At 36.9% G+C, this 72,089-nt stretch overlaps 1 non-coding gene across 1 annotated transcript; it reads right to left on the bottom strand.

Moving 5' to 3' along the window:
• Positions 1-40,884: 40,884 nt before the first annotated feature.
• Positions 40,885-40,991, bottom strand: LOC141634923 (small nucleolar RNA R71). Its single transcript, XR_012539637.1, has one exon. It is a non-coding gene; the product is annotated as a small nucleolar RNA R71 (small nucleolar RNA).
• Between the last annotated feature and the right edge of the window lie 31,098 nt (positions 40,992-72,089).

Raw genomic sequence — 72,089 nt, 5'->3', positions numbered from 1 at the left:
GCAGATGGTTAGTTATGGGACAGACATGGGGAGACATCACTTCGAGTCAAGTTTCCGCCGTTACGAGTTTAGCCATCAATGATTTCAGTTGTATTGAAGTTCTTACACTTTTAGTTGTAGTTGATTTGAGATAATGTATTCGCTAACTCTTTATACTTTAATAAATGTTGTTTGGAAATTGTAACTTTGATATACTAACCTCGGGAAACCGAGATGGTAACAGCCTTTCATGTTAAGGTAGTCCTTGGTAAGGTACCTTGGTATGAGGGGGTGTTACAAAGTGGTATCAGAGCCGACGATTCCGGCACCTAAAACAAATGAACCCAATGAACTTAGGGAGTCTAAATAAAATGAACCCGGGGAGAGTTGTTTGGAGCTACCGCAAGGACATGGGAGACGTCCCGAAGTCGCATTAAGGCCCTTACGATCTCAAGCCGGTCACATGGGGGGGAAAACTGTTGTATGCTTGAGTTCTGTGAGTGTGATATCTATAGTTTGAACCTTGTGCATGGTTGGATGAAATGATGAAAGAAGTGGAATGTGATAGTTGTTGAAACATGCATCGAGGATTTTTCATGTTAAACTTTGAGAAGGAATATGTTGGCATGTTAAGTGTTGGAACATGGTAAAATATGAAAGGTGAATTGTGAATTTGTATCTGATTGATATTGATTATGAAGAATGTGATCATGTTATCTGTTTAATACAATGTTGAGCATGAAGTATGGTAGTGGTACATGTGCGTATGAACATGATGATTTTAATGCTTGATTGTTGGTAGAAGCATGTGATTAAGGTCATGCGTCTATATATGTAAATGTCGTGTTTAATTTTAATGTGAGTATGATAAATGTTCAACTATGTACTGGTTTTTAGAGTTATTGAATTATTATTGTTGCCTTATGTATGTTCAAGTTGTTTTGGTTTAGGAAACTTGATTTGTATAAAGAACGATTAGGGAAGGGTTGTCTTAAAACTGTCATAAGTCGAGTTCTGGAAATTGTATTGCTGTGATTCCAAGTTGAGGTGATAACTTGTCCTCTTACGATTCTAACGATAGGTCACACGCCCAAAATGACCAAGTAACGAGTAAGATATGACTGTTTTACGAAAACTGGTTGGTGCTGAGAACTGCGCCGATACTCGACCGAGTAGTCCCTACTCGGCCGAGTATCTTTTATACTCGACCGAGTATTCCATATTCGGCCGAGTAATCTCTCCGTGATAATCTTTTGTTTAGCGTGGAGTCGTGAACTCGGCCGAGTAGTCTCATACTCGACTGAGTAAGGTCTACTCGGCCGAGTATTCCCAATACTCGACCGCGTAATCCTTATGCGACAATTGAGTTTGCTTCTGGAGTCGAAAACTCGACCGAGTAATATAGTTACTCGACCGAATACCTTGTACTCGACCTAGTATGTTATGTACTCGACCGAGTACCTCATTTGGCGGCCACTTTGAGTCGGTGGCTATGTTCTTACTTTTGTTTTGCGTCGGTGGCTATGTTCTTACTTTTGTTTTGAGCCGGTGGCTATGTATTTACATTGTTTTGAGTCATAGAGTATATACACATGTATGTTTTGAGTCTTAACGCATTCTTTTATATGTGAGACGGTCTTGATATGTAAGTTACCGGAAGTTATGACATGGAGAATGACGACTTATGAGGGACATGTGTTGCGTAAGGAAGACATGTGTTAATGTGGTTGTGAAGGATAGTGGAAAAAGAAAAGGGAAGAATGATGAGCTAATCGAGGTAAAGAGCATGTTTTGTGAGATATGATGAGTGATATAGTCGTGTGTTGAGTAGTATAAAAGTAAGTGTATATGGGCAAGGGTGATGTAAGTGTAAAGAAGCATGAGAATGAAAGACTGAGATAAGGGATACGAATAGTGGCATATTTGGATGTGTAAGGATTTATGGAGGAAGACTGCTAGGATAGAGTTGCTTAAGGATATATGTAATGGAAGGTTTTTGTAAGAAGATAGGAAAGAGAGGTATATAGTGAACTTAAAGGAAGTTATGTCGCGATGTGGATTTGTAGAAAGTGTCTAAGTTTGGGAAGTTGGAATATCAAGGGGTGAGCCTAGTGTGTAATTCTTTGGACAAACGGTATGAAGTGAATTTTGGTTTCTAGAGATGCGAAAGGGAGATACGACTAATTCAAGAGTAACTGTTAGTGCGTGGACTTGATGGTGACAAGGGTGAGTGTGAAGCAAGATGAGAGATGATAAAAGATAAGAAGAATGATAAGATATTGATATGAATTAATGGAATTAGAGTTGTAGAGCTATGGAAAATAAACAAATGACTAAAGGGTTAGGTAGAAAGAGAAAGGAGATGACTTATTAATTGGCATTATTGAGTAAAAGAAGGGAAAGAGGGATGGAAGTAAGTTGAGAGAACGTTGACCGGAGTTAAGGAGCATGAAGGTAGGAAATTATGAAATGTACGATATCCCCACTAGAGGGTGTGAGTTAATGGTTATATAGGAGAGCAGGACGACGTGTTAGCCGTGAGTTTCGAGGTATTAAGGGAATAAGAAGCTTGTGGAGTGTTGCAAGATCTGAGATTTTGGTGGGGAGTTAGGTAGCGATATGATAAAGGATAGAATTGGGAATATTGTTGAGGTATGTTTTGTTGATGGATTGGATGTTCGTATTTGGGATGATAACCAAAGAGAGGAAACAGATTGTTATATTAAGAAGTGATAGCAAGAGAGTAGTCACATGAAGGATGTTGGTGTCATAGTAGTGTCACTAGTGGCTGAGGGTGATGTTACTTTAGGGAAGTTAGTTGTTCTAATGAGGTTGATTTTGTGGAGGTGGTTAGTATGTTTGGTTGTGAGGAAGTATAAGATGTGGATATACGAGGTGTTATTTGGAAGTTGGGTGCGATGTTATGGCTACATTTGCCGGAGGGGTGATAATTGTGTGTAAGAGAAGATATGTTAGGAAGGGCACCTGAGTTAAGTCCGGATAAGAGATATTCATTGTCAAGTGGTAACTTACGTGATCAGGATTGACTAGTTGAATGTGATTATGGGTCTAAGAAATATATAAATGTTTGTGTGAGGTTGTGACCTCACGAGAAGCGGTATGGTGTGATAGTTATAATGTTGTTATCTGAATGTTCTGCAAGATATGTTGGATACGGTAACTTAATGGAATGATGATCAAAAGTCATAGTTTGGGTGGTCTGACAAGACTGGTTATACTTGCATGTGTATTCATGATATATGTTTATTCCATGAAAAAGTATGGATGATATGCATGAGATTCTTGTCTATTTATTCCATATGATATATGGTGTTGTGATCTGGTAAAGCAGTCTTGAGTATGTTTTTCTTGTCCGAGATGTTATATTGAGTCAGTGTTTATGGGATTGTGTATGTTGTGATGTCAATCGGTGTGGTTGTGGTGCCTCGGGTGGTGATCCGGGCACGGTACTTAGTATTGTGATGCGGGTATTTTCGCACTGCGGTGCGGCTGTTGGTGGCGGTGTTGCGATGCCGTCACCGGTTGTGGTGGAGTAGGTGAGGTGATTATGATACGAGTTTCGAAAGTGCATACCAGTTAAACATAGATTGTTGTTTTATTTGCTGCTGTTCCTTGTGAGTTTTGGTTGAACATGTAGACTGTTGTTTTGTTTGTTGATATTTCTTACCAGTTTCAGTTTGAGAATAAGAGTAGAGTAGGATATGAAAGAGAGTTGTATATGTTTTCGTTGTTGTCATGGTATAGTGATATTCTGTTGATGGGACACAGTTGTGAGAAGTTGTTACAGTAATTTTGATCTTATTTTAAGATGAGGCATCGGTAGTCATAGTCATGGCAAGTGATTCGTGGAATATGTGTTGTAATGATCTGAAAGCGGCATGTGGTTCATAATCTTTTGTTGAGATAGTAAGTGCAAGATATTGGGAATTGGTGTCATGTTAAGTTATGTATGAGTTTTGCGGTAATGAAAGAAAAGAACTTGAGGATCTAGTGTGAGTGTACGTAACAAGTGTGAAGTGTGAGTTATGCTTTTGGTGATATGAGTTTTATATAGTTTATATAGAGAGGTGTGTCATGTTGCGGTAATGTGGAAGAGTTGAAATTTTGGGTTAAGTTAAAGATTTTGAGGTATAGGTTAGGGGGTGTGACGAGTGAATTGAAGGATGAGAGTTGTTTAAGTAAGAGAGCCTAAGATATATGCATGGCGACTGTTCAGATTATAAGTGGTTATCTTTGACATGCGGTGGTGATGGGGATAATGAGAAGATATAGCTAGGATTTAGTATTAGTGAGTTACGAGGACGTAACATTTATCTTAAGAGGAGTAGGATGCGATAAAAGAGATTTTGATGGTTGTGCATATGGTACTATAATTGGAAGTAGAGTGTTGGTGTAGCATAAAGGACGGATATTTGTTTTGATTTTTATTAAAGGTCATGACCGTGCTTGTAGTAGTTCGATGTTTAGGAATGAGAGAATATTTCAATAGTGTTGACAGTTGAATGATGATGATTATGAGTCCGATAGTTTTGACAGTTGGAAGATGATATTTATGTGTTTGAGTAAACTTCGAGGACGAAGTTCGTTTTAAGGATGGTAGAATGTAACATTCCGTTTTGATGGTTGATCTTCTTTTGTGGATTGAGTGCTATTGAGTGTTATGGAAGTGAGACAAGGTTGGCAACATTATATTGTGGTTATTTGGAAAGGTTATGGAGTCAGTATTGGGAGCCTATGCTATAGTTGAGACGATATCATGAGCCATGTTGTGGAAGGAAGAGTGGTTTGTGGAGTTAGTGTTAAGTGTCCATGTTTTATAGGTTGGGTTGGAACTTCGGGGACGAAGTTCTTTTTAGGGGGGAAGACTGTAATACTACGGATTTTATAAGCTAAGTACTCGGCCGAGTAGAGCCTACTCGGCCGAGTAGTGCCAAGAGTGTAGTTTGTTTGGATTCTGCCGAGGAATACTCGGCCGGGTATGGTGAATACTCGACCGAGTAGAGGATACTCGGCCGAGTATACATTTTACTCGACCGAGTATCCGGTCTGACGGGTTATATTTTTTCCGCGATTGATTTAGAAAGGTTTAGAGTTATTTATAAACGCAAAACAATTTCCTATTACATTTCATAAAACCTAATCACTCAAACGACGCTCTAATCCTCTCTAAGGGTCCGTTTGGATTGAAAGAATTGGAGAGAAGGGGAGGAGAGGGAAAGGGAGGGATTTAATTTCCTTTGTTTGGATAAAAAATATGGGAGAAAGGAAATGGAAGGGGAGAGAAATGAGAGGACTTATTTTCCCTCCTATAGAACAAATTATAATCTTTCCAAGGGTGGCAAGATTTGGAAAGAAAACATTATTTGGACTCTAATTATACCACCAGCATCTTTCAATCCTCCATCCATTCTTCATCTCCCTCCTTCCTCCCCTTCCATTTCCCTTCATAATTTTTGTTATCCAAACACTCAAATCCCATTTGCCCTCCCCTTCTCTCCCCTCCCTTCACCTCCCCTCCCCTCCCTTTCCCTCTTAAAATTGTATCCAAACGGACCCTAAATCTCCCCTTGTGTGTGTGTGTGATCATAGCAAGTGCATTCATCCTTTATTTCTTTCGCCGGTGAGTCTTTATCCCTATGTTGTTGATGATTAATTATAGGGTTTGTCTTTATTCATGAATTGGGGGAAATGGGGTTTTGCAGTTAGTGATTGGAACTATATGATTGTTGTTGTAGGTGATGATGTGGTAATTGTTATGCATTTGTATGGTTGATTGCAGCGTAAGCGGATTGCGAAAAGGTAGGGTTTCCCTACTCAGTTCTTGTGTAATTGAATTGAGATATTTGTTGTATTGTGTATGATTGTTGTCTGCTGATCATCAGAGTGTTGGTGTTGTGTTGACGGTGGTGATGTGGTTGTGTTGTGACGGAAGTGGTGTTGTGACAGCTGTGATGTTGTGGTATGTGTGATTGTGGTGGAGTCACTTGCGTGAGTGGCTTCACACCCTAGTTCGCCCTCCGTGGAACCCGTCACGGGAGGGGATGTGTACATTAAGGGACAGGGATTGTTAGTCGCTCGTTGATGAGCTGGACTAGGTGGGAATGGGTTGCGGTCACCCACTGGCGGCGAGGATTACCTGTTGCGATGGGTAATCTGGCAGGGCTACACACTTCGGTGTGTAGTCGGTTAATGTGTGAAATTGGGAGACCGGGGATGGAGGATGATCAGCCGGTTACATTATTTGTTTGTCTTATTTGAATTATGCGGTAACTGACCCCGTGTTGTTGTTTTGTAAAACCTGCGGTGATCCATTCGGGGATGGTGAGCAAATATGACAGGTAATGCAAATGCTTAGTTATGGGACAGACATGGGGAGACATCACTTCGAGTCTAGTTTCCGCCGTTACGAGTTTAGCCGTCAATGATTTCAGTTGTATTGAAGTTCTTACACTTTTAGTTTGAGTTGATTTGAGATAATGTATTCGTTAACTCTTTATACTTTAATAAATGCTGTTTGGAAATTGTAACTTTGATATACTAACCTCGGGAAATCGAGATGGTAACAGCCTTTCATGTTAGGGTAGTCCTTGGTAAGGTACCTTGGTATGAGGGGGTGTTACACTGGTATCTTGGGTAACCCTAGTGAAATTGCTGCCCCGAAACTTATGAAGAAATTGACAAACATTTATTTCGCGACGGTTGTTGCTGCCTCAGAGTCTGTTTTCTCTTTGACACCACGCCAGCTTGCTTTGTGGTAGTCTCAGTAGGGTTCCCACTCCTCTGATTGGCTGCGTGCGGTTCCTATCTCGGGGTTGGGTAAGACTATGAACGAGAAGACTTACCGTAGTGTGCTTGGGCATCGTCTGGGTGTTCCGTTATTCACGGTATCTAGGCCCTGTCCTGCTTACTCTCGGGTTTTTGCTGATGATGTTTTTGGGGACAAGGTTGTTTCTTGTACTGGTACTGTGGGCGTTAAACATCGGCATAACCTCGTCCGTGACACTTTTTTCGACATCTGCTATAGATCTGGTATTTCTGCGGGAAAGGAGGTTGATATCGGTTTGGTTGACGGGCATGGTGGTTCTCTTCGTCCGGCGGATTTGCTACTTTATTCTTGGGACATAGGGCGTGATGTGTGCGTTGACTTGACAGGGTCTCCTCCTTTGACTTAGACTGGGATGACGGATTTTGTGCCTAGCCGGGTTGTTGCTGATGCTGCTCAGCGTAAGTGTGCTAAGTACGGGGATTTTTGCGCGGCAGCGGGTTATGGTTTTCTTCCCTTCTTTTTCTCATCACTTGGGGAGCTGGATTCAGATGTTGTTGCCTTGCTCAAGCGGATCCATAAAATGTCGGTATCTCGGGGTGCGGGGGCTCGGGCGGCCGCTTACATTTTTACTAGACTTAGCTTTGCTGTAGCTAAGGGTGTGGGAGCCCAGATTGTTTCTCGGCTCCCAACCAATTTTATGTAAACTTTTATTTTTCTGTGAATGAAAGCTGCGCGCATCCTTTTATAATAAAAAATAATAATAATAGTAATAGTAAAAGTAATAGTAATAATAATAATAATAATAATAATAATAATAATAATAATAATAATAATAATAATAATAATAATAAGAATAACATTAATAATAATAACAATAATAATAATAACAATAACAATAATAATAATAACAATAATAATAATAATAATAATAATAATAACAATAATAATAATAATAATAATAATAATAATAATAATAATAATAATAATAATAATAATAATAATAATAATAATAATAATAATACCATTGCCTTGCTCAAGCGGATTCAGAAATTTTATGTGTCCTAGTATGCCGGGGCGCGTGCTGCTGCTTTTATTTTTATCGACTTAGCTTTGCTACTACTAAGGGGGTGGCAGTCCAGAATGTGTCTCGGCTACCACCAATTTCTCGTAAAAATTTATTTGTTCTTAATAAAAGTTGCGGTGTTTAAAAAAAAAAAATAATAATAATAATAATAATAGTAATAATAATAATAATAATAATAATAATAATAATAATAATAATAATAATAATAATAATAATAATAATAATAATAATAATAATAATACGGGGATTTGCTTCTCAGCGTAAGTGTGCTAAGTACGGGGATTTGTGCGCGGCAGCGGGTTATGGTTTCATTCTCTTCTCTTTCTCATCACTTGGGGAGCTGGGTTCGGATGCTGTTGTCTTGCTCAAGCGGATCCAGAAATTCTCGGTATCTCAGGATGCGAGGGCTCGGGTGGCCGCTTACATTTTTACTAGACTTAGCTTTGTTGTTGCTAAGGGTGTGGGAGCCCAGATTATTTTTCGGCTCCCCACCAATTTAATAAACCAACAAATTTCAGACCTCGCCATCTTTATTTTATAACTTTTTTTTTTTTGAGAACAGATTCAATCTAATTTAAAGACCCCTTAAAACCCCAACCTAAGAACGTAACATTTGTTCAGTTATATAGAAATTAGATACATTCCTCTTCTCACTCTCTGCTCTTTACCAACCACTTCATTTGTCTCATTTTTCCTTCATTTTCGCACCTTTCGACTTTGTTCTCCCTATTTTCTCTCCCAATTTAATTTTATATGCCCATTATTTATATTAGAGTAGTTATTTTATAGAGCAGAACTAGTTAGGGGGCGTTTGGTTCGGAAAAGGGAAAGAGAATGGAATTAGGAAAGGGTTATATGGGGAATAGAATCGGATCCCCTTAGATGATTATTGTTGTTTGGTATGAATATAAATAATAAAAAGATGGAGTACGTATTAAACAAAATCTTCAAAACTAAAACCACTGCCATCACCATGGTTCATGAAAATCCATCCTCTGGACTATCGTCGGCGACCAGACCACCTTCTACGCCGTCATCGGCGTTCCCCTCCGCCCAGACCACCGTCGCCAAATAAAACCACCATCTCTCCTTCACGTTTATAACTCGTCGGAGAAACACACGACCATTACAGACTACTATGGGGGGATTATTTGTATTGCTATCAATGTTCTCTCTTTGTTCAATGCTTGAATATCGGTTCTTGTTAGTTTCTTTGTATTTCATCAAAATCAGATTTGATTTAATGATTGGAATTGTTGATAATTGGAATTGAATGGACTGATTGATTGAATTATATTGACTAAATTTCAACCGGATTTGTTGGTGTTGTGTGGTGGTAAATGTGGATTGTTTTATGAGAGTGTTGGTGGTGGTTTTAGGGGTGGTAAAGGAAAGTATGATGGGGCGACGCCGGCGACAGCGCAGAGAGAGTGACGCCGGCGGTGGATGGGTGGACGTTCCGTCAGGTAGCGGTGGTTGTGTTGTGGCAGCAAGGGTGATGGGTTGTAGACTGGTAGTGGTCACTGTCAGTGATGTGTTGGTTGGTAGGGGTTGGTAGGGAATGGATTGGGATACCCTTGGGGGGTGGGGTGAATGAGTGTAGAGGACTTTGGGGAGTAAGGGAGGGAATCCATTCCCTTCGTTTGTATCAAACAAACAAAAACAAAGAGAATCAGTAACTTTAATTCTCTTTCCCTTTCTTTTAAACCCCCAACCAAACGCCCCCTTATTGTATAGAGTAAGAGTAGTTATTGTATAGAGTAACACAAGTTATTGTATAGAGTAATAATAGTTAAGAGTAATAATAAACTAGTTATTGTATAGAATAATACTCCCTCTGTCTCGGTCATTTGTTGTCCTATTCCATTTTGGAATGTCTTAGTTAATTGTCTTTCTTTATATTTTAAGAATGAACTTGGTGAACAATTTGATTACTCACACACAATTTGGTCCACATGTCGTTTAGTAATTGGCCTCCTCCTCTTTCCTCAGCCTTTTTGCCAAAACCAACAATTGACTGAAACGGAGGGAGTAGTTGTTATTGTATAAAGTAAGAGTAGTTATTTAATAGAGCAACACTAGTTATTGTTGTCTAGAGTAATAAAAGTAATAATTATTGTATGGAATAAGAGTAATTATTTAATAGAGTAACAGGAATTATTGTATACAGTATTAATAGTTATTCTATGAAGTAAGAATAGTTATTTAATAGAGTAACACAAGTTATTTAATAAAATAACAGTAGTTATTTATATAATACTAGTAGCCTTTCATTACAAATATCTGGAACAATAAAATGACCATTTCTGAGAATTGAACTCCATCATCATCCATCACTCAGCCTTTTATATTCAATCGAAAGCTAACAAAAAACACAGATAAACTAGTACATGAAACAACTTTAATATATGTGTCGTCAGCAGCTCATAAAAAACACGACGCAACTCATAAAAAACAAGGGACTGCACAATATATAAATTAGCATTAAAGAAATTAAGATAGCTATTATAGCAAAGAAACAAGTAAATTAAAAGAAAAAATTAGAAAATTGGTGTTTTCAATTTGTGTGTTTTGTTTGGCAGTAGGTAGAGAAAAGATAGTATGACAAAATGAGTAACTTTGGTGTTTTCCATGTGTTTTTTGTTTTCATCTCAGCCCATGATCTCACAATATTTAACGGTCCTTAAATGCGGGGTAACTCACAAATAGTGGTAAACTCACCGGATCTTACCCCTCTAACTCTGTATATATATATATATATATATATATATTGTAACACCCCCATACTCCAAGTGCCTTACTAGGACCACCTAAGGCATGAAAGTGCTACCATCTCGGTTACCCGAGACAATGATAATCATAAGACAATAAAGAAACATACTTTAAAAGTAAACATAGTTTAAGTGATTACATGATCAAAACAAAAACTGATAAACTGAAATACAAGGTTCTCAGACGGTTTACTGCTAAAACTATCAAAGCTACAAAATACCGCCTGACACAGCGGAAGACTTCTAACTGCCACGTGATGACTCATCCCAGCTATCCCATACGCGTCATATCATACCTGCTCAATAACTGCTCACCACCCCGAATGGATCACCACAGTTTTAAAACATTAAACGGGTCAAGATTAATCACACAATTTATATAACCAACAAGACAATAAACAACACGGCTCAAACAATCACATACAATCACCCACACCAATCAATCTCCGTCACCGATCGTCCACCGGACCAGACCCTGGCGATGGGGGACCGCACCGCACCCACCAAATCCCCGCTCATCATACCGAGCGATAACCATGTCCCATTACTGTGCACATCCCCTCCTGTGGCGGGTTCCACGGAGGGCGAAACTAGGGCGTGAAGCCACTCCCGCAAGTGACTCCACTCAGCCGAGAACGCATCTCGAGAACCAGAGACAAACAATCACAACCATCAACAACAATCAATCAACAACCGTCAAAAAACCAATACGATAATAATCAGCAATTACACAACACCAACAATGCATTATGGGACTAATACTGAGTAGGGAAACCCTACCTGGAATGCAACACAAACATCAGACGATCTAGCAGCTGTCTCAAAACCTTTCCTCTACGAACCCTTCTCCTATACACATAATCATACAATCACTACCACATCACCATAAACATAGAAAACCCCCAATCCCAAAATTAGGGTTTAACGAAACTTAACGAAATACTATAAAATTGGTATGTAGATCTTACCCTTGACGTAAGGAACACTATGATGCAAAGAACGAGATGATCCGACACTCATAGCCTTGGGGATTTGCCAACAACGCAACGAGAGAGAACTACGTAACTCCTTTTTTTTTTTTGAAAGGTTTAGAAAGGATAAAAGTGATTAAAGAAACTGACGGAAACCTTTTATATTAAACTCGCGTTATTAGCAAAACCCGACAAAACAACCCCGTAAAACACACTTACTCGATCGAGTAACTGACGTACTCGATCGAGTGCCGCCTACTCGATCGAGTACCAAGGCTACTCGATCGAGTACCCTACAGGTCAGAAACTATTTGAAACTGCAACTCACCCTTACTCGACATAGTAAGGCCTACTCGATAGAGTACCCAGAGACTCATAAAACCGTAGTATTACAGTCTTCACTCCTTAAAAAGAATTTCATCCCCGAAATTCAACCCATACCTAAAAACAACCATACTAACTCGACCAAGACACAACAACATACTAAGAACTCAAGAACTCGACCAAACATAAAACATGAACTCTTAACGCCCACCCCACCAACTATGTTTACTTTCACAACATGACTCATGATATCGTATCTACCACATCATAAACTCTCCTCACACTAACTCCATACACTACCAACTACCATCCTCTAACGCTGCTAGCTCCATAATATATCATCCACTACCAAATCCAAAATCAAGACACTCATAGACATCAAACGGAATGTTACATTCTACCACCTTTAAAAGGAACTTCGTCCTTGAAGTTTACTCACACTCATAACCTCATCATCCAACTGTCAACACTAGTGAAATATTCTCACACTCCTAAACATCACACTACTACAAGCACGGCCATGGCCTTTTAACAACATCAACAACAAAATATACAACTTCATTCTTTATGCTACACCAACACTCTACTGTGAATATACTACCATATGCACAAATATCAAAATCTCTTTTATCGCATCCTACTCCTCTTAAGATAAATGTTACATCCTCGTAACTCACTAATACTATATCCTTAGTTATATCTTCTCATTATTCTCATCACCCTCACATGTCATAGATAACCACCTATACTCTAAGCACTCGCCATGCATATATCCAAGGCTCTCTTACTTAAACAATTCTCATACTTCAATTCACTCGTCACACCCCTAACCTGTACCTCAAAATCTTTAGCTTAACCCAAAACTTCAACTTTTCCACATTACCGCAATACGACATACCTCTCTATATAAACTATATAAAACTCCCATCGTCAAAAGCATAACTCACGATCTACACTTGTTACGTACACTGACACTAGCTCCTCAAGTTCTTTTCTTTCATTACCACAAAACTCATACATAACTTAACATGACACCAAATCCCAATACCATGCACTCACTATCTCAACAAAAGATTATGAACTACCTGCCGCTTTCAGATCATTACAACACTTGTTCCACGAATCACTTGCCATGTCTATGACTACCAATGCCTCATCTTAAAACAAGATCAAAATTACTGTAACAACTTCTCACAACTATGTCCCATCAACAGAATGTCACTATACCATGACAACAACGAAAACATATACAACTCTCTTTCTTATCATACTCTACCCTCATTCCAAAACCTAACTGGTAAGAAACATCAATAAAAAAAACAACTGTCTATCTGTACAAACTGAAACTCACAGGAAGCCACATTAGACAAAACAACAATTTATGTGTAACTGGTATGTACTTTCGAAACTCGAATCATAAACATCCCGCCTACTCCACCACAACCGGTGACGGCATTGCAACACCGCCACCAACAGCCACACCGTAGTGCGAAAATACCCGCATCACAACACTAAATACCGTGCCCAGATCACCACCTGAGGCACCACAACCACATCGATAGTCATCACAACTTACACTATCCCATAAGCACTGACTCAACATAACTTCTCAGACAAGAAAAACTTACTCAAATCCACTTTACTAAATCACAAAGCAACATATTATATGAATTAAACAGATAATAACCTCATGAACATCATCCCCATACCACATCACGGAATAACATATATCATGAATACATACAAGTATAACCAGACATGCCAAATCAATCAAATGATTACTTTTTGAATATCATTCATTTAAATTACCGTGTCCAACATATATCACAGAACATTCAGATAACAGCTTTATAACTATCACACCATACCACTTCCCGTGAGGTCAGAACCTCGCACAAACATTTATACACATCATAGACCCGTAATCACATCCACCTAGTCAGTCCTGATCACGTAAGTTACCACTCGATAAAGTTTACCTGTCGCCCGAGCTTAACTCATATGCCCCTCATAACATATTCCCCCATTTGCATAACCATCACCTCATGCCAAGTACAACCATACCATTACTATTCAACTATTAGCACCCGCCTCATCTGACCACATCTTATACTTCCTTACAATCATACATATCAATCCGGCCTCTACAAAATCAACCTCATTAGAATTGCTACCTTTCTAGTATGCCATCACCCTTAACCACTAGTCACAAACCATAACACTACCACTGTCCGGGCATCAAACCTCTTACACTCATCTCTAAACATCACGATTTCTTTCCTATCTGTGGTTAACATCTCAAATAATGAACATCAAATCCATCAACAACATTACCTCAACATTCTTCCCAATACTATCCTTAATTGTATAGTCACCCGACTCACCACCAAAATCTCATATCATGCAGATATTCTACCAACTTCTTACTCCCTTAATTCCTCGAAACTCATGATTACTCATGTTGTCCTGAAACTTCTGTATAACCATTAATTTACTTACTCTTGATAGTATCATACATCTCGACGATTCCTTACTTTTATGTCACATAAATCCGGTCAACATTTTCCTAATTTTACTCCCCTCATTCTTTTCTTTTACACTTGACAAAATCAATTAACTATTCAACTCCTTATCACTTTTACCTAACTCTTTAGTGTTCCGGTTACTTTCCCATTGCTCCAAGACTCACATCTCATTATTTTATATCGATATCATCTCACTCTTTCTTACCATGGATCTTCTCTTATAATGCTATCACTCACACTAGCCACTAATCTATCCATAAAATCAACGTTTAATGTTCAACAATTGCATCTCCCTTTTTACATCTATAGAAATCAAAATTCCTTTCATACCGCTAATTGTCCAAGGAAATCCCACAATAGTTTCACCTCTTAATATACCAAATCTCCCAAACTCACTCACTGTCTACAAATCCACCTCGCGACATGTCTCCACAAAGTTCACTATATACCACTCTTCTCAATCCCTTTAAAACAAACTTTCACTATGTATATTCTTAACCCACACGACTCCTAACCATCTCCCTCCATAATTCTTTACACATCTCAAGTTGCCACTATCCACATCCTTACTCTCAATCCTTTCATTCTCACGTTTCTTAGACTCACATCATCCCTTGCCCATATTCACTTACTTTTACGTTACTCAATACACAATCATATCACTCATCTCATCTCATCTCAGAAAACATGCTCTATGTCTCAATTAAGCCATAACGATCTTCCTTTTCTTTTTTCACTATCTATCGCAAGCACATATAACTCATGTCCTCCCACCGAATTCATACTCACCACAGGTACCACTCACTACACCACAAGATTGGGTAACTTACTCGTCAAGACCAACATATATGTAAAACAATGCATAAAGAAGAAAAATAACACCTTTGAATTAAACATTATATGCAACAAAGTCTAAAGATAAGCATATGACCCAAAATAGGGGTCACTAGATCGAGTACGGGCTACTCGATCGAGTAAGGGACTTACTCGATCGAGTAGGTGAAGATCAGAAGCACGTAAAACAAATCACTAGGGCTACTCGATCGAGTAACTAACGTACTCGATCGAGTGCCGCCTACTCGATCGAATACCAAGGCTACTTGATCGAGTACCTACGTATTTCTCAGCACTATCTAGTTTTCGTAAAACAGCCATAACTCACTCATTTCTTGGTCGTTTTGGGCGTGTGACCTATCGTTAGAATCGTAAAAGAACAAGCTATCACCTCCAATTGGAATCACATTAAAATCATTTATAAATATCAAGTTATAATAGTTTAAAGACAACCTCTTTATAATCAAAAAACATAACTACTTAATTTTACCTCCAAACAACTTAAACGACAACACGGTAAACAAAAACAACCCAATACTCATAAAACCAGTAGTCCCAATCACATGTTACCATTTTCGAAAGCAAAGCAACAACATTCATCATGCAAATAATTTATTTAACTTGCCAATCATGACTTACGCACATGCTTTTATTCTATCACTTTTCGTAAACAAAACATACTCATACATTACAAATCCTATTTCCATGTTACTAATACAACAATATTACAAATACACTTCGTCACTTAAACATATTCATAATCACAAAATTCATATCCTCGTGCAATTGCCACTCCCTCTTTTCCAATCAATTCATCCATTTCCACCACATTCTTCATACAACATATACATATGAACAATAGTAGACATGTATAAGAAATCATTATATAAAATTACACAAACAAAATTATATATAATCATATCACATATGAATTACTTCCTTTTTCCACCACATTACTCATCATTCTCATACACTTTTCTAACAATTCCAACCAACATTGGAAACCAACTATCATGCAACATGCTTTCAATTAACAACATACGAAATCACATCATCACCATCTTTTCTACACACTCCCCATTAACCACATACGTACACCCACTGATTCATGTCACACATCACTATATAGATACACAATTCACAAGATAAACACATAGCGATCCCGACTCATATCCCATGGTGACCGGTTCAAAATTGTAGGGCGAGTTCGCGACTTTAGGACGTCTCCCAAGTCTTTGCATTAGCTTTTACAACTTCTTCCCCGGGTTCATTTTAATTGACTTCCTATGTTCATTGGATTCATTGGTTACAGGTTTCAGGATCGTCGCTCTGATACCATTTTGTAACACCCCCATACTCCAAGTGCCTTACTAGGACCACTTAAGGCATGGAAGTGCTACCATCTCGGTTACCCGAGGCAATGATAATCATAAGACAATAAAGAAACGTATTTTAAAAGGAAACATAGTTTAAGTGATTACATGATCAAAACCAAAACTGATAAACTAAGATATAAGGTTCTCAGACGGTCTACTGCTAAAACCATCAAAGCTACAAAACACCGTCTGACACAGCGGAAGACTTCTAACTGCCACGTGATGACTCATCCCAGCTATCCCAAACGCGTCATATCATACCTGCTCAATAACTGCTCACCACCCCCGAATGGATCACCACAATTTTTAAAACATTAAACGGGGTCATTACTAATCACACAATTTATATAACCAACAGTACAGTAAACAACACAGCTCAAACAGTCACACACAATCACCCACACCAATCAATCTCCATCATCGACTGTCCACTGGACCAGCCCTACCAGTGGGGGACCGCAGCCGTACCCACCAAATCCCCGCTCATCATACCGAGCGATAACCCTGTCCCATTAATGTGCACATCCCCTCCTGTGGCGGGTTCCACGGAGGGCGAAACTAGGGCGTGAAGCCACTCCCGCAAGTGACTCCACTCAGCCGAGAACGCATCCCGAGAACCAGAGACAAACAATCACAACCATCAACAACAATCAATCAACAACCGTCATAAAACCAATACGATAATAATCAGCAATTACACAACACCAACAATGCATTATGGGACTAATACTGAGTAGGGAAACCCTACCTGGAATGCAACACAAACATCAGACGATCTAGCAGCTGTCTCAAAACCTTTCTTCTACGAACCCTTCTCCTATACACATAATCATACAATCACTACCACATCAACATAAACATAGAAAACTCCCAATCCCAAAATTAGGGTTTAACAAAACTTAACGAAATACTATAAAATTGGTATGTAGATCTTACCCTTGACGCAAGGAACACTATGATGCAAAGAACGAGATGATGGGACACTCCTAGCCTTGGGGATTTGCCAACAACGCAACGAGAGAGAACTACGTAACTCCTTTTTCTTTTGAAAGGTTCAGAAAGGATAAAAGTGATTAAAGAAACTGACGGAAACCTTTTATATTAAACTCGCGTTATTAGCAAAACCCGACAAAACAACCCCGTAAAACACACTTACTCGATCGAGTAACTGACGTACTCGATCGAGTGCCGCCTACTCAATCGAGTACCAAGGCTACTCGATCGAGTACCCTACAGGTCAGAAACTATTTTAAACAGCAACTCACCCTTACTCAACAGAGTAAGGCCTACTCGATAGAGTACCCAGAGACTCATAAAACCGTAGTATTACAGTCTTCCCTCCTTAAAAAGAAATTCATCCCCGAAGTTCAACCACTACTACATTTAGATTCTATAGCAACACTTTGCTATTGTTGCATAATGTCATATAAATGTTGCAATAGAGTTTATGCAACAGTTAATCAAGTGCTACATCAGGTCTTGTTGCATTAGGTCATTGCAACGCTTAATGCAACACGTTTTAATCTGAAGCAACACTTTTGAAAAGTGTTGCATTGGTCATGTTTATGCAACGCTTTTTCAATTGCAAAGGCAACATTTTTTATCTTCTAATGCAACATTTCTTAAGTAAAAAAAGCAACACTTCCTGAACTAATGCAATACTTTTCATGTTGATAAGCAACACTTATATGAAATTAATGCAACATTTTTATTTTGGAAACGCAACACTGGTTACGTCCCAAAACAACACTTATAATAAACAAATGCAACACTAATTTATTCAAAAACAACACTTAATAAAGTGCAACGACATAAGGACTTGTAAGGCACGCAACAATTGTAATTCTCTCTAACTGTTCATTCAATTGATTCAGTCTCAAAAATATATGTCAATTACATTTCAAAAAAGGATCAAAAGTAGAACTTCGATCGCAAATGTTCAATTATTTAACTAAAACAAATATAACAAATGTTTAAATAGAACAAATAATAATTCTTAACGACTATTTGAAAGCTACTAATTATAAGTCTTCATTCTTGTATTGTGAGCATATATATGTTGCCAACCGGACAAAAAATCAACCCGTCATCATTGTTAATACCTCAAATGCAACCTGTAACATAAAAAATAGAACATTATTAGATTTGAGGATTCAAAGGCTCAATAGGCATAGATGATACGTCACACTTAATTATCACGAAATAATAAATAATGCATTAAAGAACAACTAATTAACAAGGACGTGCAGAAAATAGAGTACGTGATTGTACACAAGGTGTAGCCTATGTGAAACGTTTGAGTTTGATCTGCAAAGGTAGGCCTGTCCAGCCATAATAATCACACCAAAGACTCAGAGACCTGTCTCGAGATGACTTAGAGCAGCCTGGTCTTGTTGTTCCCTTGTAACACCAAATCTGCTTGCAATTTCCTGAACTACATATAATCTAAAACAATAAAGTAAATAATGAATTACACAACTACTTTCATTGATATTGTTACTCTTCCGAGAGGAGTATCCATATCTGTAACACCCCCATACTCCAAGTGCCTTACCAGGACCACTCAGGTATAAGGATGCTACCATCTCGGTTACCCGAGGCATGATAATCATAAGACAATGAAGAAACATACTTTATTAAACAAGTTAAGTGATTACATAACAAAACCAACTGTAAGCAAAATACAACTGCTCTAAAACTATAAACCAACTGAAAGGAACTGTCCTAACAAACACAACGGAAGACTAAAGACTCTGATACGTGATGACTCCATCCCCAGCTAGATCCCACGCGTATCCAAGATATACCGCTAAGCATCGCTCACCACCCCGAATGGATCACCACAGTTTTTAAAACATTTAAACGGGGTCAATACTAATCACACAATTCACTATATATATATATACAATAAGATAAAAATGTACATGACTTAACCGTCACACATACACAACCAACCAACTCCAATCATCTCAATGATCGACCGTCCACTGGACCAGCCCCGCCGATGGGGGACCGCACCGTACCCACCAAATCCCGCTCCACACAAAGTGAGCGATAACCCCGTCCATTAATGTGCACATCCCCTTCCGTGGCGGGTTCCACGAAGGGCGAAACTAGGGCGTGAAGCCACTCCCGCAAGTGACTCCACTCAGCCGAGAACGCATCTCGAGAACCATAGGCAACCAATCACAATCACAATATCAACAACCGTCTGAATCTATCAACAGTGTACAATCACAATCACAAAGTCACAATAAAATTACTATATCAAATGATCAATCTCAACACATCAACAATCATCCCATTATGGGACTAATACCGAGTAGGAAATCCCCCGGAAAGCAACACAATCATCGACGATCTAGCAAACTGTCTCAAAACCTCTCCTTTACAAATCCTTCTCCTATCACATAATCACATAATCACAATCTAACCTTAACAAATCATAAAAACCCCCAATCCCAAAATTAGGGTTTAACGAAACTTGACGAAATACTATAAAATTGGTATGCAGATCTTACCCTCGACGCAAGGATCACAAAGGTATAAAGAACGATGGAATCCGACCTCTCAAGCTCCGGGATTTGTCAACAATGCAATTAGGATTAAGAACATACTTGCCTTCTCTCTTAAACAGTAAATTAGGTTTTGCAAAAGTGATTTAGAAACAATGACGGAAGGTTATATATCTTAATCGCATAATTAACAAAACCCGAGAAAAACTTCCCGTACCCAAGGCTACTCGATCGAGTACCCAAGGCTACTCGATCGAGTACCCCCTTACTCGATCGAGTACCCTAGTTACTCGATCGAGTACCCAACAGGTCAGAAACTATTTTATTTCGCAAAACTCCCTTACTCGACAGAGTAAGGCCTACTCGATAGTGTACCCCAAGACTCATAAATACGGAGTATTACAGTCTTCCCTCCTTAAAAAGAACTTCGTCCCCGAAGTTCAACCCATACATAAAAACAAACATACTAACTCGATCAAGACACAACAACGTGACTAAGAACTCAAAACAAAACTCCAACCCAAACATGAACTCGTAACACCAACTCCACTAACTATTCCTACCTCCACAACATGGCTCACGATATCGTATCAACTCCATTATATCTCTCTCAACACTAACTCCATACCTTACCAAAATACTCATAACATCAAACGGAATGTTACATTCTACCACCCTTAAAAGGAACTTCGTCCTCGAAGTTTACTCACACTCATAAACATTCTCATCCAACTGCCAAGACTATCGAACTCATAACCATCATCATCCAACTGTCAACACTATCCAAATATTCTCACACTCCTAAACATCGAACTACTACCAGTACGGTCATGACCTTTAACAAAATTAACCACAACACGAATCAACCTTTTATTTGACATCAAGACTCAAACTTCCAAATATATTACCATATGCACACCCATCAAAATCTCTTTTATCACATCCTACTCCTCTTAAGATAAATGTTACGTCCTCGTAACTCACTAATACTAAATCCTAGATACATCTCATTACCCTCTTTACCACCACATGTGCAAGATAACCGTTTATAAACCAAACACTCACCATTCTTATATTCAAGGCTCCCATACATAAACATTTCTCATTCCTCAACTCATTCGGCATAGCACCTAACCTATACCATAAACTCGTAGCAAAATCACCATACTAACTCTCCATTATTACTGCAAAACAACATACCTCTCTATGTAAAGCACCTACCTCCCTAACGCATAACTCACGATCCCCACTCGTTACGTACACTCACACTAGATCCTCAAGTTCTTTCATTCATTACTGCAAGACTCATACATAAATTAACACGACACTTATTATTCAACACCCTACACTCACTGTGTCAACAAAGGATTATGAACCACCTGCATATATCAGATCATTACCACACATGTTCTACGAATCACTTGCCATTATCATGTCCACTAAAGCCTTATTTAGAACAAGATCAAAATTACTGTAACAACCTCTCACAACCGTGTTCCATTAACATAATATCACTATACCATGACAACAACGAAGACATATACAACTCTATTCCATATCATACTCTACCCTCATTCTCAAACTTAACCTGATAAAGAAAACACCAATGATCAAGACGACTGTCTATCTGTCCAAACTGAAACTCACAGGAAACAACAACAAACGAAACAACAATCTATGTATAATTGGTATGTACTTTCGAAACTCGAATCATAATCATCCCGCCTACTCCATCACAACCGGTGACGGCATCACAACACCGCCACCAACAGCCACACAGCAAAGGCGAAAATACCCGCATCACAACACTAAATATCTTGCCCGGATCACCACCCGAGGCACCACAACCGCATCGATAGACATCACAACATACACAATCCCATAAGTACTGACTCAACATAACTTCTTGAACAAGAAAAACTTACTCAAATCCACTTTGCTAAATCACAAAGCAACATATTATATGAATTAAATAGATAATAAGCTCATGAATATCATCCCCTTACCGCATCACGGAATCAACATATATCATGAATACATACAAGTATAACCAGTCATGCCAGATCAATCAAATTATTACCCTTTTAAATATCATTCAATTAAATTACCGTGTTCAACATATATTGCAGAACATTCAGATAACAACATTATAACTATCACACCATACCACTTCTTGTGAGGTCAGAACCTCACACAAACATTTATATATAACATAGACCCATAATCACATCCAACCAATCAATCCTGATCACGTAAGTTACCACTCAACAAAGGTTACCTGTCACCCGAGCTTAACTCGCATGCCCCTCATCACATTCTTCCATTCGCATACCCAACACCTTCTGCCATACATAACCATACAGCTAACACTCATTATGAGAAACAGCCTCCCAAGACTATGTCTTATACTTCCTCACAACCATACTTATCAATGCAATCTCTACCAAAATCAGCCTCTTTAGAATTACCATCTCTCTAACATACCGTCACCCTTAACCACTAGTCATAAACCATAACACTACCACTGTCCGGACATCAAACCTCTTCACTCATCTCTAAACATCACGATTTCTTTCCTATCTTTGGTTAACATCCCAAACAACGAACATCAAACCCATCAACAAAACTACCTCAACATTATTCCCAATACTATCTTATTTGTATGGTCATCCAACTCTCCACCAAATATCTCGTATCGTTCCAATACTCCACCAACTTCTTACTCCCTTAGTTCCTCGAAACTCATTATCAATCATGTCGTCCTGAAACTCCTATATAACCATTAGCTAACATCCTCGTGATACTATCACCCATTTCGATGATTCCTTACTTTTATATCACATAACTCCGGTGAACATTTTCCTCAGCTTACTTTTATCCTTCCTTTCTCTTTACACTCAATAATACCAATTAATAGTTCAACTCCTTATTCCTTCTACCTAACTCTTTAGTAAACCAGTTACCTTTTTTTTTTTTTTTTTTTTTTTTTTTTTTTTGTTGCTCCAAAACTCAATTTCCCTCATTTCATATTAGTACCATCTCACTCTTTCTTCCCATCAATCTTTTCTTATCCTGCTCTTACTCACACTTAACATAAATCAGTCCAGACCGCCTCATGCTATTACTCACCCTGATCTCTCATGACTTACTTGCTCAAGGAAGTCACACATTAGTTTCGTTTCTTAATGAACCAAATCTCCCAAACTCACTCACTATCTGCAAATCTACGTCGCGACATGCCTCCATTAAGTTCGCTATATACCACTCTTCTCAATTCCTCTAAAACGACCTTTCATTACGTATATTCTTACTCAACTTTATTTCTAACCATCTCCCTCCATAATTCGTTATACATCTCCGGTTGCTACTATCCACATCCTTTCTTTCAATCTTTTCATTCTCACGTTCCTTAAACTTGCATCACTCTTTGCCCACATTCACTTATTCTTACATTACTCAACACACAATCATATCACTCATCCCGTCTCACGAAACATGCTCTATGCCTCAATTAAGCCATACCAATCTCCCTTTTCTTTTTCCACTATCTATCACAACACATAGAACTCATGTCCTCCCACCGAACTCCTACTCATCACAGGTGCCACTCACTAGACCATAAGATTGGGTAATTTACGCATCAGTATCAATATACATATAAAACGGTGCATAAAGAAGCAAAATATTACCTTTGAATTAAACATAATATGCAACAAATGTCAAAAGATAAGCATATGACCCAAAACAGGGGTCACTAGATCGAGTACAGGCCACTCGATCGAGTAAGGGACTTACTCGATCGAGTAGGTGAAGATCAGAAGCTCGTAAAACAAATTACCAGGGACACTCGATCGAGTAACTGACGTACTCGATCGAGTACCCCCCTACTCGATCGAGTACCAAGGCTACTCGATCGAGTACCTACGCATTTCTCAGCACTGTCCAGTTTTCGTAAAACAGTCATAAGTCACTCATTACTTGGTCTCTTTGGGCGTGTGACCTATCGTTAGAATCGTAAAAGGACAAGGGATTACCTCCAATTGGAAACACATCAAAATCATTTATGCATCTCAAGTTATAACAGTTTAAAGACAACTTTGCTGTAATCAGACGACATAACTATTTGATTTTTACTTCCAAATAGCTTAAGCAACAACCAAGCAAACAAAACCAGTCCAAACTCATAAAACCAGTATTCATAATCATATGTTACTATTTTCAAAAGCCAAGCAACAACATTCATCATGCACATAATTTATCTAACTTGCCAATTATGACTTACCCACATGTTTTTATTCTATCACTTTTCCGTAAACAAAATCACAAATACATGACATCAAGTCCCCTATTCACATGTTACTAGTATAACAACATTGTAAAATAACTTTCATTATATAACATGCTTAATCGGAACCACGTTACCATACCACGATGATTCATCTTTTTCCACTAATTCATCCATCATACCACATATTTATCCACCATATTCGTTCAACATATTCACCCAGCACATGTTCAATTCACACTCCCAACCTTCTGTACTTTTACTCAACACGACAACAACAACATGTATACTTACACATCTCTTTATATATATATATATAGACAAAACACTTTTTCCTTACATAATTATAACATGTCAAATTACATGTATCAATAATTATACTTTCATGCTTTACAATCAACCAACATACAATTTACGTCATTATCATCTTTCATCCATCAATTCATACAACATACTACTACATAGATACACACAGCACACAATAAGCACATAACGATCCCGACACATATCCCATGGTGACCGGTTCAAAATTGTAGGGCGAGTTCGCGACTTTAGGACGTCTCCCAAGTCTTTGCATTAGCTCCTACAACCTTTACCCCGGGTTCATTTTAATTGACTCCCTAGATTCATTAGATTCATTGGTTACAGGTTTCAGGAACCTGGCTCTGATACCATTTGTAACACCCCCATACTCCAAGTGCCTTACCAGGACCACTCAGGTATAAGAATGCTACCATCTCGGTTACCCGAGGCATGATAATCATAAGACAATGAAGAAACATACTTTATTAAACAAGTTAACTGATTACATAACAAAACCAACTGTAAGCAAAATACAACTGCTCTCAAACTATAAACCAACTGAAAGGAACTGTCCTAACAAACACAGCGGAAGACTAAAGACTCTGATACGTGATGACTCCATCCCCAGCTAGATCCCACGCGTATCCAAGATATACCTGCCAAGCACTGCTCACCACCCCGGAATGGATCACCACAGTTTTTAAAACATTTAAACGGGGTCAGTACTAATCACACAATTCACCATATATATATATATACAATAAGATAAACAGACAGCTTAACCGTCACACATACACAACCAACCAACTCCAATCATCTTAATGACTGACTGTGCACTGGACCAGCCTTGCCAGTGGGGGACCGCAGCCGTACCCACCAAATCCCCGCTCCACACAGTGAGCGATAACCCTGTCCATTAATGTGCACATCCCCTTCCGTGGCGGGTTCCACGAAGGGCGAAACTAGGGCGTGAAGCCACTCCCGCAAGTGACTCCACTCAGCCGAGAACGCATCTCGAGAACCATAGGCAACCAATCACAATCACAATATCAACAACCGTCTGAATCTATCAACAGTGTACAATCACAATCACAGCCGTCACAATAAAATTACTATATCAAATAATCAATCTCAACACATCAACAATCATCCCATTATGGGACTAATACTGAGTAGGAAATCCTACCTGGAAAGCAACACAATCATCAGACGATCTAGCAGCTGTCTCAAAACCTCTCCTTTACAAATCCTTCTCCTATCACATAATCACATAATCACAATCTAACCTTAACAAATCATAAAAACCCCCAATCCCAAAATTAGGGTTTAACGAAACTTGACGAAATACTATAAAATTGGTATGCAGATCTTACCCTCGACGCAAGGATCACAAAGGTATAAAGAACGATGGAATCCGACCTCTCAAGCTCCGGGATTTGTCAACAATGCGATTAGGATTAAGAACATACTTGCCTTCTCTCTTAAACAGTAAATTAGGTTTTGCAAAAGTGATTTAGAAACAATGACGGAAGGTTATATATCTTAATCGCATAATTAACAAAACCCGAGAAAAACTCCCCGTAAACCGGCTACTCTATCGAGTACCCAAGGCTACTCGATCGAGTACCCCCTTACTCGATCGAGTACCCTAGTTACTCGATCGAGTACCCAACAGGTCAGAAACTATTTTATTTTGCAAAACTCCCTTACTCGACAGAGTAAGGCCTACTCGATAGAGTACCTCAAGACTCATAAATACGGAGTATTACAATATCTACACCATTGCTTTTGACATAATTTTATTTTATTTTACTGATTGAATGACAATGAAGCATCAAGAGTGTTATACTGAGTAAATACTTAGCAGCAGTTTGAAACATTTCAGCAGTGTTCATCATTAAATTTAGGGTTTACCACTAATAGTAAAGCTGTTCAGAAATCAAGATAACCATGCCATTGCTGTTCAACAAATTTAATAATAAACCATGTGCCAAAAGGTCCAGAAAAGCATAAAAAAGAACGGCTTATGATTCAAATGCATAGCATAAATATATGATAGACAGCACGCTCATAGGTTCCACGCGTAACTTGTTACCAGGCCCATTGTGAATGCTGTTTAACTCTAATAATTCTGCATCATAAGTTCCAATCATAACAGCCCTATTGACTACTCTATCTAACTACAGAATTTACTCTAACTACCTACTCTGCCTCATGCTACTAATAAGGTTTATCAATGGTCTGAATGGTTCAGAGGTAAACAACCATGCACCAGCATAGGTGACCTGGTACAACAATGCCTGGAATGGGTGGGTTAGTTGTGCCAAAAATCAGTTTATGGGATGACAATATGCACTAGAAGCTCTGAATACGAATGACAAATGACAAACTGATCAAGTATGACATGGATATTGAGGATAGATGCTACTTTTGTGGGCAAGCTGAGGAATGTATATCTCACATCTACTTTGAGTGTGCTTATAACAAGAGAGTTGTTCAGTGTGTGCCTGAACCAGGAAACTAACTGGAGATTCCCTGTGAGCAAACTAACTGGAGATTCCTTGGGTACCAAAAAGGAGTACAGGCAGCATTGGTCACAAGTCCTTGTCTCTGGTGATGACTGATGAATGATGAAGAGAAGAAACTAACCAGCTCTCAGAGTATAAATGAACTGAAGCAAAGTCAATGCCATCAACAGCTGAGTTGTGTATGAAGTTTGTTCCAAGTACAGCAGCCCATTCAACCGGGATTTAATTCCGACATATCTGCAGCTTTCGTTCCATAAAACCCTTCGAGTCCAACTGTCACCATATGGTTTTGGTCAAAACTTTTGATATATGCAGCCATTTCAGTTATCTAAGCCTATCGTCAATCCATTCAGGTGCAAAAAAGAAAAAAACGAAATCAGTATTAGCAAGTTAGAAGTTCAGGCTAATCACAAAAGTCTTTCATTATCAACTAAGCAACTACTCACCTGAAGAGTAAAAGACGATGAATAATTAACTACGAAGATTTAGCTTGACATAATCTTTATAGTAACTTACCAACTCAAATTACAATGAGAAGTGTAAACAACTTAGAAGTCAACCAGACTAAACTCATTAGTCTTTCTAATCAAAAGAGGTACCGCATTTTCTGATCGAGCAAAGGTCAACTATCAAGAATTCATCAAACATTCAAGATTCCATCAAACATTAACTTGCTCATACAGGAAACGATACTTTGTTAAATAGTCTTCGATCACAAACTTAGAAACAAACAATAAAGATCCATACAAACTCAAGCACTCAACTGTAACTCTGTAAGTACCAAAATATAAAGTTCACTCTAATCAAAACTCAATTTCATCAAAATTAGGGTTTCACTTTCCCAAAAATTCAACAATTCATCAAACAAAATCAAATAAATAATCGAAAAATAAGATTAATGTAAGAATAAATTAGATTAATAATGAAATCAACAAAGAAATTGCAAAAAAAAAGGATGGAGAAGAAAGAAACCATGGAAAATCGGGAATATCGACACCAGGAACGGAAAGAGTGAACGTGAGGAATGAACGACTGCGGTTGACGCTGATGGATAAATCACTGGTGGAGTATTCGTCGGTAGTGGTAGTCGAGACTGTTAGGGTTGGGACTTGGGAAGTTGGGAGTGCGAGAGTGTTGAGTTTGGAGAAGGAGGAGGTAGCAACTAGTGTGATATTTAGGGTGTCGAGTGGTTTTAAGTCTATTTTGGGTGAACTGAATGGACATCCCATATTTTAATGTCTGGTGTCTATTTAAGTTCGATTTTAATAGACATCAGTTTTCTTAAAAGGCTGATGCATATTAAATCACATATACATCAGATTTTTCTAAAACTCTGATGTCTATAATTTATACATCAGTTTTTTAAAATATCCGATGTCCATTAAGTGATGTCCATATCGATTTTTGTAGTAGTGAGCAACAGGCAGTAGCAAATAGATTGGTATTATTTGTAACCGTTGTACTAATTCTAACCCCATGTTATCCATGAATTAATTGTAATTTCATGTCAATCAATGCCTCTATGGGTGATTTGGTTAAACAACTTCTACACCAAATGAAAAAAAAAAGACTGTCAGAGCGCAAAGAGAGCACATACAACAGCAGAAACAGGGCGTGTGCATGTTCAATTGGCGGTTTATCTCCTTCATTGTGTAACTTCCATGTCAATCAAGAATCTACAACAATTTAACTTACCAACATAAGTGCTCAAGACTAACTACCTGGATACTAAAGTTGATTGATACAATACTTATGTGACATAAGTGTTGCTCAAGTGTTGCGACAAAATGCAACACTTGTATAAGAACGTTGCACTTATAGTAATACATTGCAACACTTAATTTAAAGTGATGCCCTATGTAAGTAAACGCAACATTTTTAAATAAAGCGTTGCTTAATTAACTAAAACTTGCAACACAAACCGTAAGTGTTGCACACGAAATGTTGCATTATGTCTACTTTTGTAGTAGTGAACCCATACCTAAAAACAACCATACTAACTCGACCAAGACACAACAATATACTAAGAACTCAAGAACTCGACCAAACATAAAACATGAACTCTTAACACCCACTCCACCAACTATGTTTACTTCTACAACATGACTCACGATATCGTATCTACCACATCATAAACTCTTCTGACAGTAACTCCATACACTACCAACTACCATCCTTTAACGCTGCTAGCTCCATAATATATCATCCACTACCAAATCAAAAATCAAGACACTCATAGACATCAAACGGAATGTTACATATATAATTTTATAAAAAAAAAAGAGTTTAGATTTTGGTTAATATTAGAAGTTTAGGGTTCTAATTTATATATAATCAGAGTTTAATTAGAGTTGTGTTGGAAACGGTTTATATAAATAAAATATGAATAGATTCAATATATATATATAAGAATTTAGAATTTATTGGAAACGGTTTATATAAATAAAATATGAATAGTTTCAACGCATAGGAATTTTACATAATTTAACTATATAACATGAGAACGGTTTTAACAAAACCGTGGTCAAATACTACATATGAAAACGGTTTACATACAACCGATGTCAAAGTACTACATATAACAACGGTTTAGTTTGAACCGTTGTAAATATTTTATGGTCAAAATTGTTTTTTTTTTTTGGTGAAAATGTGAAAATATATTAATAAAGGATAATTAAGTTTACACCATCACCATCTACATAACATTTTTTCAAGCTAATACATCAGAGAATCAATACTAAGCAAAAACTGGTTCCCATGGTAATTTAGTCATCTTCAAACTCCATTTTCGTTCTTGGCACCTCCCTTGAATATCTTGCTTAACTTTCCTCAAGAGAACTCTAGGCGCCAAAACTCTATCTTCAATTCTCGCTATATTCCTTGCATTCCATACGTGGTACCATAATGCAATAATGGCTGCCCCAATAATCTGCTTCTTCATCAAAGAGGGACACCTCCAAGCAGTATACCAGGCTACCACACTTGTCTTAGGAATGGACATACCAAGCCACTCAGTGAGGAGATCCCAGCATCGTGTGTAATAAGTACATTCAGAGAATAAATGCTGATGCGTTTCATTTTGTAAAGAGCATATTGCATGTGCCATATCGTGGTGATACCAAACCTAACCAGCCTATCCCGGTCATCAAAGCGACCCCGCACTAGAAGCCATCCAACAAACGCATGTCCTGGGCACTAGAGTCCTGTTCCGGATCAAGGGATACCAAATGACCGGGTGTTGTTGCCCAACACCACTTATACCCAGTAGCCACACTATAACTGCCTGGTAAAACAGCCCAAATCCCAGTAATAAAACCAGGCTTCATAATGCCCATTACCTGGCAAATTTTCCGCCAAGTCCAACTGGAATTAACAGTGGGTGTATAAGCATACCAATCCCTCCCTTTCATATAAATATGCATTGTTTAACCATTTTCGTCAAAATTGTTTTGTTTGACCATTACTATCCATTCACATGCATGCATACATATTTTCCTATAAATATGTACCTGAAACACCCTCATTTATTCAGGAGCCTTTAGCTAGGCCTCCCAAGTAAATGAAAGCGTTACCATCTCGGTTTCCCGAGGTAGTGAACAACAAAGTATAACAAAACAAAGTACTTTAGATAAAATTTAGCGATTACATGTTTACTACAATTTAACCAAAATAAAAACTCGATATAAAATTAATTATAACTCGTAGCGGAATTAAATAAGGTGAATAATAAACTATATGATCTAGACTTCTAGGTAGACTGGCCGAGTCCTCACGCATCACCATAAGACCCCAAGTGAGCTAATTCAAGTACCTGCCAAGTCTGCTCCCCAGTTACGGTTCATCGCAGGTGTTAACGAATACATTGTCAACCACGAGGTTAAGTAGGATAAAATACATCATAATAACAAAGTAACAATACAATCTCGCAACTGTCAACATGTCATATCTTAACATCAACTGTCCACGTTATCCACCAGAGACTAAGCCTGGGGGCTTCCAATCATTCACTCACATGATCCGCCATAGACTAAGCCTTGGGCAGTCCAATAACTCAACCACATTATCCACGAGAGACATGGTCCCTAGAACCAGCCTGGGGTCCTCCAATATCCTCTTAATCCAAATTTCATGATACAATTTATATTATAAGTATACTCAACCAATTCCCAATAATAGTTCATTATTAATAATCCATCTCATAACATTATTCCAAATCTCAACAATAGAATTATAAACAATTATCTTATCTCATGCTCAAGCCAATTCAATCAGACATAGTTAAATGAGTAGATTATCCTACCTCGAAGCAAATATAATCCAATAGCAAGTCCAATAAAAGTTCATAAATATTCCTCTTCAAACCCATCACCTAAAACAGATAATAAGTTATACAATATTAATAATCAAGCTTTATTCATTATTCAAATTAATTATTAATTATTATTGTTGATATAATTATGATATTCGAAAACCCGTCTCAAACTCCCAAACTCGAGTCCAAAGCACCACGACAAACACCACACACACACACACACACACACACACACACACACACACACACACACACACACACACTCCACAACTGCCATCCCTACCGTGATCAGCCACCCAACACCACGGTGGGTCCCTCCTGCCACCATTTCCCCCACCGAACCCAGCCACCTCACCTCAACACCTCGCCCTAACCTCCACCTTCACACAGACCCTTAACAACAATCCCCTGACCCGATACAAAACATCAACTTGACACCACATCTACCCAACGCTACACCACCTCTGGCCACCACTACTATCACCACTGACCAACGGTGGTTCCAAGGGTGGTCCCACATCCCCTTGACCCCACTACAACAACCACGACCACAACCCCACACCGACAGCAACAGCAACAACAAAAGCCCCTCCTCCCCTGTGTTCGAGATTCTAGTCACAAAACACCATAAAGGTGGCACATTTAGCCACCACACGCCACCACAACACCACCACGGGGTCGACTCACACCCCTAGTCGTAACCCCACCATGCCCAGATCAAGTCAAGTCCAAATGAGGGTTTGAATTGGGTCGAAGTCCCCTGCTTAAAACCTGCATAACCCTAACCCTCCACCTTTAAACGCCCCAATAACCACCAAGGTCAGGTCAATGACGGTCAGAGAAAAGTCAGGTGAGGTCACGGTGGTCCATAGGTGCCCTAGTTATCAAAGTCGTGGTAAAAAAGGTGGTATACGGTGGTCTACATACTCGGTGTATACGAATTATAAATTAAGCGATTAAATTATGTTTCGGTCTTCCCTCGAGTCGATTGTCAATTTGAGTCTCTTGTTACGCCACTCTAGGTCCCCAATTCTGCTCTCAAATTTCAGATTTGTTATGATAGTTTTGGTGTTATATTCCCTTATATAGGCTAGGTTAAGACAAATGCTCCTCAAACTACGAAATCCGTCTTTAAGGCAGTTTATTATTATTATTATTATTATTATTATTATTATTATTATTATTATTATTATTATTATTATTATTATTATTATTATTATTATTATTATTATTATTATTATTATTATTATTATATCCCGATATAATTCCCGACCAACACTTATACTAGGCTAATAAAATCTGCCCACACACATATTGCACACGGCCCAAAGCTCAGATGCCATTAAGTCCAATTCCTGACTTGCTTATTTATTTTATTATTTAATTATCGTCTTAATTGAAATTATTAATATAAATGCGACTATTATTAATTAAGTATCAGAATTACCTAAATTATTCTTATAACTACATATGAAATTACAGGGTATTACAGTACCAATTCATTGTTTAATTAACCATATGCACCAATTCATAGTTTAATTAATTCACTAATGTGGTTGTAATTTACGCGCTTTTAACCCCTTAACGAACTTTATTTTGCATGCTATTATGGTCTTTTATAATCATTTTCCTAGTCAATTGCTTCTTATTTGCTTTCCTAGCACATTTATGTTCGCTTTATATGAAATAAGCTAAAAGGGGCGGAATTCCCTTCTTTTGTGCACATTTGGGAGATATTTGACAACATTAGAGGATACGCATAAAGAGGAAATCAAATCCAAGGACCCTTAGATCAATAAAGCAAGATTCAGGATGGTTTAGGATGCTAAGCCCCGCGAGTTATGGTTCAACAATGACGGCAAGGGAGCAAATATGAGAGGAATTCACTCGGATCCAAACTTAGAAGTGCTTTTTTGGCTCTGAAACTCTGATAGATAGAATGGCGTCGAAAAATTAACTGGTCTAGGCTTTTGAATCACTGAAATAAGAGTCCGGACGAGGATTTGACTTCCGTTTTACAATCCAACCTCAAATAGCCTAACTGCGCCAGCTCGCTCCAGCCAGAACTCAGCTCGCTTAAGCCTAGCCTCAGCTCGCCTGAGTTCCAAGGCAGAGTTGTTGCATATGCTCTGAAGTTGTTCGACTTGGACCTTAAGTTGCTCGTGTAACATCCCATACACCAAGGTGCGTTACGAAGACCACCTGGGCATATTAAGGTGCTATCATCTCGGTTGCCTGAGGCAAAGTACATCAAATAGACCATCAAAGAACATTTATTAAAAGATATCAAAACTGTTTAATCAAAATACAACTGATGTCCAAAACAAAACTGTTTACAACTGAAAACAACCAAAGGAAACTAAAGTTTATGCGACATCAGAAGCTAGCTAAACACAAGGTGATGACTCGGTCCCATCCATAACCCACGAGCTACATCCTTAGCCATAACCTGCTAAACCAACTGCTCACCATCCCCGAATAGATCACGACAGTCTTAAAAACAATAAACGGGGTCAATCAACTGCATAACCAAGATAAGAAATCACAAACATAAACCAATACACAAGCCAATCCACACTGTAGTGACCATCCTCCAAACTACAATAGTAACCAGTAACCGACTACACACCAAAGTGTGTAGCCCTGCCAGATTACCAATCCCAACAGGTAACCCTCGCTGCCGGTGGGGGACCACAACATTGCCCACCCAAACCCCGCTCATCGCAACAAGCGAACTCAGATCATTAATGTGCACATTCCCTTGTGACGGGAGCCACAAGAGGCGAACAAGGGGTTGGAACCATCTCCCAAAAATGGTCCCAAAACAACAGTACCAATCAACAATATAATCTCAACCAATATCAATCCAATAAAACATGTTATACAATCAATCACAATCAATCTCAAATCAATTACACAATCAAGTAGTGAAACCCTACCTTATTCGCAAATTCTGCAATCAATCAAGGACAACAAGGCTAGAATTGCTCTTCTACAAAATCGTCACCTAGCATAGAATAATCAAACAATACCATATCACAAACTATCCCTAATCAACCTTTACCCGCATCCTAACCCAAATTAGGGCAAAACCCAAAAGAAAACAACAAACTGATTAAGAGAACGCTAGAGACTAGCAACGAAACCGGTACGGAAAAAGAGATATAGAATCACGATTGATCAAACTAGACTTGGAAGTGATGAAGATGATTAAAGGAGTGGTAAATGCATTTTAGGTTTTGTGAAAATGATTTAGTAACTGATAAAGCGTAATTTATAACCTCTAATCATCTTAATCAAAATCGCGCAAATTTATCCCATCAGACCGGGTACTCGGTCGAGTACTTGGGGTACTCGGCCGTGTACTACCTACTCGGCCGAGTATCTCACAACTTGGCCGAGTGCACCCAAAACAGTAGCCTGTTTAAAAGCACTCGACAACTTACTCGACCGAGTAAGCTAATACCAGTAAACCGTAGTATTACAGTCTTCCCTCCTTAAAACGAACTTTGTCCCCGAAATTCATACCATACCCAAAAAAACATGAAAAACCAACCTACTAACCATGCAAAAGATACTAACTATGATGCGATACTGGATAGTGAAAAACGTAACTTAGACTTGGACCAGCTAAATGAAATAGTCCCCATGACTGTTTACACTACGCCAAATCTAGCCATCAATAACGAGCGTATCACAATGGTTTAATGCATATAAAAACGACACTTAGATTACGGTTTCCCAAAAATTGGTGGAAACATTAGTAGAAAAAACCCCTATAGTGGCGGTCATAAATGACCTTTTTGTGGCGGTTTTTACAGATTTTGGGTGCGCCGTATATCACGGGGTTGTTTACACTTTGCAGCGGTTGTATAACCGCCACTATAGCTTACACACGGCGGCGGTTTTTAAACAAAACCTCCATTATAGGCTTATATAAAACGACGGTTGTTAGACAAGAACCGCCACGGTTATTGTTTGAAAACCGTCACCATAGGTATATCAATAATATCAACTACATGTTATCTATAACGACGTTTGTTACAAAACTGCCACTAAATATATTTATAACGTCGGTTGTTGGAGTAGAACTGCCACTAAAAATAATTATAACATCGGTTGTTTGGTAAAGAACCGCCACGAGAAGTAGTTATTTAAAAAAATGATTTGCTACCAAAATTTTGGTAGCAATATCCTAAATATTTGACAATCCAAATAATGAAATGAACAAACAATACATGCAAGAGAATGACAACCAACAAACGTGTGTAGCACCCGAGAAATTAGATACCTCCAAATATGGCAATCAAGATATCGAAATGAACAAATAATACATACATAAGAATGCAATAACTCCCACAACACTTGTATATCATCCGGCACAACAATATCGGTGTTCAAATATTTTACATCCAAGTGTAAAAAAAATCACATACAGCAGCGGTAACAAGTAGAAGCAGCATCTAGCGGTAACAGGTAGCAGGATAACCACATCAGCCGTAGGCGCACGACAACCAGCATGACATCAACTAACAGCTAACACAACACCAACACCGGCACAAATCCATTAGGCAACAACATTTAGCAGAATAGCAGCAAGGTACCAACCATGATCCTCATGCTTAAGTCGTCGTGCCATCGACTAACAAGTATCCTCCATCAACCAAATTCAAAACAAATGACATAGTTAAGCACCAACCAAATAGACCAAATATTCCATAAAATCACCCAAACTAGTCTTGTACGTGGTGTTAAATCTTGATCTCAGTCGTGATCTAATCAATTGTTGTGCCGTCAACATAACCATTATTGCCTCAAAATTCGGTCGTGCTAGTGTCTAACAAGTACAAGTTAGATGTGATGGTACATCACGGCCCAAATTTTATAGCATGACCTGCATAACAAAGATTTAAGTTTTAATAAAGCAACCAACTTTTGTGAGCATCATCATTTACACTCTTGATAACCAACCAGTAGTATTCTGTACCAAACTTGTTGAAATTGACTGACTTAATTTTTTGTTGCATAAGCTAATCGTGGTCAGTTGAACATTCAAATGCTAAGAATTTGGTTTGAAATGGTTGTTCACACACCCTGCAATTGTTTGGTACCATCTCTTCATACAAATTATAGTTCAATTTAACCCTTTCCCTATAAACCATGAGAACCAAAATGTAAACTTTTTACACATACTAGTATACTACCCTTGACATCTTGAGGTTCATTTGAACTAGTTTAATTTATGACCAAGTATTCTTTCCAGATTCGTAAACCTTGCAAGTATCCTGCAGGATTTGAACCATTATGGTCGGAGGGTTTAAAAACCTGCCTCATATTAGCTAATTACCGAAAGCAATCAGAAAGTCTCACATATTATGAATAAAAGTTAATTCTATTATAATTTGGAGTACAAATTACCCAAAGGAGAGTTTGCAATTGTGGTGAGATTTGTATCTAGTTGTGGAAAGTTTGCATCTTACTTTTGGTTTCACACAAATGGCAGTAAGCAATTGAAAAAAAAACGTATCAAACTACTAACCAAAACAACACCATAATGTCGAGATATGAATAAAAATACCCATAGACCTTGAAACTTAGACAAGAATAATACTACAAATTCTTTTGCCAATGGAGAGAGGTATATATTAATGGGTGAAATCCTCAAGGCCTTGAAACTTGGGGTATAAATTATTGTCCAGATTTCATCATCATCAAACCACAATTAAACTTCTTCTACCAGAAATATAATACCCCTCCAATTAAAATTAGAAAACGAGAAATTAGGGACTTTAGGGTATAGATTTGTGGGCGAAATCCCCAACTAATTAAATGCAAAAACTCAAAATTCAATGCCAATTAATTAAATTTAAAAAAAGGATTTGTCTTTCTTACCTGCTGAGATTGCTGTGAAATTGATTGTCAAAAACCCCAACTAAATTAGTTTCCGGTGTTGGTCCTTCTTATTCTTTCTAGAGAAATTACACCTTGAAGTGATTGACTGTACTTGAAATGAAGAGGAACAAAGGAGTTGTTAATTGTAGCAACATTATAAAGTTCCTAATTTCAATGAGAAAAACAAGCTAACAAGATAATCATATTAAACAAATGAAAGGAATAGACTTAAAGTCATCCACACCTGTTTTACAAGTCTGATTACAGTTTCAAATAATTTGCTTGTCATTCATCAGAGTGAGGGATTTTCTCAGACCATGAAAATCGAGAGTCGTCTTTTACAGTAATTTTTTTTACTTCCTTGCCTCCCATCACCCCACCCCACATTTAAATATATAATCTTAGTTTGACCCTAAAGTATAATGTCGGTTATATGACTAGCAGTATTTTAGAAATACAATATTTTTCCATAAGAATGTGCAACTCATTAACCGCTTAAATTAGTATGCAGACTAGCTTATCAGCCAAGTAGCCACCAACTGAGGCGATTTAGTGAGATAAATACTTCGAAAACCGTTTGTAGAGGATATACCTAGGACAGTAATGTGTTTCAAGCCCAGTCCCCTTACTTAACAATAAAAGAGTTCTTTTTACCAATTATTCAGTTTAAGTCCTACATACTCATATTCAAACAAGATGCTTAGACACAATGCTAAGGAAAAGTTAACATTAATTAAAAAATTTACCTGAAAAATGGTTCACCTGTGTTACTGTCACTTTGTCCGTTAAAAACTGTAAGTCACCAACCGGCACATCTAAACTTGCTTTCGCATTTTCCAGATTCTTCTGCAATGTAGAACTGGTCTATAGATGAGTTGCAGATATATATGAGTTTCAAACAAAAATCTGAAAGATAGTAATAAGAAAATTCTGAGAGTTATATGGCTGATGTGACCATAATTACCGCATATTTAGTACCCGAATTAGCCTTGTTCCCATGCTTTTTAGTGCATATTTGGGTCATTTATTGTCTTTAGCTCTTTCTTTGCATATTCTTTGAGGTTTTGTGTCCTTGGTAGGAAAGGAGTGCAAACCTTGCATTTTCATGGCAAAATGAGACTAAATTGATTGAATTCAATGACCAAGCATCGAGGAGAGACAAGATTAGAAGGCCTTTGTACATATTATAGTAGTTGGGCAATGATGAGGAAAGTTCCTTGCATCCCCGAGGAAATCCCCAAGGATTTTATGAAGAAAAGGGAAGAAAAGAAGAAGAAACAAGTCTGAGCAGCAATCCGTGCGGATTGTCCTGAAGACGCCCGTCCCCAGGACCACAATCCGTGCGTCTTCCATCAAAGACGCCGGCAAAGAAGACTTAAGACGCCCGTCTTCTCCCAAAGACGCCCGGGCAGAGACTCACGAATCCGGCCGTCCCGAGCCTAAAACGCACGGATTCCAAGACAGCGCAAATTCGTTTCTTCAAGCTTCAAGAAAGATGCCCATCCTTCAGAAAATACCGGCGTTTCCTTAAGTAGGGACTTAATCGTCATTTAAGCCCTTTGTTAACCCTAATGCATCCACCTAATTTCCACTATAAATACCCCATTAGTCTAATTGGAAGAGCATGTTCTTCTTATCAATTCTTAGAGTAGTTAATATCAATCAAATCTCTCTTTAGTTTTGTAATCAACGATTAATCAAGTTTTAATACAAGTTTTATTTCCTTAATCTCTCTTTTGTTCATCCTTTATTTTGGGTAATTGAAGATTATTTGGGTTATTATTGGGAGATTGACAACCTCTCCATCAAGCATCAAGTACTTCTATTATTCTTTGCATTATTATTGGAATCATTAGTAGGTATGATTCTCTTAATCTCTTTTTAATTATTGCTAATTACTTTTATTTGTTCATCATGTTTCACTTTGTTGGTATGATTGACAACCTTGCTAGCATGTTCAACATGATAATGAGTGAGTAGTTCCATAGCTAGGGTTAATGGGTGATTAGGGGAAACCAACATGGGGAATGATTCATGCTTAAATTAATATGCTTTCATGGTTTATTTGCTTGCTTGTTTTGATCTCAACTCATGCACATGTTATGTTTGATGAAATGCGAGCCTATGAATCCTTGCATTTTTTACCCATCACCTACCTTTTCAATGAGACTTGTAAGATATAAACCAACTCGAGTTTCATTAGACCATGGATGTTGTTGAGTAGGGAAGACTAAGTCGACTTGTAGGTGTTGTACAATCTAATCGATTCGGCTCCGGGACCCAAACTTTCCTAGGATTGTAAGATATAACCCAACTCAATCCATCACAACAATAATTGCTTGCTTATAATTTGAGAACATGTTTGTATGATCAATTCCCATGAATCCCCTATGACCCCATGACACCCTAGTGCTTTTTATAAATTGTTTACAACCCTTTCAATTCATCTTGCTTATTTACTTTCATTGCTATTTAGTTTAGTGACCTTCTACATCAACCCAAATTGTGACACCCCTAAGACACCACTAGTCTCAATAGAAATCTAATCTCAATTCCCGTCCCTTGGGATCCGACCTTTACTTGCCTCTTTATTAATTGTAGAGTTGTTTGTGAAGCTATAAATTGTGTTTTGGTCTAGGTGCTCCTAACGACAAGTTACCGAAAAGATTTATTCCCGACCAAAAATGGCGCCGTTGCCGGGGATGGTGTTATCTTGATTTAGATTTTCTTATATTGTTATTAGTTGTGTCTTTCTTTGCCTTGAGGAAGTAAAACTCCTCAAGGTTTGTTCTAATTGTTTTCGAGTTGTTTGATATTTTGCATGTCTAGAAGGTCACAAGGTGATTTGTTACCTTTTGATCGTGAAATTGAAAGAACTTTGTCAACCAATAGAAGACTTGCTAGGAGAAATTTGAGAGGTATTAGTGAGGTTGTAGATATTCAACCAACTATTGAGTTCATCAACCCTTTTGCAAGAGAAGGTGAGGAGAACCCAACACAAAATACAACACAAAAACAACCCATAATGCTTAAGTTTTCATCACATTCCGTACCCCACCGACGAGAACCTACCCAATGGTACTCCCACACCACAACATCTAACCGAAAATTTCATTGCCAAATCCGCATTTATCCAATTAGTCGAAAGGAGCCAATTTGGGGGGATGCCTAGTGAAGACCCTCACTCTCATATGGAGACCTTTTGTGACTATTGTGATGCGATTTCTCAAACCGGTGTAACTCAAGACCAAATTCGATGGGTCTTATTTCCTTTTTCTCTAATTGGCACCGCGAAACAATGGTTGAAGGGCCTTGATAAGGCCACTCTCGGAATTTATTCTTGAAAGAAGTTGGCTCTAACTTTCTACAAAAAATTATACCCACCGGAAAAGACTAACATGCTAAGAGCTCAAATTACGGGTTATAAGCAAAGGGATGAAGAATCTTTGTATGAAGCTTGGGAGCGGTTCAAAGGAATTTGTCGCTCATGTCCTCACCATGGACTTAGCGAGTGGTTCTTGGTACAACAATTTTGGAACGGTCTATATGAAGATTCAAGGAACATTCTCAACATGGGATCAAATGGAATGTTCACCGAAGTTGATGACAATCAAACTTGGAACAAAATTGAGGAAATGGCGGTCCATAACTCACAATATAGTAGACCTCGCAAGGCTACTAGCGGAGGAAAGCATGAAGTGGACTCCGTTACTCAATTGGGTGCTCAACTTAGTGCTCACATTGATACCATCATCTTGAAGTTTGAAAAAGCTATGGCTAGACTTGAAGAAGCCTCAAAATCACCAAAGCATCATGTTAATGCCATGACGGCATCCTCATCAATCCCAAGTGGGATATGTGAGAATTGTGGAACTTTGGGACATGACTCAAGTGAATGTAGGGGAACAAATGAACAAGTGAATGCTTTCCAAGCATACAAGAGTGGTGCCCCTTATTCCAACTATTACAATGAAAATACCAAATTCCATCCAAATCTCTCATACAAAAGCCAAAATGTTCAAAACCCTCAAACAACATACACCCCACCTCCCATGAGAAACCAAAATCAAAGACCCTTTTACAACCAAAACCAAGGTTACCAAAATCAAAATCCATACAATCAACAAAATGACCAAGGTTTTGATGTTCAAAAAGCGGTCCTCCAAATGCAAAAGAATCAACAAGAATTTTTCACTCAAATGCAAAAAGATAGTCAAGCAAAGGAAACTACCATCAACAACATCCTAGCTCACACCAAAATGTTGGAAACCCAATTGACTCAACTAGCATCTTCAAGCTCACAAAGACAAAAGAGACAATTACCACATCAAAGTAATCCCCCAAGACATGAAACGGTTAGTGCCATTCACTTGAGAAGTGGTACAAGGTATGAAGCACCGAAGAAGCAAGTTGAGGATGAAGTTGTGGAAGCTAGTGATAAGGAAGAAATTGTGCAAAATTCCAAAGATGGAGAATCATCAAAAGAAGAAATTTCAAAGAAAAATGAAGACAAGGTCAAAGAGAAGGAGCCCATTGTGATTAGACTTCCTTTTCCAAGTCGTCAAGCCAAGCCCAAATTTGATGACCAACTTGGAAAGTTTATGGAAATTGTGAAGAATTTGGAATTCTCAATTCCTCTCACGGAATTAATCAATCACGTGGCGGCCTATGCGAAATACATGAAAGACATCCTCACAAAGAAGAAGTCGATCCGGAAGCTTGAAACTATCGCCTTCACTAAGGTGAGTAGTGCAATACTTCAAGGGAGGTCACCTTCAAAACTCAAGGATCCGGGAAGCTTCTCAATACCGTGTACCATTGGCGACACCACGATCAACAAAGCCTTATATGATCTAGGGGCTAGTGTGAGTCTTATGCCGTACTCGGTGAGTAAAAGGTAGGGGATGGGAGAGCTTAAATGCACCAATATCACACTCCAAATGGTCGATAGATTGACGAAGACACCATTAGGGATATGGGAAGATGTTCCCGTACGAATTGGGAAATTTTTCATCCCGGTGGACTTTGTCATTGTAGATATGGAAGAAGATTCCAACATTCCAATCATCCTAGGAAGACCTTTCTTACACACCGAGGGTGCGGTGATTGATGTGAAACATGGAGAGCTCACCCTAGAAGTGGGAGATGAGAGTATAACTTTTAATCTTGACAAAACTATGAGAGCTCCCCGTTTACATGAACCATGTTTTATGATCGATCATTATAGCCGGAAGGATGATAGGAAGAAGTCGGAACTCCAATGGAAGAATAAAATTGAAGATGCTCCATTCAAAGAGCAAGTGAAATGTAACAAAGAGAGCTTGCAAAGCTCACCAAAGTCAAGCAATGAAGAAGATGGCCTCATTGGCCAAAACAAGATAATGGGAGAGTTGTCTCCATCAACTCACGATATCTTTAGTGATCAAGTAGATGAAGTTTGTGGTCTTTGGGACGATGATTTTGAAGGGATTTTCAATCCCTACATTGGTAATGCTATCGATCAAGACCGACAACAAGGGCAAAGATCTATTGAAGAACTTTATCACGACAATGAACAAGCTTTTGATTAATTTTTCAAGGTGTTGAGCAACATCAACAACACCTTGGACATGCCCCCTTGACATCTCATCAAGAATGAGAGTTTGGTGGAGTCCTCCCTAAACCACCATTTGTAAATATTTCTAACTCCCTAACTCGCATTTTAATTTTTAATATGCATTTTTGTCATTTTTGGATTTTTATGCCTTGATCAAGATAATTATCATGTTCGAGAGAAGTGAGGGAGGGACTAATAATTTCAATTGATGTGTAGTGCTTTAGCTTAGTGCGGGGATAACAATTGCCTAGGCTATTCATGCCTTAGTAGTGCCCCCACAATGAAGAACACGAGATTTTGAAGAATGAAAAATGACAAGGGATATGCAAGGTACGCGGATGGAACTGAATCCGGGTAAAAGGGGTAGAACCCGAGCGGTTTCAAGAGAATCCGCCCGTCTTCAGGCAATCCGGGCATATTGGGCAGAAGACACCAGTCCTTCTGAGCTGAATTTTTGAAATTTTGTGACTGTTAACGAATCCGGGCGTCCTGCAATAGAATCCGCCCGTCTTCATAAAGACGCCCGTCCTGCAAGAGAAGACACACATCTTTTTGGCTGAGGAAAACAAGAAAAATCCCTGGAAAGGAATCCGTCCGTCTTCTCTGAAAGACGCCCGTCCCGTACTTTCAAATCCGTCCGTCTTTGCTGCAATCCGCCCGTCTTTAGGCGAGAATTCCTGAAGCCCATCCAGACAGAATCCGGGCGTCCCGAAGGAAAGCCGCCCGTCTTCCCCCTGCATTTCAAATTTTTCGGGTTTATTATAAACCCCATCCCACATTCATTTCCTCATTCCTTCATTCAAAACACTACCCATAAACCCCATAACTCCAAAACCCTCATCCTCTCCATCACAAAAACAAGTTTCCTCAACAACATTCACCAAAATCAAATCAAAACATCCTTTTAAAAACAAATTAATCACTCCTCTTTCAACAAAAATCAAAACCAAGCACAAAATCTTCAACCTTTGAGTCGATTTTTGAATTCATAAAGGCAAAGCCTTTCATCTTTAAATCGATTTGGGTACACTAGAAATTGAAGATTTTCGCTCTTTTCTTGGTTTATTCATCAATGGCAAAGACAAAGGGAGCAACAAAAGCAACAAAGGCAAAGGCACCAAAGGCAAATGCACTCTCATTAAGACAAAAGAGTCTTCAAGCAAAGAAAGCATTGGCTATGGTGGTAGCTAGCCCAAACTTGGAGGTGCAACAACAACAACCTCCCATGGAAGCAACAACATCTACTACTCCGGAAATTGCTCAACTTCCGAATTATCTGGAGGTAATTTTCATTTCCAAATCCCATAGGGACACTTTTGCTAAGTTTGCTAGAAAATCATTTCTATCCACCAAGTTTATTTGTGAAGATGCCTTAGATAAGTTGGCTGTCCTTGAGCAAACTAGAGCCTTCTTTAAAGCCACGGGGTTGGAGAAATTGTTTACAACAAAAGAATTGACATACCCCTCCCTTACCTTAGAATTTTTGAGTTCTTTGAAAGTTAACAAGGTTGAGACTATGGAAACCATCGAGTTTCGCCTAGCTAATGTTAGTAGGCGCATCTCGTTTGAGGAAATGGGTAAAGCTTTGGGTCTTAGTGATTCACCGAGTCAAGAATGTTGGCAAATATGACCCCGACCCTCTTTGGGAGGCGATTTCCGGAAGGAAATTCGAGAACTTTCATGCTAGTCGCGCTCTATTAGTCCACCATCCGGGCATTATAGTGTGGCACAAGGTTGTAGGGAACACCATCATTGCAAGAAAAGACACCAACCATTTCACCAAACTCGATTTTGTTCTTCTTGAGTCGGCCTTGAACATTGGAAGGGAATTCACCAAGCCTTTCAACTCTCTAAGACTTTTGGTGGAAAGATGGCTAAACGTTGATTGTGGGAAGCAAGGCACTACCGTTATTATGAATGGAGGTCTAGTCACTCTTTTGGCTAAATACTTTGATCCTAACTTCAACAAGGATAGCAAGTATGAGGCAAAGAAGGGTGGTCATCTCAATGATATTGATACTATTATAAACAAGTACAAGTGGGTCTCTCATAACCCTCTTGACACCAAGTATGGGTGGCTCACTAGTGAGGCTAGATCTTTTACTTTGCCTTCGAAGATTTGTCGTTTAAGTGTCCACCGGACCAACTATCTCCTTCCCCTTTCAAAAGAGGCCGAATACATTATCCGACAACAAAAGGGTGAAATTGAAATACCCTCCTCTTCCATTGTCACACCACCCTATCCTTTCAAGTACCAAGAGTTCAAGCCCGAAGGTGTTGAAGCAAGCAAAGATTATATGACTCTTCTTATGCAAGAGATGCACAAGCAAGCCTTCAAGGACCAGGAAGATGCTTACTTAGCCCAATATCCACCCCTCCTTCACTTAGCTAGGCAAGGACTACTTGACCCTTCATGTCCTTTGCCTAGTTGGGCGGATAGGGAAGTCTTATTTCCGAGTGCATCTAGGGGTGAGTCTCCGGGTGATAATGAAGTTGTCGGTGATGAAGAGGTTGATGATAACATTGATGAAGAAGCTAGTGAAGAAGGAGAAGAGGATGATGAGCAAGGTGAACAACAAAGTGAAGAGGGAAGTGGTGATGAGTCCACTTCTAGTAAGGAAGATGATGATAGTGATGATATGATGGAAGATTAGCAAACTTTGGAGGCTCCTACTCTCTTGAGGTTTGTCTATTTCTCTCTTTGTTGTATTTTATTAATCTTGATCATTGTTGGAGTAGTCCTAGCATCATAGAGGACTAACACCTCGGTCCCATTGAGGTGTTCTCATTTTATTGTTCCCACTTTTAAAAATCCAAAATGACAAAATTAGTTACATGCATTGCATAGTGTGTGCATGAACTACACTCAGCCTTAGGACATTAACCATAATGTCAAACTTGGTTTGGGGAAGTACATACATACACAACGGGAGGTAATCTAAATTATCCTCTCCGTCATAAACAAAGACCTGCATCATGTAGTGTAGATTAGTGTAGCTTGCATTTAGTGTAGAAATCATGCATCATGTTTGCATAATTTCCCATCATTTTGGCCATTGAGGACAATGCCCATATTAGTATGGGGATGGGGAATTCTAACTTAACTTTTATTCAAAAATCCAAAAAAAATTGAAAAATTTCGAAAAACCATAAAAATTTGAAAATTGAAAAACCAAAAACATGTTATTTTCCTTTGTAGTGTAGCGAAGTTTATATTATTGTATATATTGTGTTTGTTCTATCCTTGTTCACATTGATCGACTACGCCACATCCGAGACATGAGGATCATGAAGACCGCATGGTATGATCTTTTCAATCTCTTTTTTCCTCTTTATGTTAATGACTATGTGGCTTTATTTTGATTGATGCGGTAAAACAATGTGAACTTAGGACTTGCATTTAGTTTATATGTCATATTAGTTGGTAGAATCACTTGCATTAGGATGTATATAATAGTTGCATCATGGCATATAGTTGCATTTAGATGAAATATTTTGAAAAGTGCCTAATTGAGAACTTTGACAAGAGCAACTAAGCCATTACAAATACTTTTTCAACTTAAGACTTCGCCTACTAGAATGGTTTTAAAACACCCTAGATTGTATCATACTAGTGTCTTTCGACCCATGACCCAAAGCCTAGTCAAGGGTTTGCATGTGAGTCACCTATCCAACCCCGTGATGCGATGTGGACTTGGTTAACTTGTCTAGGTGACCTTGATTGACCTTGTGGTATGGCAACCCAAAAATACTTTCTATCAATAAGTTTGAAGTGCTCATTTCAAAGATTTTTTATGTGGAAACGTTTTATTGCCAACCTCAAATGTTATGAAATGTTGAAATATTGAGAATTTTAGTTGTTTTGATGGAGGCGTACCACTTCGATGTGCTTTGGAGAGGGATCCATTGAATTGGGCCCCCACACGGTTGTGAATTCAACCGCCCAGAGACAGAGTGACTATCACCCCGAAAAGCTATTGTCTAGAGGTTAACCGGTTGCCTAATAAGCGATTGGCGAAAGCAAAGGACATTAGCACGGAAGGGACAAACCCCATCTCTAATTTTTGAAATGTGAAAGTTGAATGAGGTCAATTTTTGAATACTAGTCATATCCACCCTTGTTTACAACGATTTGAGCATTTCATTCCCAAAAAGCCTTTTTGTCAAGCCACTTTGTCGAGCTTGGGACGATCCATGACCTTTACTTTTGTAGAGAACTCAAGACTTGTCATGTCATATGCTACTAGCATCATGGGGATCATCATTCCACACCATCCGATCGCTCTTGACGAAAGTATTTGGAAATTGAGGACGAAAGTAGTCTAGTTTAACACCATTTGGAGGTGATTTAGTGTCATCCTCTTAGCCTTAGTAATTTTTTGAACTAGTATTTGTGACGTAATATATGCTCTTAAATTTGTTCTCTTTTAGTTGCCTCCGCCACTTGATGAGGAAGTGGCTATTCCTTTTGTAGATGCATCCATTGATTGAATTTGTGTGCTTAATGTTTGGATGTGTCGCCATTTTGGCAATACCCACCTTGCCTTGCAAGAAGGCATCCTACCTCATGGTTGTCTTGTTGTGAGTTGAAGGGGCGGAGTGAGACCCGGTAATTGTCTCATGTCGGCTATGCTATTAGGTTAGTTTAAATAATGGTTCTAGTCTTTGTCACCTCTTTACTCGGGACGAGCAAAGGTTCGGTTTGGGGATATTTGATGTGACCATAATTAGCGCATATTTAGTCCCCGAATTAGTCTTGTTCCCATGCTTTTTAGTGCATATTTGTGTCATTTATTGTCTTTAGCTGTTTGTTTTGCATATTCTTTGAGGTTTTGTGTCCTTGGTAGGAAAGGAGTGCAAACCTTGCATTTTCATGGCAAAATGAGACTAAATTGATTGAATTCAATGACCAAGCATCGAGGAGAGATAAGATTAGAAGGCCTTTGTACATATTATAGTAGTTGGGCAATGATGAGGAAAGATCCTTGCATCCCCTAGGAAATCCCCAAGGATTTTATGAAGAAAAGGGAAGAAAAGAAGAAGAAACAAGTCTGAGCAGCAATCCGTACGGATTGTCCTGAAGACGCCCGTCCCCAGGACCACAATCCGTGCGTCTTCCATCAAAGACGCCCGGGCAGCAGCACCCAGAAGAAGCAAGTCTTCTCCCAAAGACGCCCGGGCAGAGACTCACGAATCCGGCCGTCCCGAGCCTAAGACGCACGGATTCCAAGACAGCGCAAATTCGTTTCTTCAAGCTTCAAGAAAGATGCCCATCCTTCAGAAAATACCGGCGTTTCCTTAAGTAGGGACTTAACCGTCATTTAAGCCCTTAGTTAACCCTAATGCATCCACCTAATTTCCACTATAAATACCCCATTAGTCTAATTGGAAGAGCATGTTCTTCTTATCAATTCTTAGAGTAGTTAATATCAATCAAATCTCTCTTTAGTTTTGTAATCAACAATTAATCAAGTTTTAATACAAGTTTTATTTCCTTAATCTCTCTTTTGTTCATCCTTTATTTTGGGTAATTGAAGATTATTTGGGTTATTATTGGGAGATTGACAACCTCTCAATCAAGCATCAAGTACTTCTATTATTCTTTGCTTTATTATTGGAATCATTAGTAGGTATAATTCTCTTAATCCCTTTTTACTTATTGTTAATTACTTTCATTTGTTCATCATATTTCACTTTGTTGGTATGATTGACAACCTTGCTAGCATGTTCAACATGATAATGAGTGAGTAGTTCCATAGCTAGGGTTAATGGGTGATTAGGGGAAACCAACATGGGGAATGATTCATGCTTAAATTAATATGCTTTCATGGTTTATTTTCTTGCTTGTTTTGATCTCAACTCATGCACTTGTTATGTTTGATGAAATGCGAGCCTATGAATCCTTGCATTTTTTACCCATCACCTACCTTTTCAATGAGACTTGTAAGATTTAAACCAACTCGAGTCTCATTAGACCATGCATGTTGTTGAGTAGGGAAGACTAAGTCGACTTGTAGGTGTTGTACAATCTGATCGATTCGGCTCCGGGACCCAAACTTTCCTAGGATTGTAAGATATAACCCAACTCAATCCATCACAACAATAATTGCTTGCTTATAATTTGAGAACATGTTTGTATGATCAATTCCCATGAATCCCCTATGACCCCATGACACCCTAGTGCTTTTTATCAATTGTTTACAACCCTTTCAATTCATCTTTCTTATTTACTTTCATTGCTATTTAGTTTACTGACCTTCTACATCAACCCAAATTGTGACACCCCTAAGACACCACTAGTCTCAATAGAAATCTCATCTCAATTCCCGTCCCTTTGGATCCGACCTTTACTTGCCTCTTTACTAATTGTAGAGTTGTTTGTGAAGCTATAAATTATGTTTTGGTCTAGGTGCTCTTAACGACAAGTTACCGAAAAAATTTAGTCCCGACCAATGGCCACCTTTTCACATGAATACTGTAGCATAACATCTGCCCCACTCACAAGCAAACTGAATCTGAATCCTCAATATGAGCACGTTAATATATGCTAGCGCTTCAAGAAACCTTGAATTCAGCTAACGTGGCCTGCAGAGCATAAGAATGCAACACTGCATTACAAGTTTGCACACATATAAGCAAAATGCAGTCACAATGAGTCGATGACAACCACAAAGCTAGAGTGTAAGAGAAGAATTATTTTAGACTGTTCTTCTAATCGCAATAACTCAACAAAGAGGTCTTCTAATCGGAATAACTCAACAGAGAGGTATCCTAAACACCCAACACCTTATGTACCTCATGAAACACCACCGAGTAGACAACTATTCTAGAACATGTTTTCCTGGAGCCTCACATCAGTCTGTGGCTCTATGCGTATCCACATCAATATGTGAAATGGGACATGATAAGGGGATAAGCAAATCTGATATGCTCCCATAACAATTTACAACATGTAAATGTTCTCAAAAATAAAACTTGGGAATCATGATTAAATAAGAGGACATAAGATAACAAATAAATCAATAACCCCAATTGAGGATAAGCATAATAGAAGGCAGGAAAAAGAATCAAACTTTTCATAACCTGGGAAAAGCGACAACTCCTGCTAGCCAACTCGCTTCACTACCGACCAATGCCTCCTTCTAACACTTTTGTGAATGCCAGTAATTAAGTATTAGAACACATGCTTACCTAAGACATCACCCTGAATTATAATTATCCAAAGTTAACAAGAATTGAAGCAACGAGTTTAATCAATCGATTTTGTACTGTGAATTCGAAATGCAGCAACGACAATAGAAGAGAAAGAGACGGGCAGTCGGTCAAAAAGAGAATGAAACCCTAGAATTATATTATATCTCGAAGTGAAGCCACCTATAATTGCTCACACAAAACACATTACACTACCATTAGAATTATCATAAACCTAAACATAAAAACTGATAGTAAAAGGCCATAATGAGCAGAGATAAATCAAAACTAACATCAAAATTGCTTCTTGAAACGCATCGCTGAGATGATTAAAGTACACCAGCAATAAATTATGTCAACTAATTATTACCTTAAAAAGCGATCAAGCAATTAAGAACTAAATAAAATCGAAAAACTTAAAATTAAATGAAGCAACCTTTGGAATTGTAGTATTGGTCCTAAATGTCGACAATTAGTTCATCATCATCGTCGTTGGAGTAATCGAACTCGTAATATTCCATACCTGCATCTAAGATAGCTTATTACAAATATTTGGTGGTGATAGTAAGGTGAGTGGTGCTCATGAGCAGCGGCGAGTGGAAGAAAGAAGAGATGAGTGTGGTCGGCGTTCTGTTGGTGGTCTGGCAGGTGGGATGCGATGGTGGGCAGATGGAAGGAGGCCTGACGTCGGTGGTTGCCGGAGTTAAATTGTGAGGGGAATGTAAATGGTTTTTAGTCTTTGGCGGTGTGAATATGAAGACGACGAAGGAAATTTAATCATATACTGGCATGGGAAATGGCAAATAAGCCCCAAACGTTTGCCACTTCGTGCAAATTAGCCCCATTAGTTATACCCGATGTGCAATTCAGCCCAATTAGAGATATCCGAGTAAAATTCTCGCCGGAAAATTGTGTTATAACACCGGAAAAATGACTAGGATGGATTAAATTAAATAATAATTTAAAGAAAAAAACATAAATTATCACTACCTAATTAAGCTGCGAGTCAACACCTCGTCACTTCCTTCTTCAATTATCTCTTCCACTCTCATATGTTTTTGAGCTCCTTCTTCAATTCTCACACCTCTAACCATTTCTCTATTTTTTCCACCTCAATTTTATTTGATGTAGCCTACCCTCATCCCCATAAATCACCATTTTTGTAATTAAAAATTTATTATCACAAAAACTGAAAAAAAAAAATGAAATTTGGGGGAAATTGAATTTATGCACACCACAACTATATATCGTCATTTTTACACGATTTGAGCTACGAAGTTCTCCATCAACGGTGATGGTTGAGGTTAATATTGCTCTGATAAATTAAACGGAGTTGTTGTGATTAAATTAAACGGAGAGAATTTATGTTTTTTTTTTAAAAAAAATATTATTTAATTTATGTTTTTTTATGTTTTTTTTAAAAAATTATTAATTTATTTAATCCATCCTAGTCATTTTTCCGGTGCCATATCACAATTTTCCGGCGAGAATTTTTCTCGGATATCTCTAATTGGGCTGAATTGCACGTTGGGTATAACTAATGGGGCTAATTCGCACTAGTAAAATGTTATGGGGCTAATTTGCACGTAGTGGCAAACGTTTGGGGCTTATCTAGCAACCGTCAGTTTTAGTTGTGAGGGAGTTGTAAATTGTAATGGGTTTTTATTTTTTTACTATTATAAAGTCGGTTTTAACTAAAAACCGACACAAAAATATATAATGGCGGTTTATTAGTCCAAAATTTTGTTACTTTATATTAACTTTTTGCATCATTCTTAACGTCGGTTGTTAATAGAACCGTCACAATTGACCTATGATGGCGTTTTCTATTTAGAATCGCCATAAAAAGTTTTTGTTATCACGTCGGTTCTTACTTAAACCACCACTATAGATCTCCTACATACATAAAAATTTCCATCCCCCCAATTTATTAGGCTTTTCACGTCGTTTCTATTAGAACCGCCACGATAACTGCGTCGTGATAAGGGGTTTTTCTACTAGTGAAACCTAGACTGCGCTAATAAGAATAATGGTTTCCCTCGAAAACCATTGTTATTATAATGTGACAACGGCTGCTTAACAAACCGTTATCAAAAACGTTTAACGGTTTGCAAAACCTCGTTATAGAATCACCCTTATCAACGGTTGTTAGACAACCGTTACCAGTTTAAGAAAACGGCATTTCGAAAACCGTTACTAAATTAACACCAGCAACGGTTTTTGGTACCCGTTGTTATGTTATAGCTACGGGTTTCTTGTAACTGTTATCATTTTCTATTATGAAAGAACGGTTCCTCTTTACCCATTTTTATTTATCATTTACGGGTTAAATATAACCATTGTAAACTTTTTTTCAATATTTAATATTCAACCAATGCATGTATGATAAATAATGAACCGTTGCATGCATTGTTTTGTTTGACCATTATTGCTATTCGTCCATTATTATATTCACACATGCATACATATTTTCCTATAAATATAACTTATAATGTGATCAATTAACCATATCCACCAATTCAAAGTTCAATTAATTATATCCTATAATTTAATTAAAAATAGGGTTATTTGATGTGAAAAATCCCAACTATACCTGTCCTGCCGAAAATAATCTCAACTTTACAATAACCTAGAAAAATCCCAACTATGCTATCATTTAACTTTAATTGCTATCCTCCTCTAACTTACCCATTGTCACCGATAAGTCTAATTTTTTAGCAGGTTACCTTTTCCTGTGTTCTTATAATCTTCATCTCATTCATTTGTTCTTAGAATCTTCCACCATTTCTATTCCTCTAAATTCTTATTCATTCCTCCAATTTTCACCCCTTAACTCCTCCAGTAGTCCAATCATCCATCACCAACCAGTCACCAAGCACCAAAACCACCCCACCAAGCTCCTGCCACCACAATACCACTACCAACGCCAACATTTCACTCTAATCAGCATATTTGCTTCCTCACAAATTTTCAATGATTCCTCATATATGTTCCCTCACAAAGTAATCGATTTGAAAAGTAGAAATCGTTGGAGATATGGGTATGTTGTAAAATTGGGGATGATGAACCCTAATTCCGGAATATGGGGGAATTGGGGGATTTTGATTGTTAGCAAAATTGGGGATGTTTGAACAGTAGAAAATCTTTGTTAATGTTAATGTTTTTTATTTTTATTTTTTAAAGGATGAAGAATTGGGGATATTTGAACAGTAGCAAACTTGGAGATGTTTGGAGATCTGAGTATGTTGTAACCATGGATGAATCTTGATTATTAATTACAAAGAGAAAGGAGGACAAATTGTATGTTCTATTGGGGTTAGAATGCTGAATTAGGTAGTAGGCGAAAAAGGGCCATATGAACTTCCGTCATGAATGGGATATTTAAGTTGCTGACATTTTTTAGGAGCAATGTGTGCTTCCTTAGCCACTGAAGAACTTCCTTCAGTTTCAGTGTGTCTCGCATGTAGTGGAGACATGTTGTTTATTGTATTTAATGTATTTGTATCAACCGTAATTCCTTTTTTTTCTTGATTCCTTATTTATATGAAGAATGAGGTAGAAGGAGGTTGATGATGAAAAAAATGAAGGGTGGTGAAGAACATGGATGAATTATTAATGGAGGTAATGACCAAGGAAGGAGATAAAGATTGTTATTAGAAAATAAAGGGAAATAAGTAAACGGAGGTAATTTGGGTAATCTAAGGTGTTTAATCTAACTTAAGTTGAAGGAGTGACCTATTGAACATGTTGTCCTTCAATTAAGGCACTAAGAGCTAAATGATGGCATAATTGGGATTTTTCTGGGTTATTGCAAAGTTGGGATTACTTTGAGTAGGACGGGCATAGTTGGGATTATTCCCATCAAATAAACCTTAAAAATAGTACACTTTGATCACCATGTAGTCGTCGTCTTCTACACCCGGCGAATCACATTCAAATACCCGCTATGTCCATCCTATTACCTGTATTATACACAACCTTCCAATCAAATATGATGACAATGGTAAGGCTTTTTCGAGAAGTTTTACTTGGATAAGAGATATGCTTCGTCAAGGTGGTTATACGAATGTTAAAAAGGTCCACCCAGTTTTGGCTAAAGATCGTGGTTTTCTTGCTTATGAAATGATCGAGTTTGAAGGTTTTCGGAAGAAGCTGGACTATTTTCGTCAAGCGGGAAAACTCCAGGCAAGATACGAGGATCATGATGCTGGGAAGAAAAATTATTATACGGATAATGGGTTACAAGTGAAATATTTATGGATTGCAATCGATTGTGACATTAATCCTTTTAAGAACATATCGGCACTATATTGACACTGTGCCTCGTTCATGGGAGGCGGAACCAAGTGCCTCCTAATAATCCACATATTGAATTCCCAATATTTTTCTCAATCGCATAGAAATTCCAAGATGATTATGTTGATTAATTATTATTACTAGTTTTAACCCGTGCAAAATTGCACGGGTATGTTTTTAGGAACATCGTATAATGTTTAATATGAAAATATTATTTTATAATATAATGATAGTGGTTTTAAACGCGTGAAAAAATTATTTGTCCCTATTTTTAGAATTAGATAATTAGTGATACGTCCAATTTTGATATATTTTTGTTAAACTGAATTGTTTATCTTTAATACTTTTATTTATTAGTGATGTTTATTAAAAAATGTGATTTTTATCAATTGTTGTAATATTATTTACTTTGACCAATTATTGTAATTTGTTGTTATTATATTTACTTTTGCCAATTATTGTAACTAAACTTATGACTGTATATTATTTTGTACAACATAATTTCAGAATCGTATTATTTACGTACAATATTTTGTTTATAAAACTGAGGTACACAAACAAAAAAAGCAACATAAACCAGAAAAAAATTAATTCAGATGTAAAGTAATGGATGGGGCCCACAATTGCTATTTGGAAAAAAAAAACTGAATTTGGTGACGTGGCTTCATAGAATTGCAGGAAATGTTTCTATATTTATATAGATAAGATTCTAATTAATGTTGTTGAAACCGCGCGTCTTTTGATTTCTTGTTATGTATGTGTTTTTCTTGAATATGCGTAGTAGAGTATTTTATTTTCTAATTATTTATTGCAAATTACGTAGGTTTAAAATATTTGTTAATAAGTCAAGTTTTCCATTAATTAGGTAATTAATGTTTAGGAATTAAATACCAATGGTTTTGAAAAAAATTATAAATGTGACTATAAATGTTAAAGCATCCTTTATTAACATCCATTAATCAAATCACAACATTTCATCCCCATTACACAAATTTGAAACAACATGGCAATGAACCCTAATTTTATCAACAACGAAGAATGGCTTACACAAACGATTGCATATGATGAGAAGGTTCTCGCCGGGCTTCCCGCCGATCAACACCCATTAATCAAAGCATCCCTTGAACATCAACGGAATTATTGGATTAAGAGATGTGAAGCAGTCCGGCTTGTCAACCAAGCCTCATCATCATCTTCATACCCTCGTCCGCCTATTACTCGCAACTTGGCTGCAGCGAGAGATATGTTGAGTTGTACTCTTTCAACCTTATCTCTACATGCAAGTCGTGTCCTTACATATATTCAATCTGTTATTGCAAAATATGAACCAATGACCCAGAAGTTAGCGGTATACCAGAGTGGCTTAGTTGGTGGCAGGTTGAGAAGCGCTTTTTACTCTTAACCGGGGTTGTTCCGGCTTATTATACATCTTCAGATTTCTGATAAATGTTGTAATGTATTTGGTCTAAAATTAAATGAAATGATCATTTTGAAAGTGTTGAGTTATGCTTGTTTGATTTGCTTCCATTTTTTGAACTCTATAGATCAGTCAGTAATCAAGATTGCTGCTACATAATACTCATTAACAACGGTTCTCCTACAACCGTTGTCAATTTGTTCATTAACAACGGTTCTCCTACAACCGTTGTCAATCGTGATGTTCTAACTCCAATGTGGATCGTTCATTAAATGTTTGACCATACGACTCAATATATCAAAAAAATAAATACATGTAAGATATGACCATACTACTCAATATATTAAAAAAAATAAGTACATGTAAGATATGAAGACGGAATTTTTTAAGCCGTGGTGAATATTTCTCATTATTCTTGATTTGACCAATGCACGGACTGTTCATTTATTTTTTATTGAATCAACATAGCATTATTGGTGGGTTTGAATCAACCCAGCATCTTAACAATAATTTTAATATTGTTCCAAAATTATGGCCGTTAACCAAGGTACAAATATTGCGAGTCCATGGGTGTAGAGGGATCGTAAGTTGTTAGAAGAAGCAGAAAATAAAAGATTAAGGGAATTGCGTGGTCAACCGAGCTATATTGAAAGCGAGAAGAAAAATGATGCGTTACGAGAAAACTTAAAGGAACAATGTCCTTTCCATTTCATTAAGTTCCCCCCTAAACATATAATTCATGAAGGTACAGATGAGAATTCATCGGCTTTCGAAGTTGGTTCTTCTGAGGATTTGATAGTGGGGTATATATTACCCAGATGCGATTGGTATGTATCTATCGTGAGTGAAGCAACAAAAGGTTGGCGTCAACGGTAGGTCATCGAAGGTGATGTCGGATTTGGAGGAAAAAAACAGAGTTGAAATGGACTCCTACACCATCATTAATGGGAAGAGATGTTGTCCATGACGTAGTGTATTTTAGGTCATTTGATTAATGTATGTTTATTAATTGCCCATTGGGTTGTATTTAGGAAACTAAATAAGGAAAGAAGTTTTTAATATATGCATTAATTACATTGGATTGTGTATAATTTAGTCTTGAATTCCTAACTTAATACCAAATATGAAAGTTATTTAATGTTTAAATACAACCCAATTCTGTTTAATTAAAAAACTACGGTTCCGCATAAACGATTGTATAAGAATTAAGAAGATGCTTTTACTTTTTGGCGGGAAAATCTGGACACAATGAAAGATAAAAGACAACAGTTACACACCAACCGTTGTATTATTACGAAAACAATTACGGGTTTTTATTCAACTGTTGTCATATTGTAAAATAAAGAAGGCGGTTTGGCTTCACCCGTGTTTATTAGTTTCAACTAAATCATTTCTCAACCAACACATATGCAAACCTTCTCCTCACTCACTTAAAACCCTCGAACACTGAGTTTCCCTACAACCACTAGTCTTTTCCGTCCCCGTCGCCGTTGCTGTCGCCGTCCCTATCCCCATTGCCTCCGTCGTCCCCTCCGTCATCGCCAGATCGGGCCCGACTTCTCCACTTTGATGAAGTAATAAACCCTACTCCTTCGTCTCATTAACTTAATGTCTTTAGTTTCTTTTTTAGTTGTGATTTTATCCCCTAATTATCTTAGGTTTATTGTGTGTTAAAAACACCTATTATTTTAAGTATATTGTGTGTTAAACAACACCTATATTTTTAGGTATACTGTGTGATCATTTATTTGAGACAGTGCTCTTGCTATGTCGACTTAATGCTTAAAGTTAGTAGTTTATTAATTTCTTATTTAGATATGGGTGGAAAGCCGAAAAGAAAAGATGGGAAAAAGTTAGGCGAAGAAGATTCAGGTGATGAGAATAATTTGCAATCGGTTACTGGGCGAAGGCGCCATAGGGTTTTCCTAGAAGCAATAAAGAGAGGGATACCTAATAAACTTCAATGAGATTCATTAATGGGGCTGCCAAATGGTACATATGCTGCAAATTTCGCGAGTTGGATTGGTTGTTGTGTAAGAGAGTATGTGCCACTCGGTTTGCCGTGTATGAATCAGTTGAGTGCAGACCTGAAGGAAAAGCTAAGGGAGAGAATAAAGGTATTTATATACAATAATAAATGCTTTAGATGAAATTATCTTAGTATTAGATATGTGCTATTAGCCGAAACTAACCAAATAGGCTCACTATATATGCAGTTAGCTTACACTATCCCCAAACACAATGATGGTTACCTATAAAAAAAGATAGGGGAATCCTTCAGAGCATGGAAGTCAAAGGTTGCTCGAAACCACTTGTTAAACAAGAAGACCGGGAAGATGAACAAGAAACCAACAACGAAGAAGTATCGACATGTCAGCCAGGAAGATTGGGATAACTTTATCGCTTATAGGCAGTCTGACAAGTTTAAGGTAATTTATCTGCGACTTATTGGGATCACTTTATTAGTAATCACTTAATAAGTAAAGAAATATGCTTACGTTACTCAATAGAATTCATTTTATGAAGACTGTGAGTAAGCAGAACATAGAGAACATTTCAAACAAAGAGAGCGTCTTTCATGGCTCCAGAGGTGGTTATAGATTGATTAAGAAGAAGCTTGTAAGTACATAATTCTTATATTATTAGGTGTTTTATACCGATTTTATATATATATATATATATATATATATATATATATATTAATAGTAATCATACATATTTTGAGAGGATATCAATGTGATGAATGAATAGAAGCCAAAGCTTGGAACTATCAATCGTCACGACGCTTGGGTGGCCGGTCACACTCCTAAGAATGCACACTTAGAATCTCCATATGATAAGGCTATCATAGAGAAAATTGTAAGTTTGAGTAAATATGTCATTCCTACCACTAGTGGTCGGAGTTATATATATAGAACTACTGAGCATGAAGAAGGAGCCCGAAGAAGGAGCATGCACGAACAAACGCAGTAAAAGACAGAAATAAAGCATATTATATAACCGACTACGAGCATATTATATAAGACCACAATGATAACTCCAAATTGAAATAACTAAGTTAAACAATATAATAATTGAGATGTAATATTATTATAATCAACTTAAACAGATTATATTAGAAGACACCATCTTACAACAACTCTTATTTGAAACAACTAAGTAAAATAATACAATAACTAAGTTTGAATAATATAATAACTCGGTTAAAGCAATACAATAACTATTATTAACAGAATATATTCTAATATAGCAAACAAGAAGTAACTACAAAATACAATAACTGAGTTTGAATAATACAATAACTCGGTTAAAGTAATACAATAATTGTTATTAACAGATTAACCACAAAACCCTAGAAATTATCAAAGATACAAAAACACATTTGAACTAAAAAAAACTACTCAAACACCTTACAACCAACCTGAATATGTACAAAATCATTTAGAATTCTCATATCAAACTGAAAACTCTATAAATTATTGGAAAAAAATGAGAGGACAAGTAATTTAACAATAAAGTCATAAGTACAAACGGATATACATGAATTAACGAAACTGAAACGGATATTAGATAAGAGCGATAATGAAAATACACAAATCAGATTTAGAAACACAAAATTAGTACTTACCTATAGTGAAACTGAAGAGAAATACAAGGATGAAGTGAAAGAGACGACGAAATCTCGTTAATTGATGATGAATTTGAACGATTTGTAGCCTGCAACTTGGGAGAATTTCATGAAGATTGAATTTAATAATTTATACGTATTCTTTTTTTTAAATTCGTGTATATAATAATATTACATCTCAATTATTATATTGTTTAACTTAGTTATTTCAATTTGGAGTTATCATTGTGGTCTTATATAATATGCTCGTAGTCGGTTATATAATATGCTTTATTTCTGTCTTTTACTGCGTTTGTTCGTGCGTGCTCCTTCTTCGGGCTCCTTCTTCATGCTCAGTAATTCTATATCATCTTCAATTTCGTTTAATCCTTCATCTTCTTGTTCTTTTTTTCCAGTTTTTTCGTGCTCAGTAATCCTCTTTCATCATCATCTTTTTTTCCATTTTTTTCGTTGAATGTCTTTAATTTCGCTGACATCTTCTTGTTCTTTGTTTGAATTTAATGATTTGTGTGTGTGTGTAATCTTCAATTTAGTCCGTTATGTTCATTATGTTGTTCAATTTTCTCGTGTTTGTGTTGTTAAATGACATTTTCTATCATTTTCTCATAATTTTAGGGTTTTTTAATTGTATTTTGCGCTTTTGCACCTGATTTTTGATTTTGATGTTGTTCTTTTCTGGTTTCTTGGGTGATGTCGTTGTGCTTCACTAGTGAAGATGATGTGTTTTTTGTGTTTGTGGTATCTATGTTGCTAACAATGCTGCGTCTTAATGTAGTAGCATTTTTTTGGTACATTATTATTTCTCTGAAATAACCAGTTATTGTATTGTGTTGTTTCAGTTATTTCAATGAATTAGTTGGATTATTGTATTTCATTTTGCTTAGTTGCTTCATTCTGACAAAAAATGCTTTTATTTCTCTAAACTATCGAATTATTTTATAGTGCTTTTATGGTTATTTTAATACTTTTAAGTGGTTATTGTATTCAGTTGAATAGTTATTTTCAACTTATGCCCTTCTTTGTTTTCATTTCTTTCAGGGAGCTTTCACTTTTTGCTGGTTCAACCCTCATCAATAGGTTAGACATGGTTCTCATTGGGAAGAATGGTGAAAACACCAGCAAGACAAACTTCTTGTTAATGTTTAATCTCAAAGATAAAGTATTAGACAAAGTACACAATAGTTCAATCCTGGTTATTGTAAAGTTCAATCACGATTATTGTAATAATTATTATAGCTATACAATAGTTCACTCATGTTTATTGTTTAATCACGATTATTGTAATAATTTAGGGCAATTATTATATGACTCTGATGTAATTACTCTATTTTTATGTTGTAAATAAGTGTTGCTTCTGTCAAATTCAGATTCCAATTCATCTTCATCCTCTCTTTTATCATCCATCATCAATAGGCAAGACATGGTTCTCGCTGGACAGAAATACTAGTGGAAGAAATGCGAAAACAACAACAAGAGTTTCTACATTACAATAACTACAAATATCAAAATTTTACTTTACAATAACTGAGTTTCTACATTACAATAACTGAGTTTCTACATTGTTATAACTACAAATACCAGAGTTTCTACATTAAAATAACTGAGTTTTCTACATTACAATAACGGAGTTTCTACATTACAATAAATGAGTTATTCAATTAAACAAGATAAAAACTAACAACAAATGACCAAGTATATACATCAATTTTTCCATTAAATGTCAATTATCCGCGTCTATCGTGATTCAACCTACAAATCACCAAAAACTAGAAAATAACTTAACAGAACACCCAAGAAGCTAAGTAAATGGATTGGAAAATAAATGGACTGTAAAATAACTAAACTGACTTTAAACAACTAACGAGTGAATAACTGAATAACCTATAGAATAAATGACCTTATTCATTACAATAACCGAGTTTCTACATTACAATAACAACAAATACCATAGTTTCTACATTACAATAACTGAGTTTATACATTACCATAATTGAGTTCCTACATTACAATAATTGGGTTTCCAAATTACAATAACTTAGTTTTTCCATTTGAATAACTATTAAATAACCACGTTTCTTCATTACAATAACTGAGTTTCTACAATACATCAACTAAAAATACCAGAGTTTTTACATTAAAATAACTGAGTTCCTACATTACAATAACCGGGTTTTTACATTAAAATAACTATACATACCAGAGAACATTATTCTCAATAAACAAGTTATTTTATTATAGTACCGTAATTATTCTATCATACAACATCAATTATTCTATTACACGACGTCAATTATTCCATGGAGCATCAATTATCCCTGTTCAACGTCATCGTTTAACCTGCAAATTACCAAAAATAATGAAAACTTATCAAAATTTGTTGTAATCAACAAATTTTTTGTTGAATTTGTTCTTTACTAATATTATTAATCATGAAATCACAAAAAGACAGAAATCTGACGAGTGTTTGTTATTCTCATCCTGCTTTTAATTTACTGCAATTCACGGAAAATTAAACACAAAAATCAGATTTGATTTGATATATTAGGGTTTTTTCGAAATTTCATCATTAATTGGAGGAAAAATTGATCGTATCAATTAAAATAATTAGATTTGTGAATAAATTTGGTGTAGACGATTGAAATTACAAATAAAATTGGGAAGAATTGATGAATATGGAAGATTTTGATTGAATTTTTTGATGTTTTTTGTTTGTAAAGAGAGAGAAAGGAGAAAAAAAGTAGAGAGGAAGTGCGACAGATTGTTTTGTGTGAGCATGTATATTTGTAACATCAATTGTTTATATATGCGGGGGTTACTCACGAAAAGTGGCAAACATACTGTATTTTATTCAACATAATTTATAAATATATATGCTGAAATTATACTACTTACTTTAATCATATTCATTTCTACTACACAGCTACAAACAATGGCCAGGTTGATACTGAGAATGGTGAAAATGGGGGATAAGCCAGCTAAAGAAGAGTTGGTTATGGTTCGGCAAGTCATAAAGGAAGCAGGGGAGGTGAAGGAAAAAGCGGGCATGCGAACTGAGGATGACATGACAAAGGAGAATAAGGTGGGAGCCGAAGACATGTCAAAGGATCAAGATCGTGAAGTTGAAGAGGAAGCCATGAAGGCCGTGAGAGAGGAGGTGGAGGTAGTTGATGATGACACGTTCTTCTGATATCCAAATCTGGCTTTTGACGAGGTATTAGCTACTACGACTAGTTTATAATTGTTGTATATATACTAATTAATTAAATTTATTAATTAAAGTAGGGCATGTATATATAATAGTTAATTTATATTGTGAAGGGCATTTGCAAGTAGCCATGTGTTCTTTACTACAGTCTCCCTATAGTACCATCCGACAAAATTGTTGTTGCTAGGGGAGTCGCGTTCTATTACGGCCAGATTAAAGAAGTTGAGGTTCATGGCATTACCTTCCGTCAGAATTGGAGGAAAGTGGAAGTGTCCCACTCATGTCTGGAGTATGGTACTCTAACAGTACCACTTAGTGATTGGTGTTTGCAAGATGTCGTGGGCTATTTTGTACAATGGCCTGAAGTATTCATTAATTTTGACATCTCCGGGTTAGTTATACTAAAGCTAACACATTTTATATAATGAATTCCTTTAAATTTATTAGGGTAACCTTATCTAACATATAATAAGTATTTTAATTTTATATTTGCAGGAGTTACACAAAGCCATTATGGCTGAAATTAGGACTACTATGTCAACACCCAAAGTCACTGATTCGACTGCCTCTCCAGCCAAAATTCAAGAGGTAGTAATAATTTGAAAAATAAATTGCGAGTTTTTTTTTTGTTATTTAAATTATATATGACGTCTCGTGTAATGTGTGTGTGTGTGTGTGTGTGTGTGTGTGTGTGTGTGTGTGTGTGTATGTGTGTGTGTGTGTGTGTGTGTGTGTGTGTATATATATATATATATATATTGTTGGAATATGTGTCCTCCGACAATAATGCGATCACGGCTGTTGATCATGATGATCACATGTGTAAGTCTCATTAAAATGAATACAATTGGGAAGTAATTTTGTTACTGTCAACTGGTCAACATATATCGGTAATGATTGGCTGACTAGAGTTTGACATTACTGTCGTGTGACGGTGGTGATCAGTTGACCCCCTAGGTCATACCTAAAGGGCAACACTCTTAATTGATTATTTAATTAATCGTATAATGTTACGAGTTAATTAAATTACTTGAAAATTGACGGACGATTTTGGAAGTAAAATTTACGTATCATATTGAAATGTGATTAAATAAGATACGGTCTGAGTAATTGAATTGTATCATTACTCGGATGAAATAATTGTTTAATGTAACAATTAAATTGAATGAATTATTATAAATACAATCAGTTGTGATTTATAAATTGGTAAAATTTTTGGCATAAGTAATTATGAAATTACTAAGTCAATTTTTGTATGTGACGTATTTTTGTTAATACGTTGATTTTTGATATGATAAAAATTACATAACAAATATATGTGACATGTGACATGTAACATATAGACAATTGACAAAAATAATATGGACTCTATATTATCCATTGTGCCGAAATAAAAGGTTAGTGGAAGCTAATATTGTGTTTGTTTAATTATTATAAGAACACAATGATTACCTACATTCCTAGCCATGCAACCCTAATATTCTTGTGAAGACAAAGGTGTTCATGCATTGGCTCCCCAAAAACCCCTCCTCTTACCCGGTTTTGAGAAGGCAAAAGCCATCATGGCTTTTGTTTTATTTTTACCTAATAATATACAAAATGTTGTATATCATTATTCATTTCTATTCCATCATCAAATATAGAGATTTCTAGTGAGATAAAATCCTCTCTTCTTCTCTCTTAAAAACCGAAACAAATAAGTGTTTTATAAAAGTTTTGGTTCAATTTTGTACCTTTGATTAATATTATAACTAGTATTTGTAATATTAATTATATTAAGAGAAGCCTTGGGTATAATACATAGGGAGAGATCTTACACTTAGATCTTTGTTCTTCCATTGAAAAGCTCAAGAACAAGAAGAGAAAGGTGATCTCTCTTGTGCCCTAATAGCCGAAATCTACTATGTAAGGACATGATTTCTCCTCTATTTATATTATCGTTTGCATGCATAAGATCCGTTTTAATTTTATGACAAATTAGTTTTGACATATTTGAGTATGTTAACATGTATATGAATCTATTTTTCCTTCAATTGGTATCAGAGCCACGGTTGTTTGCATGCAAATTGGTTAAAAGTTTTTCCGAGTTATATGAATAACAAAATAAAACTTGTAAAATTTGTGTTATTATGATATATCACGAAATTATTACATGCATGTTAATATTTCTGGTCCTAAAGTGTTTTAGGATATTTTGGTTATTTTTTCGGATTTTTATTGTTCATAATTTACAATAATGGCATTTAAATGTGATTTTATGAGTAAAAATGTCATTTTTGGTCTAAAAATAGCTATACTTCGAATTTTCACTTGGTTTTTGGATATGTTGTTACATATATTATTTTGAGATAACCTGTAAATTTTCATAATTTTTGGACTTGTTATGCTCGAAAAATGATTTTTTCATCATTAAATTCGGATTTAAGAGAAAAAAAGGTTAATATGAGTTAAATTTCGAATCTGGTCATAGAAAATTAATATGTTGTCACATGCAATTTCATAAGATGTGTGTAAAATAATTGGCTATAAAGAAGTCTTTTAGCATGATTTATGAATTTTTGAAGAAAAATGGCATAAATAGTGACATTATTAGTGAAAATTAATAAAATATAATCTATGACTTAGGAAAAACATCTAATGTTGCATTTTATTATATTTTTTTTCAGATCTAAAATTGAAAGGTTAATGAAAATAATTTTTCCATGTTTTTATGATTATTTTATTAAATATCGATAAACCGCAACATTGTTTTTCCGGAAAATTTTCGAAATTTTTAACCTAAGATTTTGAACATTATGAGTGTCATGGAATTTTTCCAGAACGTTCATGAATTTAAATTTCAAATTTTGAATTTATTTGAAATTTTTAGATTTATTTGAAGTTTAATGGCTTATTTTTGTAATTTTTGGTCCATTTTTGAACAATTTTATAAATAAAGGTTAATTATGGTCAAATTATTAGTGAAGACTATATTTTGAGTCCTAAGAGGTTAGGGTAATTAACTTATGCATAAATATGAGTTTATGCATTTTTGTGATTATAAAATGTTGAAATCACGCAAATCCGTAAAAACCGAGTAATATACGATATTGGCTAATTAAAAGGCGATTTAGCATAAAAATTGAGCATGTTCATACATATTATAATGCTGCATTTTCCTTATGATTGTCATAATTTTAATTTATGTAATTTTTGAATTATGTAATTTTACTTAGTATGGCCTTAGATTTTAATTGGTATTTCCGAAATGTATGGGAATATCGATTCGGTTGTAATTTTTATTGTGATCTCGTATCACCGTTTTGTAATTTAATAGATTTATTTTATTTTAGTTACAAATGTATAATAGGAAATTATGTAATTTATTATGTAATTTTATTCATTCCGGAGTTCCAAAAGACGGATTACTTCAAGAATGACGATACATAAAGACGGTGTTACCTCGAGATGTGTGCCACAACCGAAGTTCAAGGGACCAATGGAGTTGGTTTCCGAATATTTAATAGATTAATAGTTTTTCTATTTTAGGAAAGGCCATACTAGGATTTTTATCTTTATGCTTGCATTTTATTTTATGTCACATGCATCGCTAAATCGCCATAACTAAACATGCATCCTTATTTTATCGAGTTTATCGACCGTGTCAATTAGAATTATCGTAGTTCACCGCTTTAGTTCACTTATAACGTGATAGATAATAAATTGACATGACCTCTCGCTAAAACTACTAATTGAGACATAGCCTTACCAAATAGTAGAAACCATGAAAACCTATTTCGCGAGGGAGTGCACTCGGCTACCCCGGGGTACAAACCTTGTTACGTAGGGGAAGTGGGTGATAAATGTCTAATCCACCGAATTCATGTTGATGAGGGTTTCATCGGCTACCCCGTGCCTAAGTTAATGTGGGTTTGGATAATGGACACATTTATTCGAAATTTGGATTGAACTCAACAAAAGTAATTGATAAGGGTTTCATCGGCTACCCCGTGCCCTTATTGATGTGTTTTGGGCTATAGATAAATATTAGAGTAATTTTATCGACCAAGAGTTCTAAAAGTAGAATCGATTAAAAGGTTAATCCACCGAATTATATTGATGAGGGTTTCATCGGCTACCCCGTTCCTAAGTCGATATGAATTTGGGTCTTGGAATCATTTATTCTAGTTGGGTAGAGGTCACTAGAAAAATGCATAAAACTTGTTTAAATCATTCATTTTTACGAGTATAATTAAAACGACATATGTTTTACTCCTTATATTTTGTTTTGTAGACCACTTCTTATTCATAACAAATGGCAACACCAACTCCTAATGCTACACCACTCGCTACTTCATCTTGGCTCCGATCCTTTATGGATCGATGTAAACTTGAAAAGAATGGGTCAAATTTCTCCGAGTGGGATGCCCAACTCAAATTAGCCGCCGAGGGTGACGACAAGCTTCGTTACCTTACCGAGGCCTCTCCACCCGAACCCTCCGCTAGGTCCACCGCGGCCACTAGGGAAGCCTATGAGGCTTACCAAAAGGAGTCCGCCGCAATGAAAAATGTATTGATATTTGCAATGGAGGCGGAACTCCAAAGGAGAGCCTTCAAAATGGGCAATGCTAATGAGATTTACTCCAAACTTGTGACCATGTTTTCACAAACTCCGCGGATCGTCCAATATGAGGCGGCCGCGGCATTCTTTGATCTCGACTTCAAAGAGGGCCAAAAGGTTAGCCCTCATGTGCTCAAACTCATGGAGCTTGTCGAGACCTTGAAATTCAAAAGGTTGAAATCCCCAAAGAACTCATCGTAGATAGGATTCTACACTCCTTGTCTAAAGTCAAGGCATATGTGCAATTCCGGGTGAATTTCAACATGCAAGACAAGGTTGTGTCTCTTGAGGAGTTGCACAAGTTACTTGTGCAAGCCGAGAGGGACATGGGGTTAAATGTGAACCCTCCCAAGGATGTGCTTAACATAAGCACAAAGAGTAAGGGGAAGTTCAAGAAGAATGGGAGAAAGGGCAAGAAGCAAGCTCCCACATTCACCAAAGCTATGTCTTGTGAAGCTAGCACATCCAAAGTCAAGAAGGGTCCTCTTGACAAATGCCATTATTGTAACGGCATGGGTCATTGGAAAAGGAATTGTTCCAAATACCTTGGTGATATCAAAGCTGGAAAGATCACTCCAGTAGGTAAATGACTAACCTTCTTTTATGTTTCTAAATTCAACTATGGTATTATGATGCAAAGTTGTGATAATGTATCTCCTTTTTATTGTAAATAGGGCCTCCACCAAGCAAAGACAAGGGAAAAGAAAAACAAGCATGAGAAACCATGGAGAAGCTAAGAATAGCTTTTATGGAGCTTTGTTTTTCATTGTCTTATTTTAAGTTATGTTTTGGATTCTAGAACTTTGAGTTTCCGTGTTCGACATGGAAAAGTATTTTGGATAATGAGTTGTATTTTGGATGATAGTGACTTGGTTTGCAACCCAAGTCACCGTTTTATCATTTATCCTTTTAATGTTCTAAAATTCATCTTTAAATGCTTGCGTTTTGAAACATAAGATCATTCACTTAAAGGTGATCTAATAGACAATTATAATGACGGGTTTCATTATATGTCCACATGCTTAAGGCTTGTGTATGATCATTTATGAAGTGATTTTGAGTCTATGAACTCTCTTAAAGGTATGTCAATAACCAAGTACACACATGAAATCAATTACTATTAGTCTGTCTATGAGATAGTTCTCCTTATACTTCAACATCATTGATTAGTGTCTCATATGCTATCTTTGAATATATAGTGTATTTATTCTAAAGATAGAGTGGGAGAAAAATGAGGACACAACACACAAGGCAAGATAAAATTGTGTACTTGTGTAAATGTAGATCTACACAAGAGAAAATGATTTGAATAAAGGTATATCTATTTACATAGTGTACCAAATAGATGAGATCTATGGTCTCAAGTTAGTTCTATATAACTAATGAGACCAAGTGTAGTAATCATAAGAGTAAATTCTCAAAATAACTACACGAGGAGACCAAAAGAAGTTTTGGATAAAAATGACTAATGTAAAGTCTTAACAAGTTTTGACTAAGTTCTATATGATAAATTTTGACCAAATAGTTTCAATCATGAGTTTTACTTAAGAGCCTAAATGAATCAAAGTAACATACTAGTTATGATCAAGATTAAGTTGCAAAGATTGATATTCTGATATCTTCAATAGCCAACGTTTTAACCACGCAAATGTCATTGCTTAACCTCGCTATGAAATGGTTAAATCTCCTTCCAAAAGGGTATTTGCGAGGGACGTATTCTAGATATTGTTTATATTTGAATAATGACATTACTACACATCATTATGACATGAGTGTGTTAGAGATTTAAAAATCTCTTTCCGTAAGGTTGAGATGAGACCACTTCAAAATAGGCTTTTTGAAAGGATATGATGGGAACATATATGGTTTTATCCTAGTAACTTGGCAAAGCAATTTATATTTATATCTTTGACAAATTTCGATTGAGAAGTCAATTTCGAAATATGTTGAATTGAGTGGGAGTTAGGAAATTCTCATGTGAAGACATGGAATTTAGTGGGAGCTATCATCCTTGAATGTATAAAACTCATTACTCATTAAACAATGACGAGCTAATGCCTTATTTCATAAAGAAGCGTTTGAGTTTTCAATTCTGGATGAAAATGGACAATGATGAATCCAATTGCATCAGGAATGTTGGATTAGTATTAAGAGATACACATCATATCAACATATACATAGGTTATTCATATGAATGAAAATGGGATTACCATTAGCAGTCATGGTAGTTCATTGAACCTGAGAACGGTTGATCTCATGATTATTAGTAACTAATGTTTCCGCCATTAGAATGATCATGTACGTGTCCAATTTTGAATCATATGCATAAGAGCATGATGATTGGTTGGTGAGCCATAAAAGAAACGTCATGAATTCTCGAGTAGAATCCGATGAGCGATTTCGGTGTTTGACGGAATACTCGATTATGTGACAATAGGTTGCACATATATATGAAATCCGAACACAGGTAAGGATTTATGAGAATCCTAAAACTTTCGAGCTAGAAAGAGAAATGAGAAGCTTTGGAAAGATGCTTGGTTGAATAAGAAGTTATTCAAAAACAATCTTTCCTAGTAAAGCTAGGACTTGTGAGAAGTGCTAAGCTGAATAATCTTGTAAATTGTTACAAGATTCTACAAAACATATACCTAGTGCATTGTGTGTGGATGGAACACTTGATCAGTACAAGTTGTATTATTCATCGCAAATTCGTTCGTTATGAGATGAGCGATAAGAAAGTTCTTTCAAGTTAAAGAACCAAAACCAAGGTCGAGAACCTTGATGTGTACTTGGTAAGATTCATGCTATGAGAGAAAACATGAATGTAAAGGAAAATGCAAGTGTAAGAAGTTTGAACACATGGACACATGGGATGTTAAACTTCTATTGCAATCAATAAGTGTTTATACTTATGATAAACATCACAAGGTTGTAATATGATATTGACTACCCGAGTGTGATGTCGACACTTGTCGTTTGAGTTATTATTAACTCACTTTGAACATTGTTATATCCAAACGGGTTGTAGAGACAATTGAACCCCGTTAAAGTGAACATGGATTAACATTGTTTTTGCCCATAGTTACTTATATGAGGTGACGTCTCGAAGTGACTAGAGTGTGAGGCGATTGATGGCAAGTTCAAGTGCCATACCGTCATGTGAGATGACTAGTCGATCACATAGGCAGATTGTTAGGAACATTTTGTCGGGCCTAATGACCGCTTATAGAGTTCTGGCAAATTTATATAGCCTGGTCGTGGCGAGAGCTACTATAGTATTCAAATGAGTCGATTCTTTTGACTAAAGACTATTCTCCTAAGATGGCACAGTTTCAGATTAACTTTGATTTGTGTTACTACGACCTTCGTAAATGGGGTCAAATGGGCATATTTTGGGTTATGATGGCTGTGGCTAGCCGAAGGGAATGAGTGCGATAGGAATTGTCCATCCCTAGTCAGGGTTATAACAATATCTCAGGGCCACTCGAGGAGTAATGAACTGGAAATGCGTGGCCACGCTCGGATGGCATCCAGAGTGGATAAATCCGGTCAATCGATTATTCTCTCGATCGAGGAAACCACTCTTGATATGATCACTTGCAAGTACGACCTGAAAGACACCTTGCATTGAGTGGGAGATAGTAATAGGACAAGAGAATTGGTGGAGCACACTTGTCGAGGACAAGTGGGAGATTGTTGGAATATGTGTCCTCCGACAATAATGCGATCACGACTGTTGATCATGATGATCACATGTTTAAGTCTCATTAAAATGAATACAATTGGGAAGTAATTTTGTTCATCAACTGGTCAACATATATCGGTAATGATTGGCCGACTAGAGTTTGACATTCTTGTCGTGTGACGGTGGTGATCAGTTGACCCCTAGGTCATACCTAAAGGGCAACACTCTTAATTGATTATTTAATTAATCGTATAATGTTACGAGTTAATTAAATTACTTGAAAATTGACGGACGATTTTGGAAGTAAAATTTACGTATCATATTGAAATGTGATTAAATAAGATACGATGCGAGTAATTGAATTGTATCATTACTCGGATGAAATAATTGTTTAATGTAACAATTAAATTGAATGAATTATTATAAATACAATCAGTTGTGATTTATAAATTGGTAAAATTTTTGGTATAAGTAATTATGAAATTACTAAGTCAATTTTTGTATGTGACGTATTTTTGTTAATACGTTGATTTTTGATATGATAAAAATTACATAAAAAATATATGTGACATGTGACATGTAACATATAGACAATTGACAAAAATAATATGGACTCTATATTATCCATTGTGCCGAAATAAAAGGTTAGTGGAAGCTAATATTGTGTTTGTTTAATTATTATAAGAACACAATGATTACCTACATTCCTAGCCATGCAACCCTAATATTCTTGTGAAGACAAAGGTGTTCATGCATTGGCTCCCCAAAAACCCCTCCTCTTACCCGGTTTTGAGAAGGCAAAAGCCATCATGGCTTTTGTTTTATTTTTACCTAATAATATACAAAATGTTGTATATCATTATTCATTTCTATTCCATCATCAAATATAGAGATTTCTAGTGAGATAAAATCCTCTCTTCTTCTCTCTTAAAACCCGAAACAAATAAGTGTTTTATAAAAGTTTTGGTTCAATTTTCTACCTTTG

The sequence above is a fragment of the Silene latifolia genome, chromosome Y, assembly GCF_048544455.1.
Source record: "Silene latifolia isolate original U9 population chromosome Y, ASM4854445v1, whole genome shotgun sequence".
In the NCBI taxonomy this organism is placed as follows: Eukaryota; Viridiplantae; Streptophyta; class Magnoliopsida; order Caryophyllales; family Caryophyllaceae; genus Silene; species Silene latifolia.
The sequence above is the reverse complement of the archived record's forward strand: the minus strand, read 5'-3'. Positions and strand labels throughout refer to the sequence as shown.